This window comes from Pelecanus crispus, chromosome 20 (genome assembly GCF_030463565.1).
Source record: "Pelecanus crispus isolate bPelCri1 chromosome 20, bPelCri1.pri, whole genome shotgun sequence".
NCBI lineage: Eukaryota > Metazoa > Chordata > Aves > Pelecaniformes > Pelecanidae > Pelecanus > Pelecanus crispus.
The window spans coordinates 3800540-3867231 of record NC_134662.1 but is presented as its reverse complement, the minus strand read 5'-3'; the positions used below and the strand labels follow the sequence as shown (position 1 = coordinate 3867231).

Below are 66692 nucleotides of genomic sequence, written 5' to 3'. Positions count from 1 at the left end.
TCCCCTGGCAGCACTAACCCTGAGTGTGAAGCTGTTCACAAATGGCAGCGTTAACAGGGTAACTAATGCGATTATTATCAACCTTGTAGCATTTTCTGCCCAAGGAACAGATTTGCCCATCACTAATTTCAGCTTTCCCACTTCTTCCTGGGGAAATAAAATATTAGGACCTATTTATAGAAGTTCATGGGTTTAAATTAATTTTTTCCTTTACTACAGCTGGTTTTAGTGGTTGATTACTGTTTGTTGGACCAGGTGATCCTTTGCCAGCTGGCTGCAGCTTTTATTAGCTCTTTTAAGACTTGATTTAGAGCTCACAGTTACATTTCAAGGACAGCAGCTCTGTAACACAGACCCTCAAGAGAAGAGATAATTAGGACTCATGAAAAAAATTGTGTACGATTCTTTGAACAAAAACGCTCTTGTTTAAGGAATGTGGTGCTGTAGGCTAATATTTAACAGCAGTCTCTCTTCTCTTGCTCAGGGCTGGTGCATGCAATTAGACCCTGCCCTCCATCAGATATACTGGATATTATTTTCTGGGAGCATCTCTCAAAATGGAGGAATGCTGCCCTGTAGCAAGTACAGAATGTATCCTGGGAATTGTATTTCTGCAAGTAAGGCAGGAGGTACTGGTGGAAGGACGTGGTGAAGCAGGAAAAGAGCTGAAGAGGTGCTGAGAAGGCTCTTGTACAGGGGAGGGGGAGGAGGGAAACAAACATTGCAGAGAACAGGAAAAACGATGTGCTGGGAAATGATTAATCCACCCCAAAGGCCCTTGCTAAGAAGTGGTGGGACAAGCTCAATGATTTTTGGCAGCCATGAGCTACTTCTGCTCTGCTCTCAACTGCCGTCTTGCAACCAGATGTGTTTAAGTACGGCTTCATCCCATTCCTGCCCCAGACACCAGATCCCCCCGCCAGCGTCCCTCACTCCATTCCTGGCAGCTCTCTGGCAATACGTCCCCTCCTATATGTGTATTTTACAGCTGTCCCGTGTCCCTCTGCCCCCAGTAAGTGTTTCTCAAGCGAGTGGGAGCACACAATCCATGCGGGGGGGAAGGGGGCGGGAGTCAAGTTTAAGAACTGCTGCTCTGTATCCTGTTGTTTTCCTACCGGGATTGTTGCAGTTTCCTGCACTGTCTTATCTGGAGCTGAAAAGCCAAAGCTCTCATGTTTACTTGCTTTGTGCGTGCCTCAGGTTTCTAATCTGTGAAATAGATGTTATAAGACTTAAGAGAAACATAGCTAGGACTATTACAGGGTGGAGGGACAGGAACAAAGTGGTAAAGGGCTGTCGTGCCTATACAATTAGTTTCTTTATTTAGTTATCCTGCTTGCACAAGCCTGCGTATGTCACAGAGGGTTTCAGAGAACCTTCAGCATACCATAAGGCTGCACAGAGTCCACTGAAATGTAAAAAGAGTAAGATTCAGATGTTTACATTCTCAGATGATTCCAGGTACCTGTGTTTGACAGACCTTCCAAGAGAATAATTTTCAGAAAGTGCTGAGTATGTTTTTCCCCCCAAGGGCTCAAACTAGACACAGAAAAGTCTTAAAAGGGTATAAGCATTTCAATGCTTTTAGTCAGCCTTGAGTTTTTAAGAGCTCCACTGAAATGCTGTAGACTTCTTTGAAATTACTTGGCCACATTTTCTTGAATACAGAGGTAAAATAAGCATATGCTGTGCTGACGTCTTGAAAGCTTACTGTGTAGATCAGAATCATGAGAAAGCAAAATCTTGTAGATTTTTCTTTTTGCTTTTTTCCTCCAGTGAGCATGAATTCACTTAACTATAGGTTACATTGGTGCACTAAATTCCCTATGGGTTAAAAAAAATGAAAACATTTACCATACAGCTCTGGAATGTCCTGTTTTTCTGCACAAAGGTGTGGGTCCTGCATACACAGTGTCCATTATCAGATGGGAGCCTCTCCTGGAAAGACAATTAAAACGCTGCATCACTCACAGCCATGCAGATACTGAGCCAGACACAAGGTTTTAAACCAAAACTCAACCCCCAAGCCCCAACCCCAGAACCCTCCCCCACAAAGATCCTGGTTTTGTTGGAAGCAGGTAAAAATTGCGGCAGTGATCAAGATGGATTTGTATTAATTGAAGAGATGAGAAGTATGTCAGTTCAGCCTTTGTGGGTAAATACATATTTCATTTTTTTTTCCCCGCTCAGTTGTAACTGTAAATTCAGACTCATTCCACTTGACAGTTTCTCTCAGCTGATGTAAATATGAGAGCAGGAGTGGACTGAAGAAGTATCCTTAGTTGATTACCAGAGCCTTTATTTGGAACTAAATATCAAGAGAAAAAAAGGCGCTTTTTTTTTTCCCCCCAAAGAGATCAGGAAAAGGAAGACATGTGCTTGGAGATAAGGAAAGATAAAAGCATTCCATTTAAGGACGCCAGTGACAGAAATCAAGATGTTCATCTGCCAAGTCAGTAATTTCATGGCCTTATGACCATGCAAAGCTTCCGTTTCTGTTACCTTTTCCCACACTAACTGTCAGCACCAACTTATTGGCACGAAAGTTCCTTTTAGTTTGTCCAAGCAAGCTCAGGCCTCTAGGGAGGAGTTTACACAGGCTGAACTTGAAGATAAAACTCTCTTTGACTTCAGAAGGGGAAAAACGGTTCTCCCGTAAGTTTACGTTCAGCTTTCTGAGGCACAGCAAGGCTCAGGAATAGGCCAATTCCCTGTCCTTGGAAGGTTGGAAGACAGGTTAGATGAACACCCCTGAGGAGAAGTTTGGGCAGAGCTCATTTTTCTGTGAGGAATGAGGACAGCTGGAATGGCCATTTGAGGTGACTTCCAACCCTGTTTTCTACAATTCATTAGGAGTGAGATCACAGTGACACCTAGATTAACAGAGGTGGAGAGCTCAAAATGCATTTGCTGCTTTAAAATAGAGGGGTTTGGTCTGGTTTGTGTTTAAAGCAAGCAGCGGATTTCAGTTAGAAAATTCTTTGAAAATCCTAGCTCTGCATGTTTCACAAGCTAGCATATGCAAACAGCAAAGCATTCTAGGCTAAAATTATCCGTACTATAATTAGAAAGCCATAAGAAGAGCATATGGATTGATACTAGTGTAAGAGCAGAAGGGCCTTCCAGAGCTGTGCTGCCATGCAGCAGTTTCCCCCCCCAAACGGCAGCGGTTCCGATGCCTGCTGGTCATTCCCCATTGGGAAGTACAGCCCACACGCTGCGAGAGATTTGACCTGAGGTTTTCTCTCGAAAGGGACATTTAGTTCCCTGCCCTATCTCCTGAGGTTGGAGAGGGCTCTTCTTGTATGCTTTGCTTTTGTTTCCTTCCTTTTCTCGTAGGGTTGAACTTCGCCTAACTACCAAGCACTCGTTAATTGTTCTACGGGTATTTGTCACTGTAGTCATTACCCCTGCCTTGCTCAGGCAGCAGACAGGCTCCCTCGTGCTGGGCAGCGTGGAAGCCCACACTGCTTCCATAGCTTCCTCCCGCTTCCTGCTTGGAACAATTAAACTTTTGCCCAAAGATTTTGCATGCTTACGCACCTAGGCGTCGCATCCAGCAAAGCACGTTTCGCTTTGGCATCAGCAGATCGAAGCATTCACTTCACAGGTGGGTAAGAGCCCGGCCAGCTGCAGCCTTGGAGCTCAGCAAGTTACTGTTACTCTGCTGCCCCTCGGTTTCTGCAGGTTTGGAACTGACAGAGCAGGGCACCTGTAAACACCCTCCCAGAGGGCTCCTCCTCAGTGTGGGAGCCTGGCCAAGAGGCAGTTTCACAATCACTGGGTTTTGTTTGGGCTTGGTTGGTCTCAACCCTGCTCTGGAGGCCCCTGCTGCTGGATGGTGAGGATGGGGGTACAGGAAGGGGGAAGGCAGCTGCCCCCACCCGCAGCCAGCCAGGCGTCTTCGGGTGCCCTCAGACCAGCCCTGCGGGCAGTGAGGGGGTTTGGGTTAGGGCAGGTGGCCTTGGGGAACCCCAAGTGACCCTGTCCTGGTGCCAGGCTGGAGAGGGAGAGGGTAAGGGCCTTCCACCGCGTGGTTTCCACATCCCCACCTCATGTCACTGATGCTGGCCAAGCCCTGCAGCAGCCACCACGCTTTGCCCTGCACATGGGGCTGGTGGCCACCCCCAGCAGCCTGGCCAGTTACACTCTTACAGCCCTTCCTCAGCCTCACCCAGGTCCCTCCTCGTCCTGCCGCCTCGCGCGGAGCTGGTAAGCACGGCCGGTGGAGGTAGGGCACTGAAGGCGCTGGGCACAGCCTCCGCCTTGGGTGCTGGTGCACAGCAGGGCTTCTGCAGTACGGCAGCTTCCTGCCTGTGCGCTGACAGGCTTTCCCTCAGTTTAACTAGCATACCCATGAAATAAATCCCTGCAGACAAACACCGCATTCACGGATTATCAAGCAGCCCTACATCTGTCAGCTGGGATGGCCTTCTCCCGTCTTCCTGGAGAATAGGAGTGTGCAGAGCTGGAGAGCGGGAGGCTCGAGCTCACGCACCCGGTGAGGACGTGTACTCATGCTGTGCTGGGCTGTCCGCACGTGCACGCTCACCTTCAAAGCCAACAAGGGCCTATTCTCACCGGGAAGCCGCGTCACATTTGGGCCAGAGCTGCTCAAAGAACCAGTTTAGACAAGATTCCTGCATCCAGTGCTTTCAGTCTGGCATCTTTTACCACCACACTAAATGCAAAGCTTTTAATTAATAATAGACTAAGATGCCTGGAGCAAAGACTGCCATTATGAACTGTAAATGCATGCAGTACCAGTCACATAGCCTCATAAGGCTTCTTGGCTCTCTTGTAATATGTATGTTGACGGTAAGTTATGTGACCAATTGTTCTTCTCAAAGCTGTTACACAGAAGTGATGATGACTTTCCAGACTACTACATAGAACATTTCAAAATGGGAGAATTTCAGATTTAGTCTCTAGTAAATATGAGTTACACATAGCAAATAATTCTTTAGTTAGGAATCTTCCTCCTCTTTTTTACTATTTGAATAGTCAGATAATGTCAGAATCTGAACTAGCTTCCCTATTTCTGGTTCTTCTGTTTCTGCAGTTCACTATTTGGAGAAGTAAAGATTGCTAACCGCAGCCTGCATTCAAAGCACCAGGGCTGAAAGGAACATCTCACAGAGTCTGGTTTTTAAAATTCTGTTTTCAATGTTTATATTTTGTTTCAACTTTGATTGGTACACTGTAGAGGCTAATCCTGCAAATATTTACACAAGTCAAGCTTTCGATATATAGTTCAGTCGAGCTCAATGGGAGCTTACCTTAATGAAGGCACATGTTCTGCAGTAGCATTTATTTTGGACAGAGCATTGAAAAATGTAGTTGCATCTGCTAGCCAGATTTTTTTTTAATATATATGTGTATATACACACATAGACACGCACACATGTATGATGATTATTTTAGGTTCTGAGAGAGAAAGAAAGACTATTCAAACAGTCACTTACTGATCTCCACCTGAGAGAAGGCTCAGTGAGACAGAAAGCAGCAGCATGGTAAGTATTCCTTTTAGCATAAATACCCTAGACAGTTGTTTCTAATGGAATCAATTATAGAATTAAAAACAGTAGATTTTTTTTAAAACAAGGTTTACAGATGTGGATGCAAGGTCCATTTTTTAGTTTCTGAGAAGCCTCCCACAGACAACTTCTTCATATATCCAATTTCCCTTTGATGCAAGTAGTGCTACCATTTTGACAGATGAAAGAACTACAAGCCCTGTTGGCCGTGGGGAGGTGGGAGACCGAGAAGCTGATTCCTGACACTTCCCCTTGTTATTTTCTGTAAGCTAGCACAGAATTGGCCACGGGTACAAGCTTTCTCGGATCACAGGACTCAGACTTGCAAGCAGAGCGCTATGCTTCAGCCAGTTGCAGTAGCTGAGCTGTGGTCACTGCTGGGGTGGTTCAGTGGGAGCGTTAATCTCAGTTACGCTGTGGATTTAGAACACACATGAACAGCTGCTATCTCTCAGCTGAGTTATGATAAATTGTTAAGCTGAGCTACTTGATCAAGACTCAGAGCCCATAGGTACGCATAAATTATATCTATAATAAAGTCATCATTCCAGGACCATGCCCACAAACTACCCTCCAGGTCTTCAAAGTGGACAAATTTATTTCTTTTAAAGAATGAACAAATTGTTTTTTTAAAAAGAATCATTAGAGGAATCGCTGATCTACAATTATTGCTCTACTGAGATGGGGCTAGAAACAGTCCCTAGGACTGCTATTTTATGCACATCCTCTTTCACTTAAGTTATCTCCAACGTGTTTTTTCAGAATGAGAGTGTCTGTGACGGAAGGTGCAGCGATGCCAGTTCACTTCGCATGGATCTCTCCAATCTTGTGACCTGGGCACACACTCATGGGACCATATGCAGTCAAATCCCAGCCTTGGAAATTGTGCAGAACATGGGTCATCCTAGCAAGGACAATTCTGTTCTGTGGATATGTGGAGTTGGACATGCGTATCACTGGCAGTGTGGAAAATTATACATCAGAAGCAGAGAAGAGAATGAAGCTGTAGAAAAGAGAAAGAGGTTAGTATCTTCTGAGGCTTCATCAAGGGAAGCTAATGTAGATGAGAAGAGGTTCAGGATGACCCAGTCTTTTGAGAGGGCTAAAGCAGATGCTGTTAGCACAGGGTCATGCAGCAGATCTCCAGGGGTCACTCAGCAGAAAGACGATGCAGTCTACATAATACATAATGAAGCACCACACAGAGAAAATAAAAAAAGTAGCAAGTCCATGAAATCATGCTTTGCAGCAGAGCAGCATTTGTCAATATCTGGTGGTGAAGTCAAAACTGAAAGACATAAGGTGAAGCTAGAAAGCAACGAAGATCTACAAATCATCTCTGATGAAGAACAGTGTATATCAGATGAAGACAACCAAGGAAGCAGAATGAACCAGAATATTCTGTCAGAATCGCCAATTAAAGGTGTAACTGCCGAGGTAGATTTGCAAATGCCTCTCAATCAGAAGATGGCATTTAACAAGCTGACAGCCACCCAAACATCTGGCTTTGCTCCTGCAGGAAAGCCACCCCTAAATCTTGCCTGCATTCTGAAGTCCCCCATCAGCAATCAGGAGAGCCTGGACAGCAGCTTCTTGAGGTTAGGCCCTCTTAATCCTGCAAGGTCCATAACTGAAGCTTCTAGAGCAATAAATTCCTCTGGGTCAGCAATACCAAAAGAATACGTAAAATCTGTTCCCATCTCCAACATTGAAGCAAAGGCCCAACTTGAGTCACCTGCCTCTATGGCATTCTTTGGGTTTGAAGCCACTGTAGATGTCCAGCAGCAACTCCAGCTGAGCTCTCCTGAGCATGGCATACCAGGAATGGGCTTAAGTGGGAACATTACTGAAAACCCTCTTGAGCAGAGTGAACCGTCAGGATCTGGGTACGCACCTTGTCTTTCAGCATCATTAAGTCCAGAGAGCAAGAACGCAGACCATCCACCTGCATCTTCAAATAAAAGTAAGAGAGCCTGGAGTTTTGTTCCTGAGGGGGGTATGTGGGCACATTCTATTAATCACTTTCCCAAAATATTAAAGGAGAGTGAGTTCATGTAGCTGCCAAACTCCGTATTGTAGCGTCTAAGTAAAAGCCTTTGATTTGGGGCACTCTGTTTCTACTAAAAGGGATGAAAAAGGTTCCTACCTTAAGCAGTCAGCGCTTCACTAGATAATGCCGTTCACTGAGGTACCCAGATGTGTGCTTGGCTGTGGCCCAGCCTCAACTACCCAGTTTGAATACTTTGGTCTTTCATTTTACTTAGTATCACCACACAGTATGTTGGCTGTACTTAAGAGAGAGTCCCTGTGAGAAACTGGAGCCAGAGATGGGAACTGAGGTCTCAAGAGAAGAAAATAAGAGGAAGTAACTTTTAAAGCAGTGAAATAGAGAAACTGTGGCTCAAACTCTGGCTGCACCAAAATTGGTGGCAAAAATCCCAGAAATTGCAATAGGAGCAAAGTTTCAATCCTGCATATTAAATTACATGAGCTAAACAAATTGCTTTAGTCATTTTAAGAATTTCAAGATTTTCATCTACTCTGTCCTTGGAATCCTACTGGAGTGGGGAGAGTTATAGTTGCTCAAACATTAACTTGCAAGATACTCTGCTTACTAGGGAACTTTCAATACCAAGGTTAAGCCACACTCAGAGCGTATTTTAAATGATTCCGCATCATAAGAATATGTTGTTTGACAAAGATTTTAGAAGCCTAGCTTGCGGCTGTTTTAATCCTGCTATAAAACGGACACCATCCACACAAGAAGGAACAGCCGACATACAGTGTGTGGCCATTATCAAAATTATGTTGGCCTTTTGCAAGGAGCGGGGAAGCCATTCAATGAAATCGTTTCAATTTGTTTAATAAATGCTCATATTTTAGGATAGATGCGTGTAATACACTGGAACCTTAATCCAGGTACATATATGTTATTTAATCTAATGATTAAACACCTCAATAACATGCAAATGTCTGGGTTTTTAAAGATGCTATAGTAAAGCCACAAAATTTGCATCTATAATGATTTGAGTGCCTGCAGGTGCTGTTTCACATTAATACCAAGTAAACTGCTGTCTAGTCAGTTTTATGGTTTTGCCTGCTAGTATCTAGGTGTAAACACCAAGGCAGATTTTTAAAACAGAATTTAGAGAGTGACATGTTTCCCATCCAGTGGCTTAATGCCTTGGCTCCATCGAACTGCGAAGCAGCCCCCAACAGCGTGTGCCTCACTTCCACGCGCTCAGTACAAGAATCCCATCTCACCTTCCCGAAACCCGTCCTCTTCCCACACTCACAGTCCAGCCCCATGGCCTTGTCCGTGGCAGTGCCCTGTGGCCATGCAGGATGCTTCCCGACCAACCGCATCTCCCAACCCACCCCCCCCCCGGCAGCAGGGCAGGGCTGTAATGACGGACGCTGCCCGCCGTCCCACCGCACCAGACATTTATACCCATTTCCCTGCTGAAATAATGACCTGTCTCAACTAGCTGTAACCTTAAAGAGCAACAGCCTACTGCAGGTTTCTGCAGCGCAGGGGACTGGACAGTGTCCTTCAAAAGAAAAGAGATTACTGAAATAGTATTTTGTCTGTAACACAATGGTGTACACTTAAAGCACCACTAATGTTCCTGAATAGACTCGGGGTTACGGACATTCATGTTCCTTTGTACGGAGCCACAACCGTACAATCTGGCATGGTTGTTTTTTTGTGAACAGTATTTGACTATTTTTGTAATTGACAACATATATCATCAGAAGGGACTGGGAATTCATCTGGGAATGTCTGTGTAGTAGCCGGTTCTGCCAAGATAAATGGCTTATGGCTCAAGTGAGGCCTCTGCAGGTATTGATTTACAAGCCATTCATCTCTTCACATGGATCAGTCAGTAACAAAAAAAGGAAAAAACCCAAACCAGCAGCACAGGGATCAGTAGAATCCACCTCAGTCCAGCCACAGCATTTTAAGATAACAACTAAGCACGTATAAAATAACATGGCGCAAGAAGGGGAATTTCTAGATGTTGGCTCGAGAATCCTTTTCAACCTACCCCTCTTCAGCCCTGGAAAAGTCACAGGCGAGCAGATGGAGCTTTTTAGCAATCCAAAGAATTAATTTATCATGCTACATCGAACTAGGTAGATGTGGTATTGCCATAGCAACTTGAGAGTGAGCCCAACTGGAATCCTGGCAATCCTTTTAAAAAAAAAAAATATACTTTTACTCATCTTTTTGTTCTCCCTCACTACCTACCCCTAACTTTTGGTTAATGTTTTTATTTCACAATGAGAGTTCTCCTGCCTGAAGAGATTTTTGTAAAGAAGAAAGCTTTGAAATAGATTTTGCATAATGCAAACTATATTGTACAACACTTTGAACATATGAAATGCGTGCTACGTGGTCCTGAGGCAGGTCACAAGATCCGCATACAGGCCAACTCCCATCTATTTTAACAGAGCAGAGTTTGGCCCCTGCAGTCCCTATAAAATACACACCAGAGCAGTTGCAACTCGATGAAAGTATAATCGAGTCCATTTGGGATTGCCTGGGCTTCATAGCCAGCACTGCAGGCTCAGGACTGCAGGCTCAGGACTGCAGCCGCTGGTTACACAGCTGGTCCCATGAGTGCAGTCCCACAAGCATGCTCAGAGTCAACTCCAAAATCAGCCAGGGTGAAGTTCAACATTGAGCCAAGCCACCAATGACGGGTCCAGTCCCCAGTCCTGTATTGCTGTCCAAAAAGGCCCATAAAACTTGCACCAATGCTTTCCACATGTGCACCCCACAATGACATTCAGTGATTAAATCTTGTTAGGAACTCATTCTCTCCCATTTAAACATAATTAAAAAAAGAAAGAATATCTTAAATTCATCTGCACGGTAGTATGCAGATTCACCAGCCAAGTGAGAAAGAGCAAGGAAGAGGCAGCCCTTTCCCTGTCTAGGCTGGTGCTGGCTGGCTTGTTGAGGACACAAATCTAAACCAAAGCTTTAAAGGAAGGGGTTTGTGAAAGTCCCATAATCTCTGAATTACTTTTAGAAGGAAGGTGAACATTATTCTGCATCTCCTTATATTTCACTGATCTCCTTGTAAGTTCTTGCTGTCCTCAAAGCTGTGTCTTATCTTCTAGATGTGTTGAAGAAGTTGGAGAATAAGAGAAACCGTAACACTGGCGATATAAAAATTTTCAAAGACTGGCTGGTTTTACATTGCCCTTCTGAAACGCGCGAGATCTATAAGCTGCCGCCCGAAGACCTTGATAATTACCTGGCCTCATTCTACAGTTCTGCAAAGAGACAGAACGGCACAGATTTTTCCTCCAGTTCTTTGCACTTCTTTCAGAGCAGCATAGAGAGGTACCTCAAGGATCACAGCTACGAGTACAGCGTGGTTAAAGGGTTGGAATTCAGAATGTCTCAGGAAGCCTTGAAGCTAAAGCACCAGCACCTATCTCAAAAAGAGAGAGAGGGAAAGTGGAGTATTTTGGAGAACCTGACAGATGAAGATGTGGAAAGTCTTCGTAAGAAGGGACTTTTAAGTAAGATGCACCCTCAGAGCTTTTTGCACCTCATGTTCACAAATATCATTAGGGGGTTTGGGGCAAGTACCCATAGTCAGAGCCATAATCTGTACTGGGGGCAGCTTGTGCTAAAAAAGAACGAGGGAGAGCTGGAGTACTTGGAGTGGAAGGATGATCTGAGTGCAGAGGTAAATACAAGGGAATTGGGTCCGCGCCTCTTTGCCAACCCCGACAGTCCAGGTAACTGTCCAGTCGCAGATTACAAGGAGTACGCTAAGAGGAGGCCGCTGGATATGCTTCATGACTATGACCCACTTTATCTAGCTCCCAAGCCTCTCTGCTCCATATGGGACCAAATCTGGTACTGTAGAAAGTCCCTGACAAAAGCCAAAATGGAAAAGATCTTGAAAATTATTATCCAGCAAGTCAAAGGACCCGTAAAGAAGTTCAGGAAATAAAGGTATCCATTTAGTTTCTGCCGTGCCACTTCTTGACAGGGAGAAGTTTCAAAGTAGTCTTTGAAAGGTTTAAGTGGCAATATTTAGTATAGGTTGAGGACAACATCCTTCTCTTCAGTTTCACCTTAGAACATGTCATCTACAAATTTGCGTCACCTTAGCTTTCAGGTTAAGCGAAAAACTTCTGTTGGTCTTTGTTAGTGGAATTGATAATTCAGCAAGTTAATATGAGAATCTTAGGTTTCATGTTTGTAAAACAAGCTAATATTCTACTCTGTTATTAATGACATGGTTAAAATAGCCAACGTTAACATCAAGAGGGCTCGGTAGCTGAATAGCTTGGCTAGGAGTTTAAGCTGCACTCATTTCTAGGGGAACTGAGACTTGTAAACAGCGTTTAGTCTGTAGTATAAGCTTATCGTAAAAAAGATAAGTAACACGAGTTAGTTCTGGGGCAGAAGGAGAATGCCAAAATGCCATGTTTGCCAACTGCTAATCCGTATCTCATGGGAATGCTTTCAACAAGGTTTGTGTCACTTTTCTTAGTGAAAGATTTGTAGGTTTCAGAAGTTGTGACTGTGTTTTAAAAAGTTATTAAAATGGCTGATAGCGTTGAAAGGTTTTATGGTAAGTGTTTTCCCCAGAGTGCTAAATATAGCTACATAAATACACTTTGGTAGACATAGTCAACTTTTTCAGCTGTTCAAGTACTATTCAGTCAACATATTGTCTTACAGTCCAGTCGAGTTGTTGGGTTGAATTGTTGACATAACCTAATAAAAAGAACATTTTACTCGGCCCTGTTTGGCTGGTCTGTTTGTCTGCCCTACAAAGATGAAGCCAGCAAACCCAAACTAGCAGGTAACGGTTTCCCGAGACACCGGTGCATTCCCTTCTCGTGCTCAGGTTTCTCCTGCTCCGAGCCTCTCATTCCTCAGCATTACAGAGCTGACCCCAAGGAGTATTTGGGCTGTTGGAAATCCCATGGAGCCCACGTTCGTGGTTTCTTAACGAGGTCTTTGTGGCCAAACCCTTTGCCAGAATCGGTCCTGTTCAAGCAACATTTAATACCACCAAATAACTTCTAGATGTTTAAAGACCCATAAAAAAAAAAGACCAACTCACTCAAATGCTTGGAGGGCATCTTCCAGCTTTCCTCACGCTGTCGAGCGCTGGCGGCGTTACGACTGCCGCAGCCATCACCGAAGGACCCGGCAGTGCCCAGGCCAAGCCCAGCCACGCACACAGCTCCGTGCCCAGCAGCCACGAGGCGAGCAAACCCTTTCCTGTAGCCCTGGGCTTTACTCACCCTGTCTGAAGCTAGCAACCCATCGGGCTTTTCTTTCCTCTGTGCTGCTCTATTTAGGCCACACCCCAAAGCTCCTTAATGAAAGGCTGCTGCCTCAAAAACCAGGTGGCACAATTAGCCAGCAGCACTCGCTTTATCCTGTCACGAGCGCGTGGGCACCTCCCGGTTTTCCGGGTGGCTACAAGAGAGAGAGAACAGGGCAAGCAAAGGGCTGGGCAAACGGCTGCCCCGACATGCTGCTACCAGTGATAGAAGGCCAACCTCCCAGGAAGAACCAGGAATCGGGTTCAGAATCGGGAATCACCCAGCGAAACCAGGATCGCTGCCCGCAGCAGCGCCCACGCCCTTCCCCAGCCCCAAACCTTGGGCTGGGATCGTGGGGCTGAGCCATGAGCGGGGCCGGGCCAGGCTCGGGGGCTTTGCCAAGCGGGCACGGCGAAGGAGAACGGGATTCGGTAGCGCTGGGTGTGCTGAGGATCCGCGTACAGCAGTCTTGCCCCGAAGAGAGCCTGAGGAGGGGGAGCAGCCCTCCTGCCGCTAATAAACCCTGCGTTTCCCACCGCCGGTCGCGGAAAGCTGCTTGCCTCTAAGCACTGGATATCTGTGGCTCCCGTTTATTTGTGTCTTACAGTGGTTTTAAGCTAAATTTCTAGCTAATTGCACTTCATAGAAATGAGAAGCATCCTGTGTAATACGCTAAATTAGACCTCATCAAGGGTTTAGCTGCTGCTCACAAAAGAGATCAGCCAGAGAACTGTTTCATTTTGTGAAAGCAAGGACGCAGTATTATCAGAAATTCTGAATAACTGTCCCAGGGCATGTCTTAGCAGCTCAGGCTGTAAACTTCATTTCCAATAATTAGGAAATTACCCATAGTAGGCTGTTGCTAGGGGCAGCGTCGGCGGCAAAAAAAGGCTTTTCAAAGACGGCGGTCAGAGGACTTGGAGTACACTTTTATGCTGAAAAAAGGACAGGAAGAAAAAGGCATCCCAGTCTCCATTTCTGTTGCGTGTTAATGATGTCCAATTAAAACAGACTCAGTTTATCAGCTGGAAGGTGCCTTGTTAACCTCCGACAAAAGCTGTTCCACGAGCGATCTTGGAATTGAATGTTTATGACTTGACGTCAGGATGAAAATACTTGTAAAAGTTTATTTTTTTAATTAGATGCATTTGTGTATATATTTGGTGGAAACCAATTTCTAGGAACATCCTCCTTCTGCGAGAAGTGAGACCGAGCGCTCTCGGCTGGTCAGCGGGACGCGCGCCAGCCCTCGGGGCCGGCAGAGCTCCTGCGCCTGCGCAGCCCAGGCGGCCGGAGAGCCCCGGGCAGCCGGGGCCCGCGGTGCTCCTGCTCCAGCCTCGCTTCTCACCCGTCCCTGTGCTCACTGCAGGGCCCAAGGGAGAAATGCTCGGGAGCGCCTGTGGGTTACACGCGTGCTTTTCATCTTTGCAGCCTGAGAAAAAATGATTAATTAAGGCGATAGGACGAGAGGAAATGGGCTCAAGCTGCGCCAGGGGAGGCTTAGGTTGGATATTAGGAGAAATTTCTTCATGGAAAGAGTGGTCAAGCATTGGAACAGGCTGCCCAGAGAGGTGGGGGAGTCCCCATCCCTGGAGGGGTTCAAAAAACGGGCAGAGGTGGCACTTTGGGACATGGTTTAGTGGGCATGGGGGTGTTGGGGTGATGGTTGGGCTGATGACCTTGGAGATCCTTTCCAACCTTAATGATTCCTAGTTTTTACTTTCATTATAAAACAATCCAGCCACCAAGCCAGGAAACATGAAATTAATTCTTACTCTCCCAATAATTGGTTTAATGGTGGGCTTGGCAGTGTTAGGTTAATGGTTGGACTGGATGATCTTAAAGGTCTTCTCCAACCTACACGATTCGACAATTCTATGAAGACCAAGATACTCCACAAGGTAATTTGATCAAGGCTGTGGATGAGATGAAGGGCGGCGACTCCAGGTCCGTCTCCTGCCTTCCCAGCCCGCTCCCCACGCAGGGAGCTGTGGAGGTGAGGATATTGCCCAAGGCCTGCCCCGGCGGGACGTGAGGGGAGCTGGGCAGCGGTGCGGGCGCGAGCCCTGTGCGGGGTTTGCCCCTTGGCGCTGGCAGCCGCGGGAGCTCCCCTGGGTCCCCATCAGCTGCTCTGTGCTTTGCAAGAGAAGGGAGTGCCCAGAGGCTTCTGCAAAACCAATTTCTTTTCCTCTTTTTGCACTTTTGCTGCCTCCCCCCCCACCCTCCACCGCCAGTCTGGAGACCAGAGGGGACAGCAGGGAACACGCCGTGCCCAGTGCTCCTGCTCCGGGCTGCAGCCGGGGCCAGCCCTCCCGGGGCTCAGCCTTTGCCTTTTGGGGCTCAGCCTCTGCCTTTTGGGGCTCAGCCTCTGCCCCCGGGGCTCAGCCTCTGCCTTTTGGAACTGAGACTTTGCCTCCTGGGGCTCAGCCTTTGCCCCCCAGGGCTCAGCCTCTGCCTCCCAGGGCTCAACCTTTGTCTTTTGGGGCTCAGCCTCTGCTTTTTGGGGCTCAGCCTCTGCCTTTTGGGGCTCAGCCTTTGCCTTTTGGGGCTCAGCCTCTGCCCCCGGGGCTCAGCCTCTGCCTTTTGGGACTGAGACTTTGCCTCCTGGGGCTCAGCCTTTGCCCCCCAGGGCTCAGCCTCTGCCTCCCAGGGCTCAAAATTTGTCTTTTGGGGCTCAGCCTCTGCTTTTTGGGGCTCAGCCTCTGCCTTTTGGGGCTCAGCCTCTGCTTTTTGGGGCTCAGCCTTTGCCTTTTGGGGCTCAGCCTCTGCCTTTTGGGGCTCAGCCTCTGCTTTTTGGGGCTCAGCCTCTGCCTTTTGGGGCTCAGCCTCTGCTTTTTGGGGCTCAGCCTCTGCCTTTTGGGGCTCACCCTCTGCCTTTTGGGGCTCAGCCTTTGCCCCCCGGGGCTCAGCCTCTGCTTTTTGGGGCCCGGCCCCCTCGCCAGGCGCTGCCCGCCCCACGCTCGCCCGTGGGCGCTCGGGGCTCGCGCTGCCTGCGCGCTCGCCGGGAGCCACCTAGCGACGGCGGGGGGCGGGCGGGGGGGGCGGGGCCGCTGCTTCCCCTCGCTGCCCGCGGGCAGGGCCCCGGCGACCCCCGCAGCACGGCAGCCGCCGGGACCCCCCGGGAGCCGCCAGCAGCCCCCCCGGGAGCCGCCAGCACCACCCCCGGGACCCTCCCGGGAGCTGCATCCCCCCGGGAGCCGCCGGGACTCCCCCCCGGAGCTGCATCCCCCCAGGAGCCCCCCGGGACTCACCCCCGGAGCTGCATCCCCCCAGGAGCCGCCAGGACCCCGCCCCGGGAGCCCCCCGGGACTCACCCCGGAAGCTGCATCCCCCCAGGACCCCCCCCGGGAGCTGCATCCCCCCAGGAGCCGCCAGAACCCCACCCCAGGAGCCCCCCGGAAGCTGCATCCCCCCCAGGACCCCCCCCCCTCGGGAGCTGCATCCCCCCGGGACCCCCCCCCGGGAGCTGCATCCCCCCCGGGAGCCGCCAGAACCCCGCCCCAGGAGCCCCCCGGAAGCTGCATCCCCCCAGGACCCCCCCCCCCCCCCGGGAGCTGCATCCCCCCAGGAGCCGCCAGAACCCCGGCCCAGGAGCCCCCCGGAAGCTGCATCCCCCCAGGACCCCCCCCCGGGAGCTGCATCCCCCCAGGAGCTGCTGGGACGACCTCCCCCCCGGGACCCCCCCCCCCGGGACTGCACCCAGCAGAAGGTGCCAGTGCCAGCCCCACCTGCTGCAAAACCGAGGGAGCAGGCAGAGAAAACAGGCCGGGGAGAACGGGGGAGCGCAATGACTCTTTAATAAATTAGCAAAATAGAGAGCGTTTCTCTCTCGCTCTCTACACGTATGTTCTGTTGCTGCGGCTCAGCAGATGGCACGCGTGAAGCGGAAACGCCGGCCGCCCGGCTCGATGCTGCTGCTGATCCGAGGGTGCGTGCCAGCCCAGGTGCCCTCCTCGGCGAGGCCTGGTGCTGCGGTACCTCAAAACCTAAAACCACTTAGAAATAAAATAGCTTTTCTTGTAAGCCAGAGACATAGCTTCCAATGAGAAAGAAGTTAAATTACCGTATGATTTCATCTAGCGGTCTCCTTGCAGAAGCGATTAAAAGAAAGTGATCCAATTTTTTCCCCCTCTTAAAAAAAAAAAATATATTACCTCACCTCAAAGGGAAGGGGGAACGAATGAGCACATGTAACACATTGGAAGGATCATCTGTTACATTAAAAACAGCTGCGATTTGGGGTGCACAGGTCTCTGATTCTCATGATAACCAGGAGCTGAACTGATCGGGTATTTCGATTGCGCGTCGGTTAATCCCAAACAGGGCAAGTACGCGGCGAAGTCCGGTGGCCCCGGCCCTCCCCGGCCCCGGGGGCTCCTTCAGTCGTCGTCCCTGACGTACTGCCCTGCCTCCCAGCGCTGGGCCATGGCACTCTTGTGACGAGTCACCCTGGTGCTTTCCACAACCTAAAGAGACCAGGAGGCATGGTATCTTTTTAATCAAAAAGAAATTTTATAAAAAAAAAATTTTTTTTTTTTTTTTTTTTTTGCACGACTTGCCCTCCCAGCCCTCCCTTTGCGGGTTCAATACACCCGACAGCGGCCGCGACGCGTTCTGCCCAACGCGACGCCCACCCGAGCGGTGCCCGTGGCCCCGCGGGAGCCGAGACCCCCATCAGCCCCGTCAGCCTCCGGCACCGGGGAGCGAGGAGTCCAGGCAGCGCAAGCCCTCAAGTACATAAAGGACTTTACCTCCGTGTTGACCTTGTCAGTGGGTTCAATGCCTGCGTACTGTGAAAAGGGAGGAGGAAAAAAGAAAAGGTTCAGGAAACAGCAACCTCACAGGGAAATATCGAGGCAGCCAGATGCAGGGCACGGGGGGCCAGGCTGCGGGGCAGGGCAGGGGCGAGGTGAGATAGCAGGTGCAGGCGTGCCCGCGTGCCCTCCCCGGAGCAGGGGGACACTTCGGGCCAGGACCCCCCACCCCGGAGGGAGCTGCTGCCCCCCCTGCAGTCCCACCCAGCAGCGGGCGCTGCCCCGGGGGCTCCACGTGGCCCCTTGCCACCGCCACCACCCCCGGGTCTCCCAGCGAGCCCAGCAGCCGGACCCCAGCTCCGGGTGGGAGCCGGGCACAGCCACCTTCGGCCCAGGAGCCACCAAGCCTTCTCCTGGGCTCCAGCCCCCCGGCCGCGCGCTGCCCGGCGCAGGCGGGGCGGGTGCATTCACCTTTCCGTCCTCCTTCACCCTCTTCCTCCGCTCCTCGGAGGGGCTGGAACGAGCCAGGTCAGGGGTGAGGGTCTCCGTGCTGCCTTGGGAGGGACCGGCCACTCTCAGCGGGGTGAAGGACGACACCAGCCCCAGGACCCCCGCCTGGTGCGAGGCAGGAGTGGAGACGGGAGACCCGGACACGGAGTAGCTGCCGCTGACACCTGAGGCAGCTTCAAGAGAAAGAGTTGTTGGGGGGTGAGGGACACCGGACCACTCCCAGGGGCTGGGGTGCCGGCAGGAGAGCAAAGCTCCTGCCCCAGACCAGCCTGCTCAGCAGGTCCGGCGGGTTTGGTCCCAGCTGGGACCCCGTGCCTGGGTGCCAGCCAGGAATTCTCAGGAGCAAGGGAGGGGAAACGCATGAGCTGGGGCACTTCTGGGCCCTTTGGCACTGTTTTCTGTGCTAGTATGACACCAAGTCATCAATATCTGAGCAGCTCTAGAATCAAAAGCCGTGCTGCTCTTGCAGAGCCCATCCCTCATCATCATCGGTTCCCTACATCTGCTTCCCCCGGCCGGCTGGGCTGGCTCCAGGGACTTCACATCAAGCAATTCCGCTTGCTGACCACAGAATCCCTGGCCAAGGAGAATTATTTCTACGGGGACAACCTGCTACCAACACACAGGGGTCCTTACAGGCACCTCAGCAAGTCCTTGCAGGGAGGAACTTGGACCCCTCACCCACAGGCAGACTCTCCCAGGCGGGGACTCATAGAATCATCGAATCGTTTAGGTTGGAAAAGACCTTTAAGATCATCCAGTCCAACCATTAACCTACACTACCAAGTCCACCACTAAACCAATTAAGGGTAGAGTAGCAATTTCGTGTTTCCTGGCTTGGTGGCTGGATTGACTCGACGCTTTCCACCCAGAACGCTGTCCCCCTTGGTCCTTGCCACGGCCGCTCTTCCTCTCACAGCGAGCCCAGGTCTCCTCGTGTCCAGGCATCTCGTGCAGCCTGCAGGCACTGTAAGGGTTTGCTGCCTAATGGCTTCCCACACCTGGGAGAGGCACCTGCCTGCACCGGGAGGTCCCTTGGGTCCCCCTGCCCCCTCAGATGGCTCCTGCTGAGACTCAGAGCCACAAGGAACGTGAGGGCGGGAGAGATGCCCATGGTAGCTCTGCCCCAGGGTGTGCCCCCTGCCCTGTCCCATCCCACCGTTCCTCTCCTCCCCTTACCGGAGCTGTGCCGTGAGTGAGAGCCCTCCTGCGGAAAGCTGTCGCTGCTGACCACGGAGCAGCCATCTATCAGCTGCCGCTGCCGCCGTTGCTCCTGCAGCTCCTCTTCCCTCTGCAAGTCACTCCGGATCTCCTTGTCAATCAGTGCCGACATATGGGGCCTCCAGGTCCTCATCTTGTACTGCTCCTCCCTGCTCTCGTCCCTCCTTGGCGGGCTCTGTGTCCCCATGTTGTCCACAAAGGAGACCTTGGGCTTCCAGGAGAAGAAGTACTCTCTGGGCATGACAGCGGGGCTCGGGGTGGAGCCGGGAAGCCTTCCTTCCTGGGAATCCTTGCTTCCCCATTTGCTGGCGCTGGCGGAAACGCTCTGGGACACCGGGGGCTGCTCCTGGCTCTTCTCGCTGGCGGTGAAGCACGGCTGGGACTCCTGGAATTGCGTGCTACTCACTGCATGGCTGGGAAGGCTTCTCCCAACCCTGGTGTCTTCTGTGGGGCAGGGGCCGTGGCTCGTGGGCTGCTCCGCTGCAGACTCGTTAACCCAGCTCCTCCGCTCCTCTGCCTTCCTCGTGGGGGTGGGCGTCTGCGGGGGGGCTTCCTCCTGCTCGAACACCTTCCTGCGCTCATCCAGCTCCTGCTGCGTACCCCTGTCGTACGTCCCCAGCAGCCTCCCTTGCTTCTTCAGGTCTTCCTCGCGCTTGGTTTCCTGCTCGATTTCCCTCTGGACGTAAAGGGAAGCGCGGCTTTTGTCCTTCCCTTTCCTGCCTGGGCCGGGAGAGGCATGCATGGAGAGGAGCAGCTTGGTCTGGATCTCCACCAGCTCACTGCTGGAGGTCAGCCGCTGGATCCCCCTCTCTTTCCAGAGGTTCTCCTCCCTCTCCATCGCCATGCGGATCTCCCGCTCGATGGGCGTCTCGTTGCTGATCTTCACCTCCTTGTCTGGGCCATTGCTGTCGGCCCTCAGATCCACAGGGTCATTGAAGATCTCGTCGGATGCCATTCCATCGCTGGTGTAACCTGCATCAGCTTTGTTATACATCTCACCCAAGCTGGAGTCGAGGTCTTCTCTGGAAGACGCTTTAGTCAAGCTGGATGCTTTCCCGGTGGGACATGACTTTTCAGTATCGGCCCTTCTGGGAGCATCAACCTCCTCCTTCACAGGTGTCTTGTAGGACACGCTATAAACCTGAGAAACTGTCTTGTCCGTCCTGCTCTGGCTGGCTGCACCAGCACTACTGCAACCTCTCGCAGCCATCTCAGGACTATGCCACTCTTGTCTAGAGACTTTTGTCATCGACTCTGGCTTTGGAGACATGGCCTGTTGCCTTGGGCTGAAAAAAGAGCCCGGGCTGGTCTTCTCCAGCATCAGGAACTGCTGCCGAGCAGCGGAGAAGTTGATCTGCTCCGTGTTGATATTTTCAGGGTCAACAGGCGTTGCTGCCCTCCCCGAGGAAGGCTTGTCGAAGCAAATGGCGAAGCTGGTGCTGAAGCTGCCCGTGTGCCTGTCTTCACCCTGGCTGCCCATGACGGCATTTATGGAGCTCAGCTCATCCATGGAACTCGACCTCTCAGCCATGGTGGAGCTCTTCCTCACCACCTGCTTCTGGATGACATCCCTCCTCTCATCCTCCAGCTCCCTGGCTTTCTCAGATGAGATGCTCGGTGGAGGGACCCTGTACTGTTCCTCCTCATCCTCATCGTAAAGCTTCGAGGGTTTCCTCTCTCCTCTGTAAGCCCTGAGGTCGTACAGGCTTCCTGACCTCACCACCTCCAGCTTGGACTCCCTATCCGGGGATGGGGTCCAGACATCTTTTCCACCATCCAGGAAATATGAGGATGACTCCAACCTCGTTTTCCAGCCATAGCCGTTTTCCACCCTCTGGCAGCTATGTTGAGTAGAGCCAAACACATCGTCGTCACTGTTGGCCCCCTGCTCTGCAAACGAGCCGGCTTGGTGAACATCGTTATAGTCATGCTTGTGCGGGAGCTGGAAGACCAGGTGCCTGGTGACCCTGTCCATCTCCTGGGAAGAGTCAGCACTCAACCCTCTGCCAACTGCACCCGGGGCTGGGGACGCTGCTCAGCTTCGAGGTCGCCCTCGGGCTCCTGCGTCGCCTGAGGACAAGGGGCAGGACCTGGCTGGCCCTGCAAGCAGGAGGGGAGAGCGGCTGTTAGGAGCAGCAGCAGCAGAGGTCGGGGCATGCAGCTCCCTCTCCTCGCCCGGTACTGCTGTCCTCGCCCGGGCAGTGACCGAGAGATACCTGTGCCCAGGCGACAGACACCGCTAACACAAACCAGCCACGTCCCAGCAGTCGTTTGCTCCATTTACACAGAAACACCAGGTCTTGGCTAGAAGCAGCCAGAACACAAAGCACCATTCCCAACGGGAACTGCCCCAAAGCCAGCATCCCCCTCCCGCCTCTGTCCCCCAGCCTGGCTGCATCCCGAGCTGTGCCGCAGCCGCGAGCAAGCAAAGCCAAACGTGCCGCAGGCAGCCGGCGTTGCCTGCACCATCAAGAGGGCAGCGAGACCGCGGCCGCGGGGCTTTGGGCGATGCCGTGGCCGGCTCGGCTGCGCCAGCCTCCACCACCGCCCCGGGCAGCTCTTGCCCGCTCCAGCACGGCTGCCCTCGTGCCTTACTGCACGCCCTGGGTGGGGAGGGACCACCAGCCACGGGCAACACTGGGAGCATCGGCTCACGGCAGGGAGTGGCGTTGGTGGCACCGGGTCCACCTCTGCCCGGAATTTTTCCTTGCGTGTTTGCGGGAAGCAGGCTCCAAACAGCTAAGCTATTGAAACAGCAGGGATCATAAAAATGGTTTCATGGCTCATAAAAAGGAGGGGACTTTAACCCCTGTATCACACCAAGCGGGAATAAACTGCCCTGACCCCGGTGTCGATCCTCCTGCGGTAACTGGGCCGGAGCTGGATGGGGCAGCAGGTGCCAGGGGAGGGAGGGCCGGCGCAGATGTGTCCCCACGAGACATCACCTCTCACCGCGTTGCAAACACCGGCCCGGGCCCCTGTGCCAGCGAGACACACGCACACCCTGAGCGAGCCGGGCGTGCCACAGGCGAGCGGCACATCCTCTGTTTGCCGAGGCGTAGCCACAACCCTGCCAGCACCGCTCCTGGCTGGGCTCACGTGAGGCTGAGCGGGTCAGGGGTGCGTCAGCACTGGGCGCTGCTCCCCGCGCCCTTGCAGCCTCCCGTGAGCGCACGGGGAAGCCGGGAGCAAGGCTACGGTGATGACAGGGGCAGCCCAGAGCCTGGGTGCCACGGTACCGGCAAGCACGGCTCGGGGTGAGGCTCCCCTGGACAGAGGCAGGCAAACACGGGTCCCTGCGTCCAGAGCAGCCCAGCTCGTCCCCAGGATGGACGCACCGTGCCCTGGACATGCCTCCTTCCCTGCAGCGACGCTGCTGACCGAGCTCCCTCTGCTCACCTCCCAGCCTGTCCGGGCTGCACCCTTCCTCCCGCAGCACAAACAGGGCAGCCCTGCAGCGGAGGAGCCATTTAAAGCCTTCCCTGGGGTGGGAGCACCTGGGTCTCATTGGGGGCAGCTGGGGCATCCCGGGCAGGGCACGGGGCTGAGCAGCGGCACGACCTCACTGCCTGCAGCAGGAATGGGGCTGGGAGCTGTGGGGAGCTGCCATTCCCGGTACTCTGTGCCCAGCTGAATTCCTGTAACCTCTTTGTGTTCCTATCTGTAATTCACTATTGCTCTTTTATAGCCCCTGGTGACCTGGATAGTGAAAACTATTTGCTCATCTCTTATCGTGTTTGGAGGGGTCAGAGGTCCCTGCTGGGAGGGGACTCCTCACTGGGGAGCGCCGGCGGCCGGTGCAGGAGGGGAACGGGGCCAAGAAACCAGCGGGGCTGTTATCGGGGCTCCCGGCCGGCACCATGCCGAGCGGCACAGCCCCTCCCAAAGCAGCATCCAACCCCATCCAACTGCCTCGGCTCGGCCCCAGCTGCCCGGCACTGCAGGAACATGGGGGGCACGGGGGTCCCGGGCTCATCCCCCCCCATGCCAGGCTGCCCCTGGCCCAGCCAAGCACCATAGGGAGATGCTGGGCAGAGCAGGCGGCATCGCAGCGCCTGCCAGCCTGGCCTGGGCCCCCCCACCATAAAGAGACATCTAGGGAGTTTTCCAGGGTCCCCGCCGCCCCGGGGGTCCGGCAGTGCGCTGTGGACTCGCAGCGTGCCCACCCCGCCTACACGCTGCCAGACCTGCCGACATGAGAGACGTGCACGAGCGTGGCGCTGGCAGCCCCTCCGCCTGCCCACCGCAGATAGAACCGGCGTGCGCACGCACCCCCTCGCTGCGGCCGGACCCCGTGCAGGGCTCCGTCCTTCCCAGGCCGGGGGGGGGGAACGGCCGCTCCGAGCACCCCGGCACTGCCCTTGCCCCCACCCTGGACGTGCTGCACTTACGGCACGGGGGAGCCGTCGGGGCGGGGGTCCCCATGCCCCAGGGAGGCCCGCGGGGCACCCAGCTGAGCCGCGTCTGCCGGGGAGTGGTTGGGGCGGGCGGCAGCGGGGCGCAGGGGCTGGCGGGGCCGGCGGGGCTGCGAGGCCCTGATAAGCTCAGCCGGAGCCCGTGAGGAATTCCAAGAACCGCACCGGGCTCAGCCGCTGGCTGCGGTTCAATGACCTGTTCCCGGCTCCCCCCCCACGCCACCGTCACCCCTGCTAGCTCCCACGCCTGGAGGGCTGCCCTTGGCCCCCAGCCCGCGGCACGCGCCGACACGCTGACGTGCTGACGCGCCGGCGTGCCGACGCGCCGGTGCGCCAACATGCCGGCGCATCGAGGCACCGATGCGGCGATGAACCAACGCGCCTTTCCGCGGGCACGCTCTGCCTCTCCGCGGGCATGACTGCAGCGCTGAGGAGCAATGAAACTGGAGAGAGCCGGGGTGTCCGGCTCTTCCCCAACCCTGTGCCCCGGGGCAGCCTGTGCCCCATTGGGTTCTCCCCATGGAGGAGCACAAATATGGGCTCGGCCATCCCTGGGAAGAGCTCCCCGGGGACGGGCAGCGCCGGCGCAGGGAGGCAGCCCGGGGGTGCGCAGCCAGTCTGCCACCAGCGTCCCTCAGCCCCGTGAGCCCACCCGGGCAACGCAGGGCCCCCTCCTCTCGGCCCCGGGGCACATGGAGGCACCTGAGTGAACGCGCCGGGAGCAGCCGTGCCAGGAACCTGCGCTGTCCTGTTTACACCGCGGGGCCTCTCCCGGCCCGGCCACCTGATAACCCCGTGTTTGCGCAGGCAGGGCTGCGGCGGGTGCCCTCGCTGCCATGGCAGCCCTGGCTCTGCTGGCCCCGCCAACCCGGCAGCCACCGGCGCCCGCCCGGTGCTGCCCGCCCCGGCCCCCCGCTCCTCGCCAGCCCCTCGTCCCTCCTTCCCTGGGGATGAAAGCAGCCCCCTCCCAGAGGGGACAAAACCCCACGCCTAGTCGGGAAACCTCAGGCGTTCTGTACCCACCAGGCCCAAGGTCAGGACGGCGGCACGGCAGCCGTGACGCCCTCGGTGCCTGCGGCCACGGCTGCTGGACCCCGGCGGAGCGGGCATCCAGCACCCGGAGCCAGACTCCCTCCTGGCACAGGGTGCGGCAGCCAAGCGGGCGATGCTGTGCCGGGATGCTCAGCCCTTCGCTGCGCCTGTGCCTGGGGCAGGAGGTCCCTGTCCTTGTCCTCTCTGCCCCGCCACCACAGCTCTGCTCCCCACGGGAGCCCGCTCCTGCCAAAAAGCCCCTCCCGGCTCCACTGCTGCCTGTGACAGCCCGAGCAGGGCGATGGGGTCAGAGCCCGCTCGCCCCGGCTGCCTCTGCCCAGCTGCAGGGTGCCCAGGAGGTGCCACTTACCCCCTGCCCGGCCCCTTGGTGCCCCCGGCCCTGCTCTCGGGGCTGCCGGCTCTGGCACTGGCTGGCCCGGGGATGGCGGCTTCGGTGCAGCTGCCAGGTGGCTCTGTGTTTCCGGGCAGAAGAGCGGAGCCTGTTTTACCGCAGGGTTGAGACAAAGTCCACAGGCGACGGCCAGGGAGCCGGGGAGCGCACCACGCCCGCGGCAGGGTGTGTGTGCGGCTCGCCGGGCTGGCACCGGGCCCCGCAGCCCCGGGAAAGAGCCCTGGCATCCCGGCCCTGGGCAGAAGTGGGACCCACACCAGGCTGCGGGTGGGCAGAGACCCACGGCCATGCGGTGACGGGACCTGGGTGGCCCTGACCCCAGGGCTGTCCCCTGGGACAAGCAGGAAACCTGGCTGCCACATCCCCTTCACCCGGGCAAGCCCACCAGCATCACGCCTGCATCCCTTCCTCCCGGCGTCCTGGTTCCCACCTGCCTTTTCCTACCCGCTCCTCTGGCATGGCCACGTGTCCATCACCCCAGCACCGGGGCTGCCAACACGGCGGTGCCAGGACGGCATCCCAACTGCGCTGCCCTTACCTGTGCCCTGGGCTCCAGGGTGGCACAGAGGACCTGCCATGGCGGGGTGCACCTGAACATCTCCCTTGCCCGGTGACACCGTCGGTCTGGGGACAGGCACCTCTGAGGCAGCATCAGGGGCTGGAGGCACGCAGGGGAGTGAAAGCGCAGCGCCCTGCCCCTGCCAGGCTGGCCGTCACCGTGGCCAGGCCCCACTAACCGCAGGAGGGAGGAACCGAGGGGATTTTTTTCTGCTGGGAGAGACCTGTCTGGGCTGGATCCCAGCCAGCCGGGCAGCTCCTGCCTCTGCTCCACGCTGCGTGGCTCTGGTGCTGCCCGACGGGAATGGGGTGCTCCGTGCCGGCAGCGGCAGACGCACAGGGAGGTGGTGGGGATCCCCCACATGCTGCCTGCCGTGCCGCTGGGCTGCCATCGGCTTTGCTGGGGCTTGCAGGCAACGGGTGGGTGATGGCACCAAGGCCTGAGCACCGGGCACAACCCTGCCAGGACGAAGGGGCAGCGGGGCACTGGCAGGGCAGCACGGGAAAGCTGCCGAGCAGAGGAAGGGCTCTGTCACCCCCAGCGACAGCACAAATGCCCCTGCGCATGGCTCTTGTACCTGTGAAACAGCTGGAGTGGGTGAGGCTGGGGGAGGCCTCTGAGCAGGAACGAGCGGAGCCACAGCCCAGGCAGTGAAGGGGCAGCAGGGCCCATCCCCAGCATCCCCATCCCCAGCATCCCTGGCATCCCCAGCATCTGCATCCCCAGCATCCCCATCCCCAGCATCCCTCGCATCCCCATTCCCATCATCCCCATCCCCAGGAAACCCATCCCAGCATCCTCATCCCCATCATCCCCATTCCCATCATCCCCATCCCCAGGAAACCCATCCCCAGCATCCTCATCCCCAGCATCCCCATTCCCATCATCCCCATTCCCAGGAAACCCATCCCCAGCATCCTCATCCCCAGCATCCCCATTCCCATCATCCCCATCCCCAAGAACCCCATCCCCAGCATTCCCAGCATCATCATCCCCATCCCCAGCAACCCCATCCCCATCATCCCCATCCCCAGCATCCCCATCCCCACCAGCCCCATCCCCAGCATCCCCATTCCCATCATCTCCATCCCCAGCAAACCCATCCCCATCATCCCCATCCCCAGCATCCCCATCCCCATCATCCCCATCCCCAGCATCCCCATTCCCATCATCTCCATCCCCAGCAAACCCATCCCCAGCATCCTCATCCCCAGCATCCAGGGTGCCGAGCGCGGGTGCCACGCCTTGCGCTGCCGTCCCCAGTCCCCACGCAGAGGCCGGAGGCGCCAGGCTGGTTGGTCACACAGTTTATTTGCTCAGTTCGGGTGTCTTACAAACAACAGGGAGGGCCGGGGAGGGGGAAAACTTCAAACGGCTTCGGCACAAGTGAAAAGCACGGGAGCGCGGGAAGTGCACTTCAGCGGAGCCAGGTGGGGGGCGGCGGGGGCTGGCCGGGACGGGGCTGGGGTGCACGGCCGGGCTCCTCCGCCTGCTGCTGCTCAGCCCCTGCCAGCCCCGGCCCCGCGGGGCCCGATCCCGCTCCTTGCCGCTGTGGGGGGCCGGATAGGGCCGGGGGTGGGCGCTGGGTCCGAAGCCAACTGAGGGGCAGGGGGTGCCGAGGGTGGGAGGGGGCCCTGGCTTGGGGTCGGGATTGCGGGACCCGGGGTGGGATGGGACAAGTGGTGTTGGCCCCCAGCAAGGGGGTGGCAGGAGCGGACGTGCATCCCCGCTGGGGACCCAGCTCTAACCCAGCCCCCCAGGATCGATGGGGCAGATGCCCCATGGCACCCAGCCCCAGCACCCCACTCCACGGCTCCAGCGGTGCCCGTCTGCGGGAGAGGCTCCCCCTTCCCTCCCGCCCCGGGGGTGCCAGCCCCGACCCCCTTCCCCAGCCCATTCTCTCCCAGAGGCTTTCGGTGCCCAGGGCTCGGGGCCGGGCTCCCCACGGGAGGACTGGCACGGCAGCGCCGTGACCCCCCCAGCCCCCGACCTAGGCCCCTGCCCCCAGCCCCTATCCCCGCAGACTCCATTAAGAAGAAAACTGCAGCCTGGGTGGTAACCGGGGGGCAACTGGGATGTCATGGGGGTGGGTCACTGCTCACACGAGGGGGCTGGGGGGGAAGGAAGGCCTCGGGGGCCTGCACCCCATCCCTGGCTGCTCTGCCACCCGCGTCCCAGCGGGCTGGGCAGCGCGAGGGCTGCTCTGTGCGTGCTTCGCCGCGGGCTCGGGGAGCCCCTCGCAACTCGCCTGGCCGCGCTTGGCAGCAGGGACCCGCTCGCACTCGGACCAGGACCCCCGTGCCATGCTGGCCGGCGGCTGGGCCGCGCTCCCGGCCGGCTGTGCCCTTGCCCAAAGCCCCTGCGCCTCTGGGGCGCGGGGACCGGGCGCTGCCAGCCCGGCTGCACAGCTGCGGCCGGCTTGGGGCAGCTGGCATGGGGCACCGGGTGCCAAAAGCAACCCTGGCCCGGGGCCGGCACACGGGGCTCCAAGCCCTGGAGTGTTTGGGACAGTGCTGGCAGGAGATGGGACCCCCCCGGCAGCAGCCCCCGTGCCGGGGCAGGGCAGGACTGTGCCCCCGGCCCCGCAGGGTGGTGAGGGGGGCTCAGCGGGAGCCGCGTGCCCACGGCCCGTGAGATGTGTCAGGTGCCGCGGCAGAAGCGCCCAGGGTTTGGGCAGGGCTCAGCACCCACGGGTGCTCCCCCCCCGCCTGCCCCAGCGGGTCTCAGTGGGGAGGAAACGCTGGTGCTGGTGGTGAAATCCCCGCTGAAGGGCTGGGGTGCAGGGTGGGGGGAGCGGGGAAGGCTGCTCGCGGTCCTGGCATGGACACGGCATCCATGGGGATGCCCTCCGTGGGACACCGGACCCCCGGCAGCTCCCAGTCCCGGTGCCTGGGGTGAACTGGGCTGCCCCGCTCGCCGCGGGGAGCCGATGCCGCAGCCCCGGGCCCCAGCAAGTGGCTCCGCAAAGCTGCCGCTGCCAGGAGGGGGACACGGTGCTGGGCCACCCTCCCCGCTGCTGCGAGGAGGACTGGCAGCCCCCCCCCCATCCCCGTCCCCATGGGGCTGGGCCACCCCCAGCTCCCCTTCCCTCCCTGCCATTGCCACCCACGTCGCCCCAGGAGGACCCGGGCACCCGGCCGCGGCACCGCTCAGCCCCCTCGGCCAGTAGAGCCCAGCGGTGCCAGCCCAGATGGAGGAACGGCCCTGCGGGAGCCTGTGGCATCGGTACCTGGACGGTGGCAGCCGTCACCACCAGCGCCAGGGCGAGGAGCTCCTGCACGGGGAGCCGAGCCCAGGGGAGCGGAGCAGGAGCAGGTCTCCCGCCCGCAGCCCCAGAGACAGGCTGGGGCCGACCCCGCGGGAGCCACACGTGACACACGGCCCCTTGCGAGCTCCCGGCACGATGGATGCCGCCCTCGACGCCCTTCCCTTGCCTGGACGCGCTCCGTTCTGGAAGGGCTCACAGCTCAGGGAGCTCGTGGGCGTGGGGACGAGGACGTGGGATGGAGCAGGGACATCCACGGGCAGCGGGAGGGGACGGCCCAGGGCTTTTCCCCGTGGGAGAAGCGGATGATGGAGGCACGGAGAGAGGGGCTGGCGTGGGGCTGGCTCCATGCCCTCCGCGGGCTGAGCCAAGCACGGGTCCCGCTGGCCGCCGGCTCCCCGGGAGTCATCTACGGACGCGGCGGCATCCTCCGATCCCCCAGCCCAGCCGGCTCCGTCCTCCGCTGGCGGGTGGGAAGTTGCCAGCGAGAGGTGGGAAAGGCTCTGGCGTTGGCGGCGGGAGGGCACTGGCGTGGGGCGAGGCCGGGCTGTGGGCGGGCGCGCCGTGGGGCGAGGGGGTCTCTAATAAATATCACAGGCAGCGCTGGTGGGGTGCGGCGAGGGGCGGGCATCGGGCAGATGGGGCGAGGGGTGCCGCGGCCGCGGTTCGCTGCTGCCTGCTGTGGCTTCGCAGGCGCCGTGTTGGATCTCCCCGGCTCTGCAGAAAGAGGGTCCATGTCCGGTGGGGGTGGGAGCCCGGTGTGCCGGGGCGGTGGGCCTGGCTAGCGGGGGCCGGGGCGGAGGGGGCTCGGCGGGGGCAGCCTGCTCTGGCAGCGGCATTGGGGGCCAGCGGGGCTCACATCACCGTGCAGCACTTGCAGCGCTGCTTCTTCACGTCCGTCTCCTGCTCGGCCTCCTTGGCGTCCGTGGCGTTGGCACCCGGCTTCTGCCCGCCCGGGCCCTCCTCCCCGAGCGGTTGGGCAGCCACCGGCTCCAGCACGGTGCCGTTGGGCGGTGCGTGGTCCTTGCGCGCCGGCTCCGGCTTGCTCTCGGCATCCTCGATCACCACCAGCTCGGCCTTGATGGTCCCCTCCAGCCCCAGCACCTTCTTGGTCTCGTCCTCGTCCTCCACGTTCTGGTAGCCCATGAAGATCATGGTGACGGGTTGCTCCCGGCTCGGCTCCGTCCCCTCGCCTGGCGGCAGCGCCGCAGTGCTTTCCCGCGGCTTGGCCTGCAGCCCCGTGATCTCCCGCCGTGGCGTCGGCTTCTGGCTGCCCGGGGCGCTGCCGGTCTCCTCACCGGCCTTGGCCAGGGCCTCCCGCCCGGCAGCTTCGCTCAGCGTGGCCTCGTCCGCCTTGTGCAGGAGCTCGTCGACCTCGGAGGAGCTGAGGGGGTGGGCCCCGTTCTGCAGGGCCCCGTCCTCGGCGCTCACCGCGTGCACCACTGCGGGGACAAGAGGAGGGAGGGTGAGGGGGGCTCGGGCCAAGGGGCTCGGGCTGGGGGCACAAGTCAACCTGGAAACGCTCCTGGCTGGCGTGACCCGCTTGGACCCAGCTCCAGTGTGACCAGGGAGCAGCATCTTCCCCTCCTCAAAGATGCCGGCGCCGAGGCCAGGACCCCCCAGCAGCACCCCGACGCCCGCCTCGACCGGAGCTGCTGCTGGACCCCCCCCCAGCATCGCCTGGCCCCTGCCCGGCAGCAGACGGGGAGGCTGAAACAAAAGCACGACGCAAGTAGCTGCTCCCGGCCCTTGGCACCTCCGAAGCCTCAGACCCGGCGAGACCCGCGGGAGCCACGGCTGTCTGCCAGGTTGCCGACAGCTTGCCAAGCTGGCCGCGCTCACCGCGGCGGGACGGCGTCCGGCTAGCGGCTGGCTCGGCCGGCGCCGACACGATGCTCTGCAGCAGATCGCCGCTGCCACCTGTAAGACCCCGGCGAGCGCTCGGCTGGCGCTGCCCCACCGCGTCCCACCGCGTCCCGCCACATCACACCGCGTCCTGCTGCCTGTGGCACCCGGTGGCCCCATGCCCAGGAGGGGCCGGGGCTCTTCTGCCACCGGTGCGCTTTGCACGGCTGCTGGCAGCGCTGGGGGCAGCAGACGTGCGTCACGGCGAGAGCAGCCTGCGGCTCATCGCATTTTCCACTTGACCTGGGGCATCATGCGATGATCAGTGCAACAGCCTCAACAGCCAGTCGATGGAGCGATGGGTGACAACCAGCCCAGGCGGTGCCGGCTTGGCCAGGACCAACGCACGGCTGCCGCGGGCCGATGGTTGCCAAGGCGGCTCCTCAGCCCGTCCTTGGAGCTGGGGGTCCCAGAGCAGCGGGGGGCTGAGCCAGGCAGCTGGTGGAGGTGAAGGCTAGCGTGGCCCGGCGTGGCCATGGCCACAGGGAGGGCGTTGAACGGGACCGGCTGCCGGTGCAGCGTGGTTTCCTTGGAGAGGTGGTCGGTCCACCCAGCCACCACAGTCCCACACCCCAGCTCCGTGGCTGGTCCTTGCCACCGACACAGCCATCCTTCGAGTGTCCCCAGGCCTTTCGAAGCAGGTTCCCAGACTTTCCCAAAAGCAGAGGCCGCAGGCAGGGACCGGTCCCTATTGCTGCACCTCCTCTGCGCCTGGTGGCCACGCTCCCCTCTGCCAGCCTGGGCACGTTGGGCTGACGCGGTGCCGGCGCCGCGTTCCCCGCCTGCGGGACGTGCTCCCAAGTCTTGAACACAGCAAATCCTCTTCTCCGCTCTCCAGCGGCGCAGGGTCGCGATGTGCAAACCAGGGCTGGCCCGTCGGGACCGTCTACACCGTGCTGCCGGGACGGATCCCACGCTGGGCTGGCCAGGGTGTAGGATCAGGGCCGGTGACGGGTTGCCCAGAGCCGTCTTCCCTACAGAGCTGGTGAGGACGTCCGGGAGCGGCCGCAGCCCTTCCTAGCCGCGGCGCCTGCTTGGGATGCTCGAGCGGCTGCTCCCTCGTCCCCTGCCCTTTGCTCCTGATGCCTCCGAGTGCTGCGGGACGGGCCGTACCTTTCAGCTCATCCTCGTACACTTTGACCCCCTGCAGACAGTGGTTCTGGGGGAGCATGGTGGTGCTGGACAGGACCTTGGTCTCCCCAGTCACTCTGTCCTTCTCCACCGTGATCTCCACCGAGTACATGGCTGGGACACAAAGAGGACAGCGCGCGTTACGGCAGCCCCGGCCCTCCCTAGCCCCTGCTCAGCGGCCAGCAGCGGGCAGGCACATGGCGGCAGCGGCGCGGTGCGGTGCTCAGCGGTGTTAGCAAGGCAGCAGGCGGTAGCGAGGAGTGAACGGCAGAGGCGGGTGCGACATCCCGGGCACAGCCTTCCTACCGGGACCCGCGGGGCCGTCGCCGTCCTGGCGCTGCCAGCATCGCCTTACCTCCACGGCTTCCGCGTCCCCCGGGCTGGGGCCCGGCCAGGCTCTGGAGGCACCGTGGCAGGTGGTGCCGCGTCCGTCTGTCCGGCCGGCGAGCGGCGCTGGCGGCGGGGGCCTGGGCTGGGAGCCAGGCTCGTGCTTGCGGGAGGTGGCATCCCCCGCTGAGGGTGCTGGCGCTGGGGCAGCCCCTCCGCCCCCGTGGGACGGGCGATCCTTGGCATCGCTCCTTCAGCTCCCGGCCCGTCCCTGCCGGCACCAAGGCCGCCTCGGCCCAGTGGTGCTTTGCTCCGAGGACCCCAAGATGGGTTCTGCCCAGCGCCGGTGCCGCAAGCCCGGTCTGAGCCATCCCCCCAAAACAGAGCAAACCCCTCCAGCAGCGGAGCCGGCCGCAGTCCCCCCAGCGCGGGCAGCTCGTCCCCACGCACCCCTGCAAGCTCGCCGCCGGCAGCCAGCCACGGGGCCGTGGGCGCTGGCGCAGGGTCAGCCATGCCGGCGGCGGATGCTCCGCTCCCTCTCCCGTGCTCCGAGAAGCCGCGAACAGCGCGGGAGGTGAAGGATGAAACCAGAGCAGAGGCGTGGAACGGGGGGTGAGGGGGAGGCCCCGAACCATGGACCAGCCGCACGGTGGAAGCGAAAACAAACCCTCTGATTGCAAATAAGTGATGTTCTCTGCCTTGGGCTTGGAAAGCCATCGAGCGGCGGGGAGCAGCGGTGGCAGGGCTGCGGGGCGGGCAGCGAGCCGAGGGGGGAAGCAACCACGAAGGAGCACCTACCTGCCTTCATCATGTCAGTGCCTTCCACCGCCTTCATGGGGCTGCTGAAGACCTTCTTCTCGGCTGGAGATGGAGAGGAGAGGTGAGCGCCTGAGCCAAAACGATCGCCTGGTCACCCATGCGCCCACAGGGTGGGCACTGGGGACGGCGGCATGTTCCCCCGCGGCTGGTGCCTGGGACGGGCTCCCCCGCTGCAGGGCACCGCTGCCTGGGAGGGGATGGGGACAGGGGACGTGGGGCCGGGGCTGCCCCGGCTCCCCCCACCCATCTGGCAGCACGAGGGGGTGGCGGGTGCTGCCTCCCGAGAGCAGGAACCGTGGCCGAGGCGGGGATCACCTACCCTTGACTGTGCCCACGGGACTCTGCAAAACAGAAGGGAGAGGTTAGGAGAGGCGGGGAGACATCGTGCACCCGCTGCCCGCACGCGCACTGCCTGTGCACCCATCCCCACCGGGGCCAGGGACCCCCAGCCCGGCCCCGCTGGCACAGGACCAGCAGGGCAGGGGCTCCGAGGGTGACGGGGACATGTGGGGTGGCCCCTCTGCCATTGCAACTTGCCCGCTGCCATGCTGTCACCCCGGCAGCTCCCTGCTCCATGCTGGCAGCAAGAACCAGCTCTGGTCTGGCAGGGGCTGAGCAAGCGCCGACCCCCCAGGCACCCCCTCTCCCCCGTCTCCCCTCCTGCAGCAGGCAGCCCTGCCCGTGGCGAGCGGCCGTGCCCACCTTCTGCATGTTGGGGACGGCCTCTGCCTTCTCCTCCTTGGCTGGCGCTGCCACCTCTGCCAGGTTCTCCTTGGTGGAAGCTGCCGAGCTGCCATTCTCCAGCGTCTCCAGCTCCTTCTCCAGCCTGCGGGGAGAGTCAGGGCTGAGAGGCCGTGGGGAGCCGCGGTGCAGGCAGGTGCAGTGCAGGCAGCCACGGTGCAGGCAGCTACGGTGCAGGCAGCCGCGGTGCAGGCAGCTACGGTGCTGCAGTGCAGGCAGCCGCGGTGCAGGCAGCTACGGTGCAGGCAGCTGCGGTGCAGGCAGCCACAGTGCAGGCAGCTACGGTGCAGGCAGCTACAGTGCAGGCAGCCACGGTGCAGGCAGCCACGGTGCAGGCAGCTACGGTGCAGGCAGCCGCGGTGCAGGCAGCCGCGGTGCAGGCAGCTACGGTGCAGGCAGCCACGGTGCAGGCAGCTACGGTGCAGGCAGCCGCGGTGCAGGCAGCCGCAGCAGATCTGCGGATATGGGCCAGCGACATGGTGCAGGGGAGGCACAAATTGGCCTCTGGGCTCACGAGGTACAGGGACAGACAGACTGACCTCCGGCACGGCCATCACCATCTCTTTGCAGGGGAAAAGCGTGCGTTTGCTGGAACAAACCCAGGGGCTTCACCCAGTGGGTGCTGCCATCACCCTTAACCCGGGCGCCCGTCGGCCGCGCACCTCCACTCATCTCCATGGGGCGAGCGATGCTCGGGGCAACGGTCATGGCCCCACAGCTGCTGAGCAAGTGGGGCGGCTGCTCAGCTGATGGGCTCGGCCCAAGCGGATGGAAGAAAATCCCCACGGGCACCGGGATTGACCCCACGGGGCGACCCCCCAGCTCTCGCTGTCCCCGCGCCGGGACTGAACCGAGCCCGCCCTGCACTTGCCAGTGCCCTCGCTCGGCGGCAGGGAGCAACGCCACGCCGTCGCCATTCTGCTCCCACAAGCGTCACCCAAAGCCTGTTGAAGCCTCCCGTGAGGGCGACCGCCCGTTCCCAGCCACCGAGCCTGGCCAAGAGCCGTGCCGGCAGCAGGGCCCCACCGGGATGCCGCGGAGGTCGGGGGGGGTCCCCATGGATTCCCGTCTGTGTAAATTAGGGCCCCTCTGGCAGCGTGGTGGCAGCACCCCCCGGCAGAGCCCTCCCCCTAACTCCCATCTCCCGCAAGGCGCCGGCGGAGGAATGCACCGCGCCATTAGACGGACACAAAGGCCCCTTCGTGCCTGACCCCTCTCTGCACCGATGCGCGGTAATTAACGGCACAGCCATGACTGATTGCATTCTTGCAGGGCTGCCGGGCTGCCGGGACACCTCCGTGCCAGGGCTCCCAGGCCTCCCCCTCGCAACTTTCGGCAGCTCAGGCACGAGGGAGCTGGGCAGGCGCTGAGGTTTCTCCCCCGTAACCTCCCACCCTGCCCCTTCCCCAGGGGCTGAGCCACCGCAACGGGGACGGATGTCCGTGGGGAACCAGCCCCCTGTTTCCCTGCCTCTGCGATCACGGGTGCTGGGCATCGAGCAGCCCCTCCGGGGAACCCCAGCCCCCTGCCCAGCCCTGGCCCCCAGCCCCACGGCTCCCACTGACGCCCTACGCAGCCCCAGCCGTGGAAGTGGCTGCGGGGACAGCCCCGGGCAGGAGCACCATGCTCAGAGGGGCCGTGGGGCCAAGCAGGGTAGCCCTGGACGAATGCCGGCAAGAACGCAGCCGGACGGTTCGCGGCGAGAGCGGCTGAGCCCTGGCAGCGCTACGGAGGCACCTCTGCTCCCGGCAGCTCCGAGCTCCGCAGCGGATGCTCCCCTCCATGCATAGCCATGGCTGACCCTGAGCAGCGCGGCGGCACGGTAGCGTGCCTCGTGCCCAGCACGCGGGGCCGAGCTGCACCTCAGCATCCCATCTGCCTGGGGGGAGAGAAGGTCAGGGGGGTCTCTGGAGGGGCTCAGGTGCCCTCCGAGCACATGCCAGCCCCACGCTGTCCCTGTTACCTCGGGGGGGTCTCTGGAGGGGCTCGGGTGCCCTCCGAGCACACGCCAGCCCCACGCCGTCCCTGTTACCTCTGGATGGTTTCCTCCAGCTCCTTGGTCTTCACCTCATCCTCCTGCATCTGCTTCTTCATCGCCTCATCCTCCTCGGAGGCTGAGGCCGGGGCCCCCTCCAGCAGCCATCTCTCCCGCAGAGCCTTGGACTGGGGAGCAGAAGGGGGTCACGGTCCTGCTGCCCCCACAGCCGGGGGGTCCCCGGTGCAGAGGCAGCCCGGGGGTCCCGGGGGATCCTCACCTTGAGGTGCTGCAGCTGCCGCCTGTCATCCTCGAGCTGCCGCCTTTTGTTCTCGATCTCTGTCTGACGTTTCCGCTTCTCCTGGAGGGATGAGAGCGGCAGAGCCGGGGTCGGCGTGGGAAGGGGGTCGGCGCTGGGGACCACCGGGGTGGGGGCACCTCCCTCCCGGCCAGGGCAGCATCCCCGGAGCGGGGAGGAGCCGGGGGCGAGGGGCTCCTAGGGGGGCCGACATGGGCACCCGAGCCATGCCTGCAGCTGCAAGACCGGCCTTGGGGACAGCCCACCGGGAGCTCCCCAGCCCTGTGTCACGTCCCTGCCCTCACTGGGGGAAACTGAGGCACGGAGAGTGCAGAGAAATCAAGGCAGGAGCCCGGAGTCTGTTCGCCGTCTCAAAACCTCACCTTCCCCTCAGCCGGCCCCGCTGAGCGAGCTGGCCAGCGCGGGGGGAACCAGTCCCAGCTCCCCCTCCCCGCACGTCCTGGGGCCGGTCCAGATCATTTCAGCAGTCAGACCCAAGCCGGGAAGCGTCACCCGCTTGCTTTCTCCTCTGGCCCAGAACAATTTGCCCTTTGTCCAGCAGAGATGGGCCGGTAGCGGGCTGGGACAGGGAAGCTGGCAGCCCACAGCGGGCAGGGGAGCTGCTACGGGACGGCGACAGGGTCCAAAACCAACCCAGTGCCCTGCTCTGCGCCGGGGAGGGGTGCCCAGCGCAGTTAGCTCCTCGCTAACTAATGCAATTACTGGTGCTGATAGCAGGCAGGGCCAGATCCTGCACGATGCTCAGCCCTTCCCTGGGAAAGGGCAAGGGGGGAATCATCACTCATTTCCCTCTCACTCGGGGCTCGTCAAGGCGTTGCTTCATTAATTAAAACTCCCAGCCGCCCGTCCCTCGCTCCGTCCCTCTTTCAGCGACGCAGAGTCAAGCCCTGCCGGATCCTGCACCCCGGCCGCGGCACGTCCCCGGGAAGAGCCGCCGCAGGGCGGGATGGCCTGGCATGGGCTCCTGCAAGTCCTTGTTTGGCTGCTGCAGACCCCCTCCCCGGGGCTGGGTGCCCACGCGGGCTCTCTGGCTCCTGCCCCTGCCCGCAGCCTCGGAGCAGCTTTCCGGGCCGGAGGCAGGGGCTGGGAAAGCGGCCGCACGGCCCCTGCGCCGACACAGCCCCTGCGCCCACGCTCTCCTCCCCGCTGGCGTCTGCCCCACGCGCTTGCAGGCAACGGCGTGGGGACGTGGGGACGTGGGGACGTGGGGACGACACCAGCTCAAGGGCCGGCGCGCTCGTCGTGCGCTCGCAGCGTGCAGGGGACTCACCGCGATGGCCTGCAGCCTCTCCTGCTGAAGGGTGCTGGCCTCCACAACCCTGCAAGAGAGCAGAGAGGAGCGGTGAAGAGCACAGGCGGCGGGTGAATGGGGACATTGTGCCACCAGCAAACCGGACACGGCGCACGGACAAAGGCTGAACTCTTCCCTTCCGCCGGCTGCTTTCTCCCCTTCCCCGGAGCCAAGCACCCCTCGCCTGCACAGCTCCTCCAGGCACTCTTTGGCCCCCTGCCCTGCCCAAATCCCCCGGGAGAGGCGCCTGGGGGTGACCCGGCACGGCCGGGCCCGCTCCTCCCATGGCCACGGCACAGATGGAAACGGTGGCCACGGAGGGTTTGGAGCGGGACGGTTCTGGCCACCCCTGCGGTTCAACCTGGCTCACACTTTCCATTCCAAGCCCATTTCTTGGCTGCTGACACCTTTCCCGGACAGTGACCTTTCCGGGCTGCGCGCACAGGCACACGCGCACACGCACGTGCGCAGACACGCACGGCCGCACGTGCGCAGACCCACGGACGCGCACAGACGCGCACATCGCTGCGCTCCGGCTGAGATTCGCGCTCCCGGGCCTGGCACCCGCCTTGGAAACACGAATTGCCGCGGGCGCGCCCGGGGATGCCGCCGGCGGTGGCTGCCTCGCTGGCCCCGACGCGGCTCTCCCGGGTGCAGGTGGGTCCCAGGGTGCTGCGAGGAGGGGGTGCCTCGACCCCCCCACAGCCATGTGCCCCTCTTCCCGTGTCCCAGGGCGTGAGCACCCCGGACCAGCCCGACCGGCAGCGCAGCCCCGCGGGGCCCGGCAAGAGCCCCGACGCCGCAAAGCATCAGGTGCAGGTTCAACAGCCGGGAGCCGCGGAGCGGGGCTTGAGGGCGTCTGCCCAAGGCCTGGCTCTGACTGGGGATGCTCCGGCGCCGCGGGGAGCCGGCTGGCTGCTTGCCAGCTGACGCTAACGAAGTGCTTTAGCTGTGACAGTAATTAGGGTGGGAGGTATGGAGGGATCGGCAGGCGATGGATCATTGCCACTTGCTTCCCGGAGCAAGGGGACAGCAAAGCCTGCGAGAGGGCAGCTGCCCAGGCAGCCGCTCTGGAGCAGACTGGCATGGAGACACTGCTCCGGGCTCTGGTCCCGGCGGCCGAGCCCTTCCTCCGGCTGCTCCCTCGCCCCCCGGGCTGTCTGCGCTGCTGCCCTGGGCGAGCAGGAGGGGGGAAGCCTGGGTGGGGGGTCCGCACTCCCCAGCCCAGAGCGGGGTCCGGCTCCGGCCCCTGCCCGTGGCTGTTCCTGCAGCTGGCGGATGCCGGGGCCAAGGCAGCGGAGGGGAGAGCTCTTGGACTTAATTTATGCTGGTGGTGAAGTGCACATCCATTTTCCCAGCTCCCAGGAGCTCCTGCCCTGGCTGAGCACGTGGAGCCGGGATGGCTGATGTGCGGGGGCCGGTGGGTCGCCCCTGCACCTGCCTCCCCCCGGGTCCGTCCCTGCACGCCTGGCCGGGGCGTGCAATTTGAAAGCGCAATTAAAGCAGGAGGCAGACAGTCCCTTCCCAGCGGGCAGGAGGGAGGGAGAGGAGCAGCCGCGGGGCCACCGACAGTCCCAGCCCACGCGACGCGGCTCGGGGCGAGGCGGGGGGGACAGGGAGGGACGGGCAGCGCCGTGTCCCCAGCACAGCGGGAAAAGCCATTAGCAAGGAGCGAGCGCCAGAAGCCCGGTCCCACCCCGGCCTCACCGCGGCTGCGTGCTCGGGGGCACCCGGTGGCCCGGGGGCCACGGACCCGCTGAGCCAGGTTGAAGCCATCCCCAGCTTCATATGGCACCAACAGCGGGAGCCGAGCCGAGGCCCAGGGAGGGCAGCCCCGTGCCCGGCAGCCCCCACCCAGTTCAGGGTGCCCATTTTGGAAGACAACATGGACTCCAAGGTGCCACCCAGCACCCGCAGGCTGCAGGCACCCTGGCAGGGGGGCAGCGACCCCGCTCCCCTGGTTTCTCCCCATCCCTCCTCTCCCCCCACTGCTGCATCGTCTGCTCCCCTGAGGAGCAGATGGCCCTGGGCTGGGGGCGGCGTGGGCGGGAGATCTCCTCCGCCCTCCCATTAAAAGCTTTTTTTAAAGATGGTTTTACACACGGGGTGGGCACGGGCTGCTGTGCCCCACACACGGTACCTCCCCGGGCTGGGCTCTGGCTGCACGTGTGCCCTTGCACATGTATGTGCCCTCACACATGTATGTGCCCTCACACGAGTCCTCCACCGGAGGGGACGGCACCCGTTCGTGCAAAACCGGGGCTTTGCAGCAAATGGAATGGGCTCTGCCAGGGCGAAGGGACCCCCTGCCTCCGCCATCCACCTCCTCGTAGCCAGCGATTCACCCAAAGCTGCTCAGAGCCGCCCGCCCTCCCCACACCCCGGGATCCCGGCGGCGCATGAAATCCAGGCCAGAAAAACAAAGCGGGGAAGGTGTCGCTTCTGCAGCGGTTATTTTTGTGCTGTCTGTGGCGACGCTGGGACTGCTGTGCACGCGCAGGCGCGCGCCCGCCGCTCGCTGCCTCCCGTGCGTCGTGCCCGGCGGCCCGATGCTGCGCCCCAAGGTGGGAATTAAATAATTGCAAACCCAAAGAGAGTCGGAGCGTCTGCGAATCTGCGAGCAGCAGCGCCCGGCACGGGGACAACGGGAGCGGGGGACACGAGGGGCCGACCCCGCTCCCGCCCCGACTGTCCTGAGCACCGGCTGCACCCCGCAAACCCCGCTACGGCGGGAGCCGTTCCCCCGCGGGGAGAGGGGCTGGGGACGGGGGGTTTCCCAAGGGAAAACTCCTCTGCCCACCCACCGGGGCCGCAAGCGGGGTCTGCCCTTCCCCAGCCCCGCGCCCGGGGTCTCGCCTCGCGCCCGGACACGGGGGAACTTTCTCAGGAAAAGACGGAAAGCAGTTGCACAACTTGGAGATGGAGCGGTGACAAGGGCGGTGATGGACCTGGCACCAGCGTGGGGGTTGTTGGGGGGGAGCGCGGAGCGGGTGCTGGGAGCAGCGTCCATGTCACGGCCCTACACCCTGCCCCGGGCTCCAGCCCAAGGGGTGAAACCTCCCCTTCCCCCCCCCCCCCAAACCAGCTCCAAAGCAGCGAGGAACCCCCCGGGATTCGGGGCAGCTGGGACGGCGCTCTGCAGAGACGGATTATGTGCAAAAGTTGAAGGGAGGAACTGGCCGCCGCCCCCCGCGCCCTGCCCCGAGCCAGGGCTGCCCGAGCGGCTGCGGGGCTGGGCTGGCACCAGCCCCAGGGTGCTGGGGCCACCCTTCGCCATGGGCACCTTCCTGCCCTGGGGCCGGGGTCCCCCCCGAGTCCAGCTCCCGGCACCCCAAGCTCAGAAGGCTGTGGGCCAGGGCCTGTTTCTCTCCTGGATCTCGCTCCGTTCGATGGATCCAAACTTTTACAGCATTCCTGAAACGTTCTGTTCTGCTTTTCCTCCCTCCTCCATCCTCTTTATTTTCCATTATTTGCTACAGTCTCCGCATTCCCGGGTTGAACGCCAGGAATCTTCCTGGCCCGGGAAGAGACGCAAAATGGGCTGGATGCCCCTCGCTGCACCCTCCCGGCCCCCCAGCACCCTGCGCACCCCAGCCCGACCCCAGCCACCGCCCTGGGGGGCTCATCCATGGCCCCCAGACCCGGGCGAGAGGGGGGCAGAGCGGGGACGGCTCTGGTGCCCCCAGGTCCCTGCCCCATGGGGACAGGGTGACGAGGTGGAAGGACAGGTCCCACGCCCCCAGCCAGCCCCCGGGTCCCGCCGTGCCGTGTCCGTGGGGTCAGCGCGCTCGGCAGGACCCCGCTGCCGGGGGCAGGCAAGCAGAGCCCCGGGACCAGAGCAGGGGTGGGGGGCCCCCTGCTCCGGGCTGCCCCAACCCCCCCCACGCCGCGGCCCAAACCAGAGCGGCCGTTCCCCACTCCCCCCACCTCGCTCCGCCATTGACCGCGGGAGCGGCGGCAGAGCCGGGAGCTCCGGGCCGGGCCGGTGCCGATGGAGCCCCGGTGCGATGGAGCCCCGCAGCCTCCGGCCCCGGTGAGTGATGGCTCCGGGAGGCGGTTCCCTGGCAACAGCGCCATGGCAACGGCGCCATGGCAACGGGGCCATGGCAACGGGAGGGGGGATGCGCAGCGCGGGCAGAGGGACCGAGGGGCCCCCCACCCTACGACCGCTCCCTGGGCCCGGCACCCCAAGGCCACAGCACCACCAGAGCCTCGCCGGAGGTTTCGGCCACGCCAGCGCCAGCTCCGGATCCATCCTGGGTGCTGGGGAGGGGCGGAAAGCCAACCCCGGGGCCACCGAGCCCGGGGCCACCAAGCCCGGGGCCACCAAGCCCCTCAGGAACCACAAGCCCAGGAAAGAAATCCACAGCGAGCCCTTCCTCCCCCCTCATTTCACCCGCTCTCATGAGCTCCGCTTAGCAGGCTCACGCTTTTCCACCCGCTGCACGCGTGTCCCAGCCCTGCCGGTCCCGGGGCAGCTCCTCGAGCCGCGTCCACACGTACCGCATGGCAGGGAGAGCCACGGGCCGCGGCACAGCAGACGATGTCGACGGGACCGGGGATGCCGGCGGCGCCGGGGGATGACACCCCGGAAACTCCCACCTGCAAAGGCAGCAGCCCCTGGACCCATGGACGGATCCACACACGCGTGTGAGCACGCACGCGCCCCGCGCACGCACCCGCGCTCTCCCTCGGCTCTCCGGCTCTTTCCAGCCCTGCTGATGCTGCTGTTTCCTACCATCACAAGGGAAGCCCGTGACCTTTTGTCTCCTCCCTGCCTGACATGAAACAATAATGTTTATTTGCCTTCCTCTGTTTTTTCCCATTAGCTCATCCAAATGTGCGAAGAGCCGTTTCAAGCTGCTCCTCCGCTCCCCTGACCTCCGCTCCCTTTCCACCCACTCAGCTCCGAGGCAGGGGGGTGGCAGGGAGAGAGCCCTGCACGGGGGCATCACCGCCCGGACCCCCGAACCAGCACTGCCCAACCACGACCCCGGGAAGATGGGGCTTGGTGCGGGGCCCAGAGCGCATGTAAATGGCAGCACCGGTGGCGATTGAGGGACCGGCATTGATTTACACCGTCGCCGTGCCAAGAGCCGGGCCACTTGGCCGGGCGCGGAGTGACGCTGCCGTGGGGAGCGCGCCTGCGGAGAGTCTGCAAAGCCTCCGTCACGAAGCCATTAGCAGCGGGGCCGCTATCGAATGTCCTCGCTGGCAGCGGGCGCGGAGGGGAGGGGGCCGCAGCAGCCTGGGGGCCGGCACTCATCGACCGCAAAGGCAAATAAATCAGTGGCCAACAGCTCGGGCGAGGATGGCCAGAAAGCCGTGCTGCCGCGGAGCCGAGCGCCGGGGCGGCGGGCGCGGGGTCCGACCCGCCGGCTCAGGTCCCGGTGACACGGGGGCTGCTCCCGCCCTGCCCCATGGTGCTGGCTGCCTGCATCCTGCATCCGGCTGCGTGGCCCCAGCGCTCAGTCCCGCTCCTTCCCTCTCCGTGGGCCGTGCCTTCCCCACGCTCCCTGCGCAGCCCCCTCCGACGCTGCCGCTGCCCTGGGAGGAGACGGGGACGGGGGGAGATGGGGGGGAGGCGGGAGGAGGAGATGGCAGCCCCAGGCTCCCGAAAACGCAGGATGCATTAGAGCAAGCAGAGCTGCCTGATTGATTCTTTGGGCTGAGACGTGGGCTGGGAGTGCCAGGAGAAAATGGATCCCATGAATATTTGATGAACGGAGGCTTGGGGAGGGAGTTTGATTGGAAAATTACAGATCTTTCAAACAATGGTTCAAGTGCCCTCCAAACACTTGGGTTTCCAGCTCCTTTCCAGTTAGAGGAGCAAGGCTCCACCAGGAAACTCCCCCACGATTTATGAATGAGAGCGGAGCCACGCCTGGGAGCACCGACCGGCCGGGACAGGCAGCCCCAGCGCCGGTTTGGGACATGGCGCCCGGCTCCCCGCTACCTCGGGCTGGCGTCACTCGGTCCCTGCCTTCCCATTCACAAGAGGCAAACGCGGCTTCCCCACGCCAACGCCATGAACACGAGCAGACGCGAGGCTCCGAGGAGCTGGCAGGAACGTGGCTCCTGCCCGGACTCCTGGCAGGGGCACCCCCGTGAGCCCCAGGCACCCGTGGGGAGCTCGGTCCCCGGCGCCGAGCCAAGGTGCTGGGCTCAGCCCACATCCAGCCAAACTCCACCAGGAAACACCTGGCTGGGGCAGGATCCGCTCCTCCCGGGCTGCTGCAGGGCTCATCCTCGCCCTCGAGAGCGGCTTCTGTCTGCGGCCCGGGAGCTCGCTTGTCTCCGGATGGAGTAAAGACAGACTTGGGAAACCGGGCTCCTGCGCACGCCTCTGCCTCCAGCCCCGAGCTCTGCACCTCCACCCGACCCTGCCCCGGTGCACGTCGCCTCTCCAGCTTTCCTCCCAGCCCTTCCTCGCTGCCGCCGCCTCCACCGCTGGAGACGGGCCCACGCCACAGCCCGGCCAAGCCCCGGCACGAACCACTGACCCCGCGCGGGGAAAGGGGCTGTTTCTGGCCAGGAAGTGGGAACGCCAACACCAGCAGCTTCCCAGGAAACCTGCGCTGGTTCCTGCCCAGCTGCGAGGGTCTGGCCGAGAGGCCCCGTCCCGTGGCATTGCCGAACTCTGAACCCCGAGATCCGCCAGCCCGGAGCGGGGCCGGGGTGCCGTTGTGCAGCCGTCTGCAGCGGAGCGTTATGGCTTCCTCCGGGAGAGCCGGGAAGGGTGAGGGTGCCGTCCCCTCGGCCGCACGCAGGGACAGGGACGGATCGGACCCGCTCTGGTTCCCTGCAGCCGGCCGGGAGGCAGCGATGGTCCAGCCTGGGGAGCATCAGCTGGGTTTTGCTTCTCCCTGGATGCAGGTGGAGAGCAGGGGCCCGAGCCCCTTCCCAAAGGGCTCCCAGGTTATTCCTCAGGGAGCAATCTCCCTTGTCCCCCAGGTGCGACTGTTGGCTTTGGATCAGGGATGGGCAGGGTCAGGAGGGCAGGACCAGGAGAGCCCCCGCTCCGAGGAGACCCCAGACCCAGAGGGTCTCAGCGACCCTCTGAGACAAACTACCAGAGCAGCCAGACGTGGAGATGCAAAATCCCCAGCTGCTCAAGAGCATCAATGGCAGCGGGAGCAGAGGAGAGACGAGCAGCCCCGACGGGACCAGCACAGCCTTTACAAGAGCTGGAAGCTTTCAGCCAAACCTCCCTGGGCACCGGCGGCTCGCGGCAGCCAGGACCCTCCTCAAGCCGCTGCCAGTGCCAAAAGAAAAAAAAGCAGGAGACAAAGCAAGGCCAGCAGCACGCTCCCCAGCACCCATTATCTGCTGCAGAGCCCGGCCGGCCTCAGGGGAGCACCTCACTGTGCCCCCATCCACCCCGGGACTCTCCTAAACCTCCGGGCCCATGACCAGGCTCTGGATTTGAGGGAGCACGACTGACCCGGTGAGACCCGAGGCAGGGGTGCTGGAGCTGCAGGTTGCCCCATAAACCCGGCCCCACCCAGGGGAGCACATTTGGGCATTTTAACCACCACCGACTTTTACATTGGGTTTATTCCAGCCCAAAAAGCTCAGGAGCCTCCTCCCGAAGAGCCGCAGCCGGCTGAGCGGCTGGAGGGGCTGCACCGGCGCGGCGCACGCAGAAGCCGCCTGTGCCCCTGTTTTGCTTTCCGGCTCTGCCCCGCGCCCGCAGACAGGACTGTGGGGAAGACGCGGCTCCCACAGCTCGGTGGGGCGAGTCCTCACCCCGGGTCGCTCACGGGGTTCCACTCAGAAGGAAGAGCCATCGGCAGGTTCGGCATACGGAGCTGGTGGGAGGAAGGCCCCCGTGCCCCTCCACGGGCTCCTCAGCCCTCGTCGGGAGGGTCCGTCCGGAGCCTCGGCTGCCAGAGGAGCTCGGGGGAGAGCGGAGCGGGGTGAAGGGCAGCGTGCGGAGCCCAGGGGCAGGAGCCACCGTCCTGCCCGGCGCCGTCCCCCGCTTCAACCCCAGCCCTCGACGCCTCCGCCCTGGGAAGACCCCGCACCCGGTCCCCGCAGCTCCTGCGCCCGCTCCCCAGGGCACGTCGCGTCCCTCTGTTCTGCCCTTTCCCTCGCTGCCTTTTGGCAAATGCACGCACACGTTTTCCTCCCCGGAGAGGTGCTTTTCTGAAGGGACCGACGCACCGAGGAGCTGCCCAAAGCTGCGGACCTGTCTTGGCGAGCGTTCGCACCGCCAAGCCTCCGGCCCCTCCAGCAACAAGGGGAGCCGCTCTGCTTCCCCAGCCCCGCGGACGCTGCACCCCGGCTTCTGAAACGTCCCCGGGCCCCCGCCGCTGCCTCCCACGCCGCTCTCAGCCCAAAGCCAGCCAGAGCCCACCCTGACCCCAGGAAACCAGCACCCCGGCCCCCAGCACACCGCAGCTCCCCGGGGCTCCCCAGGTGGGAGGCAGACGGTGGCGAGAGGGACCTGTTGAGCACCCGGCGTCTCGCTAGCAGGCGGCCAGTTAATCGGTGCAAGGCGGGGTGCCCGCGACGAGCGGAGGGTAGCCGGCCCCCGGAGCTGGCTGCCCCCAGGAAGCCCCCAGTGCCAAACCCAGGAGATGCCGGGGGGGACCTTTGTTTGCCATGGCGGGGACCAGAGCCACCGGAGGGAAGAGGAAAGGCCTGGGTGAGGCAGGGCCAGCGCAGCCGGCTGCTGTCACTGGTACCTGGCGCGTTGAGCAGCCAACCAGCCCCGTGCACGCTGCGGGGAGCTGCTGGAGTCCCCGAGGGGCAAAACCAGTGCAGGGGCAGGATGGTCCCCAGCTCCCGGCTTCCCAATGGCCTCCACCTGCTCCCTCCTTCCCCCAGCGGCCCCCAAAGCCCCACGCCCCGCTCCGAGCCCGCCTGCAGGCACCGACTGACCGGGCAGGGCCCCACCGCAGCACACAAAGGATAAGGCCGGGGCCGGAGAGCGTCCCTCCAGCAGGACCCGTCGCACGAGGATCCCCCCCCGTCGCACGAGGATCCCCCCGTGGCAGCCGGGTCCCTCGGCAGAGGGCTGGGGGTGCGTGCGCAGGGAGGGGTCCGCAGCTCACAGCCACCCACTCACCCCCGCCCCACGCAGCAGCAACAACAGGTTCAAAATACAAAAATAAACGCCCTTCCCACCCCCCCACACCGCTCCCTGTGCCGCTGCCAGCCGAGACTCGCCCCCCGCAGCCCCCGTGCCCGTTCCGGGGCCTCTGCCGCTGCACCCCGAGCCGGCGCCTCGGCACCCCACAGCAGGGCAGGGACCCGGGGGGGGGCAGCACCTGCTGAGCAGCATCGGGGGGACGTGAGGCCCCGGTATGGGGGTCCCGAGCCCCAGCGCTGGGGGGATGCGAGCCCCCGGTATGGGGGTCCTGAGCCCCAGCATCTGGGGGGATGCGAGCCCCTGGTATGGGGGTCCTGAGCTGCAGCGTCTGGGGGGATGTGAGCCCCCAGTTTTGGGGTCCCGAGCCCTGGCATCGGGGGGATGCGAGCCCCCAGGTTTGGGGTTGCGAGCCTCGGCACCCCGGGGGGGTGCAAGCCGCCGGTATTGGGGCCCTGAGCCCCCCGGATGAGGGGGATGCGAGCCCCGGGTTTGGGCTCCCAAGGCGGGAGGCGGGGGGGGGGGGACATGAGCCCCGGTACGTGCTCCGTGAGCCCGCGGTGTGGGGCTCCCGCAGCCCCGGGGCGGGGGTCCCAAGCCCCGGCACCCGCTCCCCCCCCCCCCCCCGGTACTGCGGTGCTCAGCCGGCGGCGCGGCGGGAGGGGGGGGGGGGGGCCGCGGCCCGGTGCCGGGGTCCCGCGGCGGCGGGGGGGCCCGATCCGGTACTCACTCCATTTTCGGGGCGGCGGCGGCGGCTCCGGCGGGGTCGGGCCGGGCGAGGGGCGGCGGAGCGGGGCCGGCAGCCGCCGGCGTCCCGGCGCTCAGGGCCCGGCGGGCGGCGGCATCCCCGGCGGGGCTGCGGGATGCGCAGGGATGGCGGGGCCGCGCCGGTGCCGCCGCCTCCCGCACAGCTCCGTCTGCCGGGCGCGCCCCGCCACTGCCGCCGCCCCTCACCCGGCCTCGGGGCGCGGCGCTCCCCGCCCCGCCGCTACCGGTGCCCCCCCGCCCTCCCCGGGGCCGCGGCTGCTGCTGGGGTGCGGGGCCCGGAGCGGGGGGGGCCGCAGGGCTGCGGGTGCTGCCGGCTCCTCGCCCCGGGGCACGGCGCGTTCCCCCCCGCTCCCGCGGCCCCGGGAGGGTCCCAGCTCGGGGCACGGCCCCGGCCAAAGGCCACGCTCGCCGCTCCCACCGCGCCAGGGGCTCGGCGTCCCCGGCACCAGCCCCGAGGGTGACGGGGGAGCGGGGAGAGGATGGAGAAGCCGGGAGAGGATGGAGAAACGGGGAGAGGATGGAGAAACGGGGAGAGGATGGAGAAACGGGGAGAGGATGGAGAAGCCGGGAGAGGATGGAGAAGCCGGGAGAGGATGGAGAAGCGGGGAGACGATGGAGAAGCCGGGAGAGGATGGAGAAGTTGGGAGAGGATGGAGAAGCGGGGAGAGGATGGAGAAGCTGGGAGAGGATGGAGAAGCGGGGAGAGGCTGGAGAAACGGGGACAGGATGGAGAAGCCGGGAGAGGATGGAGAAGCGGGGAGAGGATGGAGAAGCGGGGAGAGGATGGAGAAGCCGGGAGAGGATGGAGAAGCGGGGAGAGGATGGAGAAACGGGGAGAGGATGGAGAAGCCGGGAGAGGATGGAGAAGCGGGGAGAGGATGGAGAAGCGGGGAGAGGATGGAGAAGCCGGGAGAGGATGGAGAAGCGGGGAGAGGATGGAGAAACGGGGAGAGGATGGAGAAGTGGGGAGAGGATGGAGAAACGGGGAGAGGATGGAGAAGCCGGGAGAGGATGGAGAAACGGGGAGAGGATGGAGAAACGGGGAGAGGCTGGAGAAACGGGGAGAGGATGGAGAAGCCGGGAGAGGATGGAGAAGCGGGGAGAGGATGGAGAAGCCGGGAGAGGATGGAGAAGTGGGGAGAGGATGGAGAAGCGGGGAGAGGATGGAGAAGCTGGGAGAGGATGGAGAAACGGGGAGACGATGGAGAAGCGGGGAGAGGATGGAGAAGCGGGGAGAGGATGGAGAAGCCGGGAGAGGATGGAGAAACGGGGAGACGATGGAGAAGCGGGGAGAGGATGGAGAAGCGGGGAGAGGATGGAGAAGCCGGGAGAGGATGGAGAAGCGGGGAGAGGATGGAGAAGCGGGGAGAGGATGGAGAAGCGGGGAGCCCTGCGTGTTCCCCCTCACCGTTCCTCCGTTTCCCAACGCAATGGTCGCATTGGGCAAACGCTGGCAAACTGACACAGGAAGCCCCGAGCCAGCCTCCGACCACGGTGTCGTTAGGAAATCTGCCCGCTGCCGGGCCGAGAGCTCCGCGCTCGGCCCCAGAGCAAGCCCGGCTCTGCAGCGAGGGTCACACCGGCAGTGGGGGCCCTGTCCCCCCACCCTCGTGCACCCACACCCTGGTACACCCTTCTTGCACGTTCTCTACACCCAGAGAAACAGCCCCTCTGCCCACAGCACCACCCCCGGGCCGGGCCAGCTCTGGAGGGGCCAAAAGTCACCTCGGGTCCACACACAGCACAGGCCCTGCGTGAGCCACAGCAGCCAGGCTGCCAGGGACGCTGCCACGTCCTGCGAGGTGTCCCGAGATGTGGTGGGGCCCTGCTGCTCCCACCCCTCTGCCAAGGGGAGAGGGCTTTCATCAGCTCCAAGGCACAAAAGGAGCCAGGACTGGGTCGGGAAGCTGCTCAGCTTTCTCTCTTCCTTCCCCAATCCGCTCTCCCAGCTAGCAGCCGCTCCAGGGAAAGCTGCAACGCTGCATCCAGCCCCCCCCCCCGACAGAGCATTGCGCTGCCAGTGCCCCCACCTCGCAGCAATTGCACAAGGCAGCAACACCCAGAGAGGAGGAAGCAGGAGGGAGATACCCATAGCACCCAGGCAGAGGCTCAGCCCCCCGAGTTATTTAAGCCCCCCCACCCCTGAGTGGCCGCATAGGAGGTGGCGGTGGCCCGCTTGGCACCAGTATGGTCACAGCTGGGCTTTTTGTCCTCAGCCTGGGAGGCTCCATCCTGCTCCCAGCACTGGCCTCAGCAGGTAACGGGAGAGCCGGGGCTGAGGGGGCTGCAGGGCTGGGCCCCACGGCCAGGGCGGGAGATGGAGACCCCGGGCTGGAGCCCCAGGGTGCAGGGGAGGCTTTGCCCTGCCACGCTCAGCCCTCCTCGGCCAGAGTCGATGCTCGGCCGCTCCCCGGGACACGCAGGAGCAGGACAGACCCAGGCGACAGCCGTGCCCGGATTCCCCGGCAGCCGGTGACCGCCTGCACCCACCCACCCACCAGGCACCCAGGGGAGCCGGATCATCGGGGGAAAGGTGGCGGCACCCCACTCCCGGCCCTTCATCGCCTCCATCCAGATGGACGGGCAGCACGTCTGCGGGGGCTTCCTGGTGTGGCCCAAGTGGGTGATGACGGCAGCCCACTGCCTCGTGCCCAGGTGAGCCACGCTCCCACGCGGGGCACGCCCCTCCTGTGCCCCCCCGGGGCACGGCGCGGCCCCCTTCAAACAGATACCCCTGGCCCGGGGGGGTTACGCAGTCCTGGAGCAACCCCCTCCCACGCTCCCCTCGAGCCCACCTCGCCAGCCCCCCTTCTCCCCCTCCCCGATCGCTCCCAGTCGCGGCAGCACCCACTCAGAGCCCCTCTGCCACAGGCACAACCCCTCGGTGCGCGTGGTGCTGGGTGCCCACCGGCTGCAGGAGCCCGAGGAGTCCCAGCAGGTCTTCAGCATCACGGAGTCCATCGCCCACCCGCACTACAACCCCCGCTCGGTGGACAACGACATCCGCCTGCTCAGGGTGAGGCCCGCGCCCGCCGCCGGCCATCACGGGCAGGCTCGCCGGGAGGTGGTGGGCGTCTGCTGGCCGGGAGGGGGGTGCCCCATGCCCCACCGGGTGCAGGAGAGAAATGGGGTGCCCCACGCCCCGTGGGGCACAGCAGGGAAATGGGGTGGCCTGTGCCTTGTGGGGTGCAGGAGGGAAATGGGGTGCCCCATGCCCCGTGGGGCGCAGCAGGGAAATGGGGTGCCCCATGTCCCATGAGGTGCAGGAGGGAAATGGGGTGCCCTGTACCTTGCGGGGCACTGGAGGGAAATAGGGTGCCCCACACTCTGCGGGGCACTGGAGGGAAATAGGGTGCCCCACACCCTGCGGGGTGCAGGAGGCAAATGGGGTGCCCCACGCCCTGCAGGGCGCAGGAGGCAAATGGGGTGCCCTGTGCCTTGCGGGGCACAGGAGAGAAATGGGGTGCCCCATGCCCCGCAGGGCACAGGAGGCAAATGGGGTGCCCTACACCTTACGGGGTGCAGGAGGCAAATGGGGTGCCCCACGCCCTGCAGGGCACAGGAGGCAAATGGGGTGCCCCACGCCCCACGGGGGGCAGGAAGGAAATGGGGTGGCCTGTGCCCCACACGGTGCAGGAGGCAAATGGGGTGCCCCATGTCTTGCGGGACACAGGAGGGAAATGGGGTGCCCCACGCCCCGCAAGGCACAGCAGGGAAATGGGGTGCCCTGTGCCTTGCAGGGTACAGGAGGGAAATAGGGTGCCCCACGCCCCGCGGGGCACAGGAGGGAAATGGGGTGCCCCATGTCTTGCGGGGCACAGGAGGGAAATGGGGTGCCCTGTGCCTTGCAGGGTACAGGAGGGAAATAGGGTACCCCACGCCCCGCGGGGCACAGGAGGGAAATGGGGTGCCCCATGTCTTGCGGGGCACAGGAGGGAAATGGGGTGCCCTGTGCCTCACAGGGCACAGGAGGGAAATGGGGTGCCCCATGCCCCACGGGGCACAGGAGGGAAATGGGGTGGCCTGTGCCTTGCAGGGTACAGGAGGGAAATGGGGTGCCCCACGCCCCGCGGGGCACAGGAGGAAAATGGGGTGCCCCATGCCCTGCGGGGCACAGGAGGGAAATGGGGTGCCCCACGCGCCGCGGGGTGCAGAAGGGAAATGGGGTGCCCCACGCCCCGCGGGGCGCAGGAGGGAAATGGGGTGCCCCATGCCCCGCGGGGCGCAGCAGGGAAATGGGGTGCCCCACGCCCCGCGGGGCGCAGCAGGGAGATGCCCACGGGGCCCGAGCCGACACTAGATGTCAGTGCTTCTCCGGAGAAGCGGGACCACGCCGTGGGGTGCGATGGAGGCGGCCGAGGCCACGCCAGCCCCGGCCACGCAGCCCCGGCCACGCAGCCCCCGCCGCGCCCGGGCAGCCCTCTCTGGAGCAGACTGGGCCCAGCGCAGGGGGGTCCCAGCCTCTGCAGGGGGAAGGGCAGGGCTGGGGGGGTCGGCACAAGCCGGGGCCGGCGGGTGGTGGGGTGTGGGGGGGTCAGGGACCCCCAGGCAGGAGCGGCTAGGGGGGCTCTGCCCCAGCTGCGAAGCCACCCGTGCCCCCGGCTCCCCGCCCAGCTGAACAGGTCAGCCACGCTGAACCAGTATGTGAAGCGGATCCGCCTGCCCTCGCCGCACATCGACCTAAAACCCGGCACCGTCTGCTACGTGATGGGCTGGGGGGACATCTCCAACTTCGGCGAGCAGCCCACCGAGCTGATGGAGACCGCCACCACCATCGTCAAGCGGAGCCTCTGCCGAACGCTGTGGAGGGGCAAGGTCTCGCCCAACATGCTGTGCGGGGCCAGCCGCAACACCACGCTGCAGGGCGTCTGCGCGGTGAGTGCGGTCCCAACCCCGTGCCCCCCAGCCGCCCCCCGCCAGGAGACCCTCTAGTCTCCCTCCCGCCTCTTTGCTTCGCAGGGCGACTCCGGGGGACCCCTGATCTTCAAGGAAAAGGTTTACGGCATCGTCTCGTTCTCTGGGGAGCGATGTGGGGACCGCCGGTACCCTGACATCTACACCAAGATCTCCAACTACATCGACTGGGTGCATCGCACCGTGCAAGAGCACCGCCATCAGAAGGGGCAGCTGAAACCCCAGCCGGGGCTGGGAGGGGGTCCCGGGAGCAGACGGGCTGCGGGGAGAGGGGCCGAGGCGTCTTGGCTGTCCAGCAGCACCCAGGAGGGGAGAAGAGGGCCAGGACTCCCAGGTCCTCCCAGCTCCGGGGGGTTTGGGAGCTGATGCTCAGGGCTCCTCGACGCAGAGCAGGGCAGGAGAGCAACTCTGCCGCTTGGCGAGGCTCCCCCCAGGCTGTACAAGAAGCCCCTGCCCCTCACTCGGCCTCTTGCAGCGGCAGCGTTTGCCTTCCTCAATAAAACCTCCTTGCCAGACCTCTGTCTGTTCCCCTTCCCCCTACCCACCCTGCTCCCCCCTTACGGGGGGCCACAGCCCCCGGCTCTGGGACAGGCGGGAGCCCCAGGGACACTCACCCCCCCCCCCAGCCCCTGCCCACCCTGATCCTGCCCCAGGGACGTGATGGGGGGACCCAGACCGAGCCCGAGCCCCCCCACCCAGGGAGCCAGCAGAATCTGGGTGGGGGGGTTTACCCCCTTTAATCTCCTGGTGGGCAGCTGAGCCGGGAAGGGCTGATCGGGGCTGCTGCCCGTCTCAACGGGGGCTGGTTTTTCCCCATTTTCCCCTCTCGCCCTTCCCCTGCCACACTACAACCCCCTCTCACACCATCCCGCTGCTCCCGTTTCTGCTCCGGTCCCAGCCAGACCCCCTGGGCTGAGGTGGATGGAGCAGGGGGTGCAGGAGGAAGGTGGGAAGCGGCAGCCCCCACTCAGGACCAGGCCCTGCCCCAGAGGAGCCAGGATCCGCATCCAGGCGCTGCCACCCCACGGAGCATCCCCAGCAGCACCGGCGCTGCCGTCCCGCCGGGGTGGGGCTCCCCATCCCGTCCCATCCCGTTCCACCCTGTCTCATCCCACCCTGTCTCGTCTTGTCCCGTCCCGTCCTACACCGCACCCTCCCCACCACGCTAAGGGACCCCCCAAACAGGGGAACCACAGACACCTCCCGGGGGCAGATGGGCTCCCAGCCACCCGGCTGCGCTGGCAGAGCCCGCGGGGATCCCGGCGAGAGCCTCACCTGCCTCCCCAGCACGCTCGGGCGTGCAGACGGGCGCTCGCCCCGCGGGGAGCTGGGCGGCCGCGGGGGCTGGGAGCTGCCCACGCCAAGCTGGGCTGGGGGGGACATGTGCCGAGCTGCTGCCGGGTCTCAGCTGAGACACGCGCAACGGCGTGGGACTCTGCCCGGCGTCGCGGCCGTCTCTGGGGACAGACCCAGACGTTCTCTGCTCCCGGTTGTTTGGTTTAGCTGCAAAATTGCTGGCACGCCGCGGCCTCGCAGCCACCCTCCCTGCCCCGGGGGGGTCCCGCAGGAGGCTGCAGCCAGCGGCGGCATCGGGCACGGGCCATCGCAGCACCCTTGGGGGCTCGGCTGGGCAGGATGAAGGCTGGAGCCAGGCCAGCATGCCAAGAGGTCCCCAGAAGGCGCCCTCACCCCTGCGGTCCCCGTGGTCCCGCGCCGGCGACTCCAGGAGCTTTGGCTGCCGCTCTGTGCGGTGCCCTGCCCCATCCCCTCCAGTGCAATCCCAGCCCCCCGCTGCAGGGCTTTGCACGGGGTCAGGGGGATGCAGCGGTGGGCCTTGGGGATGGTGGGGATGCCCAGCAGAGGACAGACCCCTGCCAGGCTGCCAGCCTCCAAGGAAGCCCCAAATCGCCGTGGGCTCCTGGCACCGGCGGCGTGGGGCACACCCCCCAGGATGCCGGGGCAGGGCTGCCAGCCCCGGGGCTTCTGCACGCTGCCAGGAAGCCTGGAGAGCCGGCGCCTGTGCTGGCTTGTCCCAGACCACCCAAAAACCAGCGGGAAGGAGGCGCCTGACTCACAGCCGTGTTTTGGAAGCCGAAATCTCCCGCTCATCGGCAGGAGCTGACGTCGCCGCTGCGGCCCGTGCCCGCGGGCTCGGCGCGGGGCAGAGCGCCAGGCGCTTCGGGGGCCAAACCCTCCGGCCGGGGCAGGCGGAGGGAGGCGAGCTGCCTTGGGGAGGAAGGCGCTGCGGGCGGGCTGTAGAGAAACCCAGGCCACACACCACCACGTGCAGCAAATGCTGGCGCCAGGGAAAGTCCTGGGCAGCGTTTTGGCAGGTCCTTTAACCCATCTCCAAAATCCCCAAAAGCGGGGAGGGTGGGGGTTATTTTGCTGAGCTTGGGTGGGTAGCAAGGAGCTGCAGGAGAGCCCTTGCCGTGCCCGCCCCAGGTTGCGATGCCGCTGCCTGGCAGCGGTGCCTGGCCGGGCTCAGCGCAGCTCTGGGGTGCACGAGACGCCCAGGTTCAAGCCAGGCTGCAGCCTGGGCCGGATCCTGTGTGATGCTCAGCATCCTCCCGGACTGCGGGGAGGGCTGAGGGTGCCAGCCAGGAGCGAAGGTCTCGTTCCCCATCGCTGCTTTATGGTGCCTCAGTTTCCCCGTGTAACCCCTCCGCCCAGGTCCTGGGGTGGGGGGGTCAGGGGAGTCTGTCGGAGCACCCCGCTGCCGTCGGGGCCGTGCCGGAGCCCGTCCACGCGTGGTTCGGTGAGGTTCGGAGGGGCGTGGGGGACTGCGCCGTGCCTGCCCCCAGCACTGGGGACGCGGCCGAGGGGGAACCGGCAGCAGCTCCCGTTGAGCTTGGAGCGCCAAGCCGCAGGCTGCCGCCCGGGCTCCTGCCGCCGGGAAAGCATCGCGCATCAGGACCCAATTAACGGCAGGAATTGTTTTGTGAAATACCAAACCCTCATGGCACGGCCTGCTATTGGGAACAGATTTATCTGCGCTGCTGCTTGGTGTGTTTGCTCTTCCTCGCTCTCCCCATTCCTCCCGCTGCAGAGAGCGGCTTCGGCCGGGCTGGAAAAACTCCAACGCCACGCTGAAGCAGACGCAGGCTGGGAGCGGGGCTGAGCTCCTCACCTGCTGCCCGGGGGGGATTCTCCCACCCCAGGTGCCCCCGTGCCCCTCTGCCCACGCCTGCCTTGACCCCCGGACCCCCGGTGAGGGGGCAAGCAGCGATGCTGCAGGGGAACCAGCCCCAGGGAACGCAGCTGCCTCCTGCGGCCCCAAAACCTGCTGAACAAAACTGGACCCGCAGCACCGTTTGTTCTTTTTTTTTTTAATGATAATCCAAATCGTAACACAGCTGTAAAATGCCCCTAACAATATGGAATAGGAAATGTATATGTTCCCATAGCGTCTGTCTCAGGAATTGGAACGCCATCATACAAAAATAGAAAATAGGGTATTTATATATATATTATATATATGATATTTATATAAAGGCAATAGCTTCTCAGTGTCAGAGATGAGATGGTATTTACACAGGTGACAACACACAAAATGGGAGAAGAAGTAAAAATAAATACAGACGGAGCAGGGGGTGCGGGAGATGGGGCCGGGGCTGCGCAGCCGAGGGGGAGCCGGGCTGGGGGTCCCTGGGGGGGGGCGAGCAGGGCCATCGCCCCTCTCCTGTCCCCCCCCCCGCACCGAGCTGCGCTCCCCACGGCCACTCCGGCCCCGCAGCCCCACAGCGGCTCTGCAGTGGGGCTGGGAGCTGAGCACCATCCCCGGGGCACCCCACGGCTGCTTCGCCCAGCACCGGCCCTGCAAATGCGGACCCCCCCCCCTCTCCCCCTGCAGCCTGGGCTGCTTTCAAAGAGGTTTTGGCAGGGAGAGATGAAGAGGGGGCTGTCCCCTGGGCGATGGGCTCGGGGCAGGGGCACCCGCAGCAGCGGCTGTGCCCCCCGGTCAGGGCTGCCCCGGCCCACGGTGCGCAGCGGTGCCCGGCCGCCGCGGCACCAGCCCTCCAGGCGCTGGCGTCGCCTCCGAAGAAAGGACCCGGGAAAACCTAAACTAAAATCCGTTTTAACACACACGCGCTAAAACTTTAGGAGAAAATAGCATACGTGTATATATATATTTTTATATATATAGATATATATATAAAATATATATATATATGCAGCTCTCTCCGATCCAATGCAGCGCCGTGCTGCCTTTCCTGCCGCTGGCAGCTGGGGCTGAGGCGAAAGTGCAGATTCCCTCTAGACCTCGAGGTCCCGGCCAGAAACGTCAGCAGAGTACCGAGAATTCAATCCAAAAATAAATAGGTCCAGGGCTGCCGGCCAAGGACACGTGGGGGGGCCCAACGCGCGGCAGCACGGACACCCCCTCCGCGCCTCGCCGGCTGCGGGGAAGGGCCCTGCGAGTGCCAGGAGCGGGCGCTGGCCGGCGGAAAGCTCTGCCGGGCACCGGAGCATCCCCGGGGTGGCTCGGCATCGCTCCGGCCACGCGGGCTGGGAGCTCCCTCCCCTGCTCCCCGGCCGGCAGGACCGAGAATCGGGCCCCCTGCGACTGCATAACATACACGGGTATAAATAAGGATCTTTTTATCTTAATAAATATCAGGTATATGGTTTGTACAATATACACATAATGCCCCTGTCTCCTGGGTCCAGCCTCACGGCGAGGGAGGATTCACACGTAGTTCTCTTCGGCGTTGTCCATCTCCGGGGAGAATTTGGCCGCAGCTGGAAACGGAGCAGGAGAGGGGGAGAAGCGGTGAGGGGGGCGCGAGGGGCGGCCGGGCGCTGGGGGTCTGAGCCTGCTCCCCCCCGGGACGCCCCGCTCACCTGAGCAGCTCCCGTAGTGGCGCACGCCGATGGAGCGGCCGCGGTGGCAAGTGGCCCGCCGGAGGTGGCACGCCGAGGGGTAGGTGACGTTGTTGTTGCCGCAGAGGGCGTGGTCCAGGCTGGTGGGCTCCGGGCAGGGAGCCGTCCGGCACATCACGCAGTGGGCGCTGCCCGTCTGGTCCACCACGCAGGTGTGGGTGCCGGGGCACACCACGCTGGAGCACGACTCTGCGGGGAAGCACGCGCGGCCACAGCTTGAGCCTCGCCGGCCGAAATGAGCTGGGGACGCCCATCATCCCCCCGCGGCTCCTCCAACCCGGGTGGGCAGCCGGGGATCTTGCCAGGAAACCCGGGCAGCCCGGATGCCCTCCTGCCTTTAGCTACCGGGGGACTGGAGGGTCCCAAGCTCCCCCATCGCCACCGCTCCCGAGGACGGGAGCTGGCAGGGGCCGACGTCGCGGGTACGAGGGACCGCGCGGCCCCGCAGCCCTCGGGCACGGCGCCGGCCAGAGCCTCGCCGCGCCGGGGAGGGAGCTGACGTCCGGCTGCGGAGCCGGAGCGCGTGGGCCTGAGCCCGGCTTGGCGCAGTGGGACCCGGCTGGGGCAAGCGGCCCCACGCAGGTGCCTTGGCAAAGGAGCAGCAGCCGCTCCGGCCAGGCTGGCAGCCGCCGCGCCGCACGCCCCGGCGAGAGGGGAAGGGCAGGGTCACCCTGGAGCCAGCCCAGCCCTTGCGAGCGAGGGCGGAGGGTGGCGGGAGCCTGCGCGGACAGGATCAGGCCCTGCACGGAGCTCTGCCGAGCTGGCACAGAGCGGGGGGCTCGTGCACCCCCCCAATCCCGCAGCAAACCCCCGGGGTCCGTGCAGCCTGCCAGCCCCGCGGCCCCCCGCCCCGGCACAACCCCGCGGCAGCAGCAGGAGCGCGCCAGGACCCGCAGCGCTCCCCGGACACCGTAAACACTTTGCAACGCTATCCCTTCGCCTTCCTCTCTTTCCCTGCCGGATTGGAAGGAGATTTGGCATCTGCAACTCCCAGCTCGCAACTCACATTTCTTGCCCCACATTTCCCTGTGCAGTCCAGAGGTTGACAGGCAAAGCATTTCAGAGAGGAGAGCTGGCAAAAATAATCATAATAATTCTGACAGTTCTTGGCAGGGCAAGGAGGATTGCTGCTCTCTTTAACAAAACAACAAAAAGAGGGGCTTGATGTTCGTAAGTGACATTTTACGGACTGTTATTCCTCAGCCCACGGCGAGGCTAATCCCCCATCGCACTGACAGGCTGCGTCGGCATCGCAGGCGGCTCCGCTGCCGCGTCCCCGCCGGGGCGGCTGGGCTGGGGCCCTGGGTGGCCGGTGGGTGCCAGCCGGGTGGGTGCCAGCTCCAGCCGGCTGCAGGCAGCGCAGCGAGGGCGATGCCAAGGGACGCGACTCCCCCGCGGGCCGGGGGCCGCTGCTGCTGCCCGTCGGCGCGGGGCTGGCTGCGGAGCAATGCCCCCTCGCCAGGTACGGTGCCGCAGGCAGAGCCCCGTGCCGGGGCAGACCTTCCCTCCCCGGGCACAGCCAGGGCCGGGCACTGGTTACAAACGCCCTGCGCCGAGCTGGCGGAGCCGCAGGGGCGATGGGAGTGCTTGGGGCAGGACGGCTGCTCCCCGACACGCTGCCCGCGGGGCGGGGAGAACGGGGGAGACCCAGCTTCCCGGGTGGGAGAGGGGAGGACGTGCCCGGCCGTGCCGGCACGGCACGGCACGGCGACCCTTCCTCTCCGCACCAGAGTGGCTCGCGGTGTGCCAGGATGGCCGGCGAGCGCGTGCGCCCCGGGACCCACGCTGCCGTTCATCTCCCTGCAAGACGGGCGCAGCTCGCACCGGTCCCGCGTGGAGCTGGGAGCGCGAGAGCCGCAGGGGATGGGACAGGGACAGGGTGGGGACGGGATGAAACGGGGTGGGGGGTGTGACCAGACCTACTTTTGCATTTGCCCTGGTACATGACTTCGAGGTCGGGGTGGTCTCTGCACTTGGCCGTCAGCAGGTCGCACTCATCTCGGTAGGTGTAGCCGTCGGAGCCGCAGACCTGCAGCTTGCGGGGCAGGCTGGAGCAGTCGGGGGCACAGGCACACTGGGGCCGGCCGTGCTTCATCTTGCAGACCTTGTCGGGGCCGCACACCACCCCCTCGCAGCTCTCTGGGGACAGAGGGGAGCAGCACGTGAGGGAGCGGCGACGGCTGCCACCCACGAGGGAAGGATCCGTCCTGCCCAGCACCCCGGCCCCACCGGGCAGCACCAGGTCAGGGGCAGGGCCAGCGTCAGCCCGCGGGGTCGCAAATCCCTCCCGGGGTCACAACGCGCACGCTGACGCCGAGCCGCCCCGAGCAGCATCTGGATCTGCTCAGCTCCGCCAAGGAGCAGGTCGTTGGCTGGAGCTCCGCACGATCATCCAGCACTCGCCCCAGCCAGAGCCCCGGCCCTCCGCTCAGCACCAGCTCACTCATTTCTATGTATTTATTTTTTGGAAGGAGACATTTCTTTTTCTTGTGCAATGGAAAAATCTATCTCCGCAAGGCCCCAGCTCCTCCAGAAGGAACTGGGCTTCGCAAGTTGTCTGGGCAATCAAGAACGCCGCTTCCACCAGACAATACCCAGCCCTGTTTCGCTCCGGGCCTCCGTGACTTGAACACAAGAGCGGGACGCAGCAGCGAGCGCAGATCCCCAGACAGGCGGCTGCTTTGTCCCCCGGGTCGCCTCCCGGCCAGCACGGGGGCCGGGTTCAGAGGGTCCCGCCAGCGCTGCCCCGGGGCCGCACCCACGCTGGGGGGGACGGAGAGGGGCCGCCAGCTCCGACCAGGGGCCCGTCCCGGACCCCGGTGGCTCCGTGGGGAGAGGCAAAGGGGTCAGCACCCAGCCCACGGCGGGGACTTCTGGAAGCCCCTCGCTCCCCCCAACGCACGCACACAGCTCTCGCCCCAAAGGGACGCTTTGCCCCCTGAGCTCTCCGGGACACGGGTGATGCCGGGAGTTGGGGGGTGCAGGGCTGCCTCCGGATGCAGGGATGCGGCTCCATCAGCACCCGCGGGGATGAAGGCCAGGCAGGACCCAGAAACTTCCCGAGATGGGGATTCACCCCCAAGCAGGAGGGATTCCCGCAGACAGGGTGTGTGCTGGGAGCTGTTGGGAGGTACAGAGGGGGATTTCCCTGCCGGAGATGGGTCACTTTGGGAGACAGCGGGGGCGAGGAGGAGGAGGGGGAAGGGGAAATTCCCTGTCTGCTTGGCCCAGCTCTCCCCAGGGGAAATTCCCCGGTGGGAGACAGTTTCCCAGTTTGCTCCCTGATTTCCATAGCTGGGGCCTGTCCAAGGGAAGGAGAGAGCAGCATGCTGAGCCCTGGCAGCATCTCTGCTGAAAGCCACAGGGATGAAACCCTGGGGCAGCGGGGCATGACCCGTGCCCCAGCGCTGCCAGAGCAAGCAGGACCTTCGTCACCCTCTGCTCCGGGACACTGCGGCCAGCGCGGCAGGGTCCGGCCATCCGCACGGTCTCAGCACGGGAGGGAGGTGGCGGGACCCCCCGCCCGTGACCCCAACTCCGCCACCCAGCTCTCCCCCGCCCTGCACCAGCTCTCCGGGGGGGGGACACCATGTCCCCAACAGCTGGAGCCAGGAATTTCGCCTCCCCACTGGAGGCCCATTGTGGAGCCCCCGGGGTCCGGCCAGCACCTTCCCGCGGGGCTCGGCCGCCCCGGCTGCTGGCGCAGGGCTGGTGGCTGCAGCCCACTTTATCCTGGAGTAACCTCTCCCGGCCCTGCGAGCCGGGGGAGCGGGAGCACGGCTCGTCTCATCCGCCCTTTTCCAAGGCCTCCAGCTCGCTGGAGCCCGGTGGGGAGCAGCACCAGCTCCATCTGGATGGGACAGGCAGGGGCTTTCTGAAGGGTGGGGAGTTGCGGTGTACGTGCCGGCCGGGCTCTCCGGCGGTTTCAGCAAAGGTCCTGCTTCCCAGATCCTGATGATCCCCAGCCCCCACCGCGGTCTGCGGCCGCTGGCAGCCCCCCCGTGTCCCCCAGCCTCCCTGCAGAGGTGAGGGCAGACCCCTGGGACGAGGGCTGCCCATCCTCACCGCACGCTGCCCTGGGCATGGGGGGAGCCGCGCTCCCCAGCCAGCCCCTGGAGAGGGTCCCGGTATTCCCGGGACCAGCAGGGCCCCCGCCAAGCAGGGCCAGCCTGCCCGGCCACCGTGGGGCCGAGCCCGTGGTGGGAGATGGGGCAGAAAGCCAGGGCCAGGATCTTCACTCAGCCTTCAGCTGGCACAGGGTGCGACCCCAAGCCTCACCAGGACAGGGCCAAAGAGCAGCCAGGGCCACAGCACCGGGGGGTGCAGAGGGGCTGGAAGAAGCAGTTTTTGTTAAGAGCCTTTTTTTTTTCTTTTTCTCTCCCCCCCCCCCCCTTTAAGCAAATAACAACGTGACCTTCCAAAGACCTGCTCCTGCCTACTGCGGTCAGCAGGTCCTCGAGCATGTTCTCACACGGCCACGCAAGTGCGACTGGGGGATCCGCGCCTCCGGCGCGCGCCAAAACATCTGGCGGGGCTGGAACTCACAGCTGGAGAGTTTCCACTTCTGGAACTGCCCATTACATAAAGCCATTTCACACACACGCTGGGAGGAGGCAGGGGGAGCAGAGGGGAAGAAAGATCTTTTTTCCTTAAAAAAAGAAAAAAAAAAAAACCTTAAGAAGTTTCCCTCTGAGCAGATCTGGCAAGGGCAGGGGCGGGAGGCCCCAGCCACAGCAGAGTTAACCTGGGAACAGGGAGCCCCAGCTCAGCTCCTTGCGCTCGGGCTGCCCAGCCAAGACCCGGGTCACGCATCCCACTGCAGAGCGGGATACAAAAATACACACAAAGTGAGAGCTGCCAGGGGACGGAGGCTGGCCCGTGAGCTCTGGCCCCATGGCAGCACCCGTCCCGGCGCTGTAGCGGCAGGAGCACGGGGTCGGCGCTCCCCGGGGTCCCCGCGTGTCCCAGACAGCCCAGGAGGGCACTGGGAGAGCCCTGCCTGGTGAGGGGCAGCCCAGCCCCGTCACTGCCGCTTCACCCGGAGCTGCGGGCTCCGAGCATCGTCCCCAGGCAGAGCTCAGCCCTGCCGCAGCCCGCTCGCCCCACGGCTGCGCTCACCTTTGCAGGGGTGGCAGGTCACCAGCCCCAGGAAGCCCAGCAGGCTGATCTTGTTGCCTGGGTAGGTGTAATTAGACCAAGCCACGTCCACATTGCCGTTGGCACAGCATTCCTCCCACGTCACGCCCGTCTTCAGGATCATGGTGCACTTGGCTTCCTTCCCCTGCTGCAGCCAGCAGATCCCACCTGCGGAGAGGGCAGAGGGTGAGGGGTCCCGGCTGCACCGTGCCACCGCGCGAAGGGTGGCGAGACCCCGGCCGTGGCCGGGCCGCCTGCGGGGCAGAGGCGTGGGGACCGCAGCAGTGCTGGGAAGGGTCAGCATGGGACGAGGTGGGGAAGCTAAAGAGGCTCCATGTTGGCTCCCACCTCTCCTGGGGCACAAGGGCTGTCCCGGAGCAGGCGTCCCTGTGAGCGCCCGGCACGGTGCAGCAGCTCGGTGCCCACGCTGCCATCCCAGCACCCCGGGGTTCCGGCAGCCCGGCTCCTCTGGCAACAGGCTTCAAACCTAGCACCGGGACCGCAGGGACACGCCAGTTATCCCAGCGCTCGCAACTGATGCTCTGGGAGATGCCCAGTGGGCGAGCCAGGATGTGGGCTTGCAGCTTGCCCCCCCCGCTTGCCCTGCCCTCCCTGCCTGCGTCGCTGCCTAACTCCTGCCTGACCCCACAGAGGGGAGGCTCCAGCCCCCACCACCCAAAAGCAGGGCTGCAGGGACACCCAAAGCAGGGCTGACGGGCGCCTGTGCTGTGAGGGCTGGATCGCTGGCATGTGTCAGTGGTCCCACAGAGGGACAGGGACCATCCCCGCGGCTTGGGGACCCAACACCCACGGCCTTTGTGAGGAGTGGCCGAGCCACCGGCTGAGAACGGGGCACTTGACACAGCCCTTGGGACGGGGCCAGCCCAGCGGCATCAGATCCCTCTGAGTCAAAAGCCTGTTTGTTCCTTAACTCCACGAGCGAATCGGTTATATTTTTTTTTTTTTTTTGTGAGTGATTCCTTTGCAATTTCCGCCTCTGCAAACCAGCCTCTTCTGACGCTTATTTGGGTTTATGCTCTCATTAGCTGCGTTTGAGGTTTGTTAAACAGCTAAAGATGTGAGGGATGGATGGGGGAAGGGACTGATCCTGCCAGTGCCAGGCTGGAGTCGCTCCCATCCAAAGTAGGGATTCACCCTGCTCCAAAGCAGGGTCGGCACCCGCCTCGGACCCCAGGTGTGTGTCGTACCCCACCCCCCGCCATGCACCCGCTTTTGGTTTGGCCAAAAGCACGTGGGGCTCCCGGCCCGGCTGCGACCAGCAACAGCTCCGTGGGGCGGCCGTGAACGGAGCAAACCCTCGGGCTGTGGGAACCGGCAGCCTGGACACCTCTGGAGGCATCAGCCCGGCCAACACGCCTCTGCCCTCGGTGGCTTTATCCCCCGTGGATTTGCCTAATCGCTCTTTCAAGCCCGTTTTTCCCTTACGACACCCCGTGGCCCCAATTCCCCTGCCGTACCAAGCTCCCCGGGAGCCGTGTGCCAGCTTTGCACCATGCTTGCCCCGCAACTGCTGCCCGTGGGCACAGAGCGATCCCACCCGCAACGGGACGGACCCACGCACCCCCTGCCCACGCGTCCAGCTTCTGGGGCGCACCCCGGCACCTGCCCCCTCCCGAGCCGCGCTGGGGTGCGGGGATGCCGACAAGGGATGTGCCTCAGGCAGGGGGTCGGAGCCCACCCGTCCTGCGAGCGGAGCCAGGCGGCTGCGGGCCGGAGGGGGCCAGCGTGGGGGTCTCAGGGTGCCCCATCCTCGGCGCCTCAGCCACGAGGGTGCAGGAGGACCCGGGCTGTGGCCGGGGGGGACGCAACGCGTCCCTGCCCAAGGCCTTCCAGCACCGGTACTCGACGCTGCAAGGCAGCGAGCGCAAATCCCACGGGCTGGGGCGATGCCAAATCCGATCCCGGGGGGCTGCCGCAGCACGAGGGGCCTCACGGGAGCCTTCCCTGTCCTTCTGGGCATCCCGACCTGCCGCTATCCGGGGAGCGCAGCGCCTGCCCACGCTGGCAGGGAGTGATGGAGACGAACGGGACCGTGTGAGGGGGAAGACGGAAACTCCAGCGCTGCTGTGAGAGAACCGACGCTGGCACTCGCGGCCACGGCACCGCAGCGCTGGGAAGGGCCACTGGAGCCCTGGACCGGGGGCCCGGCCAGCCTGGGTGCCGGCATGGCTTCCCTGCGAGGAAACGGCTACCAAAGAGCCGGGACACCTCCCAGGCGCCCGCTGGAGCTGCCAGCATGAGCGGCCGAACCAGGAGGGGTTTGAGCTGCAAACTCCACACCCAGATCACGAACCGGCCGCTGTTCCCAGTTCTTCCTACCCAGGTCCCAACGCTCCGGAGCGCAGCTCAACTGCCCCCCAGCCTGGCGAGAGGGACCCCCGCCCAGGCAGCCGTCCTGGGAGCAATGCAGGGGGGCTGGCAGGCCAGCCAGGCTGTTGCCCAGGTTGCCCCCATCCCGGGGCACGCAGGGGTGCGGGATGCCGGGGTCGGGCACCGGCACCGCCACGGTACGGGACGCGGCAGCGGGGCCACGCAGGACCATGGGCACTCGCCCCCGCTACGGCAGCCCCGGGACCGAGCCTGCCAGAGGCGGCTGCCCCCGGGGAGGGACAGTTTGGGGACCGGGGCCACCTGAGCGGCACTGCCGGGCACCGGGCACCCACTCCACCACCGCCTGGCACCCGAGCGATCCCGGTAAAGCGGGTTTTTGCCGCCGGCAGCCCAGCCCCGCAGCCCGCACCCACCCGGCCGGGGAGGCGGCTGCCGGGAGGGCGGATAGCGGCGGCGGGGAAGGGAGGGGGGGGTGGCCCGGTAGCGGCGCCGGGCCCCCGGGGCCACCCCCACCCCAAGCACCTGCCAGCGGGGCCGGGGCGCGGCGGCACCGACGGCCGGGGGCAGCGGGCGGCCCCGGCGGGAGCGGCGGCCCCGGTGCCCCCCGGTGCGGGCCCCCCCCTCTTCGCCACCGGGACTCCCCCCCCCCCCCTCCCCCGCCCCGGGCAGCACTTACCGTGCGCGGCGGCGGCGGGGCTGCAGAGGGCGAGCAGGCAGAGCGCCAGCCGCAGCGGCATGGCCGGGCCGGGGCGGCGGGACGGGGATGGGGCCGGGACGGGGCCGGGACGCTCCGGTGACCTGTTGCCTGTGCAGCGGCGGCGGGGCCGGCGGAGCTATAAAGCGGCGGGGCGGCGTGAATCACCGGGCGGGGCGGCGGCGGCGGCGGAGGGGGGGGGGGCCGCGGCCGGGGGCGGGGGCAGCGGGGTGGGGGTGGAAGTTGGGGGGCGAGGGGCCGGTGCTGGGAGTTGGGGTGCAAGGGAGGGCAGCGGGGGGGGGGGGGAGGGTGGAAATTGGGGTGCCGGGGGGGGGGTGGCAGTGAGGATATGCTCGCCCCCGCCTGTGGGTGCTGGGTGGGCGAGGGTGGGGGTGTCGGGGTGGGGATGTGTCCGTGTGTCCTCCGGGCCGAGCCGGGGGGAGCCGGCAGCTCGCAGCTGGACCGCGCTGGGATGGAGATGGGGAGGGGAAGGTTTTGGGGGTGACCCCCGTGCTTGGGGGTGCGGAGCCCCCAGCAGCGGAGCAAGGGCCGGGGCAGAGAGAGCAGAGACGCGTCCCGGGAGCCCCCGGGGGGTGGGGGAGCGCTGGGGCCTGGGTGCTGCCCAGAGCAGCCCCCCTGCCCGACCCTGTCCCTCCCGCACGCCGCTCCCTCCCCACCCACCCATCCTCGCATGAACCCTGTGTCTGCCTCCTCCCGCCCTCCTCCTCCTCCTCCCCACGGCAGCCCCGTCTGGCAGCAGAGTTACGGTAAGGTCTGTGTCATGTGGCTCCTTTCATCTCTGCTCCCTAAACACCAGCGCAGCTCCCCCGGCAGCCCAGCATCACCCACACTGTGCCGGTGGGGAAACTGAGGCACGGCTGGGTCCCGCTGCCTCGAGCCGTGTGAGCCCTCACCTGGGCAAGCCGCGCAAGGTGAGGAGGGGAAGGAGAAGAGCTGGGGGGGACACGCACCCCCCCCATGGCACACACCGTCACTGTCCTCCCCGCGTGTCCCCATTGTGCTAGGGCCGCTCGTCCCGGCTCCCAAACGTGTGCCAGACCCTGCACGGCCTGGCCGGGGCTGGGGAACCGCAGCGCTGCCAGCGCTGCCAGGCTTCGGGGGGTTCCCATCAGGACGGGGGCGGGCAGGGGGGGCTGCGGGCAGCCCAGGCTCCCCGACACGGCCTGGCCTCGCTCCCTGCTCGGTGCCACCGCCCAGAGATCACCCGCCCATCTGCAAGGGGGGTCGGGGCGCAGTCAGGGCCCCCCATCTGTCACCCCCGCTCCCCGGGCAGAGCGCTGGCGACACGGCGTGCTCTGCCTGTTC

At 63.2% G+C, this 66692-nt stretch overlaps 5 protein-coding genes across 11 annotated transcripts in view; 2 read left to right on the top strand and 3 right to left on the bottom strand.

The window, feature by feature from the left end:
• LOC104032340 (uncharacterized) overlaps window positions 1-12314 on the top strand; it is a 27402-nt gene extending 15088 nt beyond the window's left edge. For 5 of the 6 annotated variants that reach the window (XM_075723685.1, XM_075723684.1, XM_075723683.1 and 2 more), the window contains exons 3-5: window positions 5425-5513; window positions 6300-7500; window positions 10668-12314. In XM_075723685.1, coding sequence (XP_075579800.1) covers window positions 5511-5513; window positions 6300-7500; window positions 10668-11515 — 2052 coding nt within the window. In that variant the 5' untranslated portion in view covers window positions 5425-5510 and the 3' untranslated portion in view covers window positions 11516-12314. Of the gene's footprint in view, window positions 1-4471; window positions 4502-5424; window positions 5514-6299; window positions 7501-10667 lie in introns of those variants that run through there. The other variant, XM_075723686.1, reaches the window with a different exon arrangement.
• A 4406-nt stretch (window positions 12315-16720) lies between these two features.
• On the bottom strand, window positions 16721-23742 carry MISP (mitotic spindle positioning). Of its 2 annotated transcripts, XM_075723667.1 has the most exons (5): window positions 23725-23742; window positions 19292-21433; window positions 18074-18285; window positions 17600-17638; window positions 16721-17314 (listed from the first exon to the last, which is right to left on the bottom strand). In XM_075723667.1, exons 2-5 carry the CDS (start codon window positions 21306-21308, stop codon window positions 17228-17230), a joined length of 2355 nt encoding a protein of 784 aa, XP_075579782.1. In that variant the 5' UTR covers window positions 21309-21433; window positions 23725-23742; the 3' UTR covers window positions 16721-17227. The 2 variants fall into 2 exon arrangements, with proteins under 2 accessions (XP_075579782.1, XP_075579784.1); XM_075723669.1 differs by lacking the exon at window positions 23725-23742 and having other exon boundaries at window positions 19292-21687.
• A 6129-nt stretch (window positions 23743-29871) lies between these two features.
• Window positions 29872-45329, bottom strand: PALM (paralemmin). Its single transcript, XM_075723847.1, has 10 exons — window positions 45288-45329; window positions 41921-42126; window positions 37504-37552; window positions 36195-36275; window positions 35972-36102; window positions 33901-34024; window positions 33518-33539; window positions 33178-33240; window positions 32035-32166; window positions 29872-30458 (listed from the first exon to the last, which is right to left on the bottom strand). Exons 1-10 carry the CDS (start codon window positions 45327-45329, stop codon window positions 29872-29874), a joined length of 1437 nt encoding a protein of 478 aa, XP_075579962.1.
• Window positions 45330-49552: 4223 nt separating this feature from the next.
• Window positions 49553-55393, top strand: PRSS57 (serine protease 57). The gene is made up of 6 exons (XM_075723846.1): window positions 49553-49643; window positions 49888-50041; window positions 50258-50402; window positions 52001-52261; window positions 52346-52541; window positions 55350-55393. The coding sequence occupies exons 1-6, from the start codon at window positions 49574-49576 to the stop codon at window positions 55391-55393; spliced, it is 870 nt and encodes a 289-aa protein (XP_075579961.1). The 5' UTR covers window positions 49553-49573.
• A 1597-nt stretch (window positions 55394-56990) lies between these two features.
• Window positions 56991-65409, bottom strand: FSTL3 (follistatin like 3). The gene is made up of 5 exons (XM_075723727.1): window positions 65349-65409; window positions 62303-62488; window positions 59108-59323; window positions 57146-57373; window positions 56991-57043 (listed from the first exon to the last, which is right to left on the bottom strand). The coding sequence occupies exons 1-5, from the start codon at window positions 65407-65409 to the stop codon at window positions 56991-56993; spliced, it is 744 nt and encodes a 247-aa protein (XP_075579842.1).
• Between the last annotated feature and the right edge of the window lie 1283 nt (window positions 65410-66692).

Coding starts and splice junctions, on each gene's coding strand:
- FSTL3 (XM_075723727.1), bottom strand. CDS start 65,409: ATGCCGCTGCGGCTGGCGCTCTGCCTGCTCGCCCTCTGCAGCCCCGCC. Junction 62,489..65,348: donor CCCCGCCGCCGCCGCGCACG/GTAAGTGCTGCC, acceptor CCCTCTCCGCAG/GTGGGATCTGCTGGCTGCAG. Junction 57,374..59,107: donor GTACCAGGGCAAATGCAAAA/GTAGGTCTGGTC, acceptor GCTTCCCCGCAG/AGTCGTGCTCCAGCGTGGTG.
- PALM (XM_075723847.1), bottom strand. CDS start 45,329: ATGCCGAACCTGCCGATGGCTCTTCCTTCTGAGTGGAACCCC. Junction 33,540..33,900: donor CCGTCCCCAACATGCAGAAG/GTGGGCACGGCC, acceptor TCTGTTTTGCAG/AGTCCCGTGGGCACAGTCAA. Junction 30,459..32,034: donor GTACGAGGATGAGCTGAAAG/GTACGGCCCGTC, acceptor TTGTCCCCGCAG/TGGTGCACGCGGTGAGCGCC.
- PRSS57 (XM_075723846.1), top strand. CDS start 49,574: ATGGTCACAGCTGGGCTTTTTGTCCTCAGCCTGGGAGGCTCCATCCTG. Junction 50,042..50,257: donor GCCCACTGCCTCGTGCCCAG/GTGAGCCACGCT, acceptor CCTCTGCCACAG/GCACAACCCCTCGGTGCGCG. Junction 52,262..52,345: donor CGCTGCAGGGCGTCTGCGCG/GTGAGTGCGGTC, acceptor TTTGCTTCGCAG/GGCGACTCCGGGGGACCCCT.
- MISP (XM_075723667.1), bottom strand. CDS start 21,308: ATGGACAGGGTCACCAGGCACCTGGTCTTCCAGCTCCCGCACAAGCAT. Junction 17,639..18,073: donor GGGTGAAGGAGGACGGAAAG/GTGAATGCACCC, acceptor CCCTTTTCACAG/TACGCAGGCATTGAACCCAC. Junction 17,315..17,599: donor CTGACAAGGTCAACACGGAG/GTAAAGTCCTTT, acceptor TGGTCTCTTTAG/GTTGTGGAAAGCACCAGGGT.